Raw genomic sequence first — 72,089 nt, 5'->3', positions numbered from 1 at the left:
GTAGGTCCACATACAAACCGTGTTGGTCATCCGTAGCTCTTGTTAGAGAGTAGGTTAATAGGGGTCTTGATCGACGATTATGGACTACGTATCGTTGTCTGACCTATGGACTGTCGGTCTGTCCATCGATCAAGACTTAGCCAATTTTTCCCAGGTGAATTTTTTTTTGGGAGTTGCTGATTCTATCGACGGTTGTGCAGGACAGACCATTGTCTTTCCTACGGACCTTTGATGACACCGTTGGTTGTATCTGCAGATCTTTTTGGAAAAAACTGATTTTTGGTCTATTTTGGCTACGGAGTGTTACACTGCCCATCTTGAAGAAGAGAAGAAAGAACTAGCAAGAGATATGCAAAGACTTGCACGCTTAGGGGTCCAACTCATTGATTCCACAAAACAAGGAATAGTGGTGACGAATGAGTCTGAGTCATCATTAGTGTTAGAAGTGAAAGAAAAGCAAGACCAAGATCCCATTTTGCTTGAATTGAAGGCAAATGTTCATAAGCAAAAGGTGTTAGCTTTTGAACAAGGCAGAGATGGTATATTGAGATATAAAGGTAGGTTGTGTGTGCCAATGGTGGATGGACACCAAAAGAGAATCATGGAAGAAGCTCATAGCTCCAAATATTTCATTCATCCATTTTCCACAAAGATGTATAACGACTTGAGAGAGGTTTGTTGGTGGAATAGTATGAATAAGGGCATTATTGAACTTGTTGCCAAGTGTCTGAATTATCAACAAGTTAAAGTAGAGCACTAAAGGCCCGGTGGTTTGGCTTAAAGTATAAAACTTCTGGAAGGGAAGTGGGATATGATTAATATGTATTTTATCACAAGGTTAACAAGATCTCACAAGCAGCATGATTCTATTACGTGATTCTTGATTCGATGACAAAATCATCTCACTTTTTGCCGGTAAAGATTACTCATTCGGTAGAATATTATGATAAATTGTATATTAAAGAGATTTTAAGACTTAATGGAGTTCTGGTCTCCATCATTTCAGTTTACATAAAAGTTTTGGAAATCCTTTCACAAAGGTTTGGGTTCAAAGGTGAACTTAAGTACTGTCTTTCACCCTCTGACTGATGAACAAGTTAAGCGCATTATTCAGATGCTACATGATATATTGAGGGTATGTATGATTAATTTCAAAGGGATTTAAGATGATGATCTACCCCCTAATTGAGTTTGCCTACAACAACAATTACCACTCTAGCTTCCAGATGGCTCCATATGAAGCTCTTTATGGGAGAAGATGCAGATCTCCTACTAGATTGTTGGAAGTTAGTGAAGCGGGGTTGATAAGACAAGATTTTAAGCTATATAGAAGGTGAATATGATTCAAGAGAGATTCAAAACGTCCAAGAGTCATCAAAAATCTTAAATTGATGTTAGGAGAAGAGAATTGGAGTTTGAGGTGGATGATTGGGTTTACTTGAAAGTTTCATCCATGAAGGGTGTTATGAGGTTTGGTAAGAAGGGGAATCTTAGTCCCCGGTATTTTGGTCCATATAGAATTTTCAAGAGGATTAGCAAAGTGGCTTATGAGTTAAAGCTACCACAAGAGTTAGCACCGTTTCATCCGGTGTTTCATGTCTCCATGTTGAAGAAGTTCATAGGTGATCCTTCCTTGATCATTCCAACTAATAATATTGAGATCAAATATAACTTTTCTTATGAGGACATTCTGGTGCAAATCCTATATCTCCAAGTTTACATTTTCAAAACAAAAGAAGTAGCATCAGTTGAGGTCCTTTGGAAGAACCAATTTGTTGAAGAAGCCACTTTGGAAAATGAAGAGGACATGAAAAAGAGATATCCACACCTCTTTGAAACCGGAGAAAATGCAGACCGAGGTACCAATTTTCATCTTAGTACTATCTAATTTTGAGTAACCATGTTGTTTGGTTTCATTTGTTTGTGGGTGTTTGAACTTTATGCTGCCACCCTAAGTCTAGTAAGAGTAACCTCATTCGAGATTGAATTTTCCCAAGAGCATGATATTGTAACATCTCGCAACAAAAAAAACATAAAAGAGTTTTAAATCTCAAAATACTTATTTTTGCAAAGAATAAGAAAATCTAGAAAATTTGTCTAAGTTAAAAAGTGAGTTTTTGGACAACTTCAAATGACAATAAATCCTAGCACATGATGATTTGGGGGTAGTTCCAGATATGGTTGGAAGTTCTTATAATAATCTTTCCAATGCCGCTTTGCATGATTTCGATACGTATGAGTGAGTTATGCCTTCCGAGAATTGGGTTGTTGGATGAAGGAAACTCCAAATCCAGATTACGGAAGGGGAAACTAGTCTTTCCCTTAACTATATTTCCTATTTCGTTTTTGGGAATTTATTGGTATAAAATAAGAATTTCCTTAGATTATAAAAAGGAGAACTTACGTTAGGTATTGGAGAAGAGAGAAAAGAAGAAAACGAGGAGAGATATCAAGAAATTGCAAAGGACATTCAAGTTTTGCGAGTGGAATTCATCAGGAGAACCCTAAAAGGTATGTGAGATCACATAGTGTTGGATTTAGTTCAACCATACTCCAATATTGTTTCAACTCAATGAATTTAAGTTATTTGAATATTAAGAAAGTGAGTTCTTGAAGAACATTGTTGAAAATTCACTAAGTTCTTGATGGTTGAGTTGTTGAAATTTCTTGATAGTTGGGTTCATGTTTCCAGGCGTAATTTCATGTTTTATCCATTATATATTGATATTACTAATGATTCTATTGGTTTTGGGAAAGAATTGTGGAAGTTTAGAGGGTTTAGAGATGAAAAACGAACGAGGAAAGTCTAGAAAATCTGGGTATAAAGATTGGGGTATAGTGCCTCTCAACCCAACATAATAATCTTAGTCTGTAGGGCCTTGGGGCTCCGATCCAGCCAGAGCGCCCCACCCACCTCTCTGTAATTTGATGGCTGGAGCTCCACGCCTCTCAGAGCGCCAGGGACGCCAGTTCTCCCCAATCTTCCCCCAACTTTTCGTACTAGTTCCTACATGATATGCCTATATTTACTGGTTGATTCTAACACTCTAAGGTACATTTAAAAATCATGAAATCATCGATAAACATGAGATCATGAACCTTAGATCTATAATCCAATTCAAGGAAAGCTAAAGGAAAAGTCACAGAAGTTAAGAGTCAAGTCTAAAAGTTAAGAATTAAGTCAAAGAAAAGTTCGTAAAAGTTTTCAAGAGTCTTTAGCAATATTTTAACTTTTTTTAAGACTCAAGTTTCAAGCTAAGTAAAGAGTAAACAGTTAAGTTCATTTCATAAAAGTTATAAGGGAACTAAGTATTCCCTAAGAGTCTATATATGTCTTCATATTTTAAGATAAGAGGAAACTAAGATTTACAAAAAGAGTTTTGAGCAAGAAAAGGGAATATAAATTCCAAGAGAGATTTTAAGAGAAAATTAAGTCGTTAATAATATCCTAAACGACCTTATTTGGAACTTTTTGACTTTTAGAGCTAAGGAATGACCCCCATGTGACTCTAACTCACTTTTCACCATTTTTAAGGCTAAAGGTATATTTTTAGCTTCTCAAATCTGTTTTCAAATCCATACAACGTTATAGAATGGGTCAATACTGATGGGGAAGGGTTTCTTGATAAATTTTATAGTGGAAACAAGCCTAATCTAGATACTAGAGATCCTGGGTATGATCAAGGGTTGTGAGCATTGTTAGTAATCCGGGTAATAAGTGATTTTTTATTGATTTTCCTATGTTATTGATTGACCAACAATAAGCAAAATGAATTTGGAAAGGAAAGGATCAAATTTCTTAGGGTTTCAAACTTTTTTTGAGGCAGGTGATGGTTGTGATTCAATGATTGTGTGATTTTTTTTAATTATTGCTTCATTATGATACTTGAATATGTAAGAATAATGCAATATTGATCACACTTGTTGTGAATGAAATAGTTGAATGATGGTAACCATGAAATCGTGATGTAAATGTAAGATCCTCATGATATACTTGTGATTGTGGTATGTATATGGGGATCGAATTTCCATGTTCCATCAAGTTAACTTGGATTGAGTTTTCACGTTCCGAAACAACAATTAGATCGGGTGCCATGCTCTGACACAACTATGGGACTAGATTGCCACGTTCCAGCAAGTTAACTGTTTGAGTTTGGGTTTCGTGATAGGATCAATGACGTGTGATATTGTATTTGACGAATATGTTGATAATATTGTAGATTTTAATATATTATACATGTGGTTATAATTATGTTTGACTTGCTTATGTTACACTAGTGGGATAGTCGTTGTCATACCCCAAACCCAGAACCAGGGCGTGCCTAGCACTCTAAAACCATTGTTGATCCCAAGCGAACGCTCGGTCTGACTTACATACCCAGCAGAAGTCTTTAACACAAGAGATAACTCTTCAAAATAACTTTTAAGTATTAACTTAGCCAAAGTGGAAACTCATGCCTTAAACGTTTACTACAACTTAAAATAATAATACTAAATAACTATGCTATTAGTCTTTGAAGTCTCTAAAATAAAAAGGGTGTTGGGACAGGACCCCAATCATCCTAACAAATGCAAAACAAAAAACAAGATAACTGAATGTAAAGATGTCCTCTGAAATGAAGGGAGGCTCACAAACTGACTCTGAGGTGCTCACTGGACAACTGTACACCAGATGCTAATCCTAGTTACCTGCGTCTGCATCATAATACGATGCAAAAAAGTTGGGATCAGCAGATTGAATATACGACTATGCGAGTTGGATTGCTAAAACAACTTAAACTTGAAAGAGAGTAAAAGAGAAACATTTATCTTGGTTCTGCTCAACTCATGGATAGTCAACTCAATATAAAACAGTAAAACACTTTCGAAATATATATATGGTATATGGAAGGTATGGAATGCATGTATTTCCTTGTGGTATATGTTTGGGAATAATGAAACTTGGTGATGGATTGACTTGTCCACATTGATTAATTTTCATAATGAAAATAAGGGGGTAATAAAAGGCAATGCGATTAATTTTTTGTGTGTGATGTGTTGATAATGGATAATGGTTTGAAAGTCTTGTTAAATCATTGTGATGTTGTTGTGAATCATGCAATTTTATAAAAATGGTCATCTCATTATTTTTGTGAACATGTCATATGCATTATTCTAAGACATAATTGTGACAGGTGTTATATGAATTGAGAAAGAATAAAATATTAAAGAGGATGTACCATTTCGAGGGACGTATCGCGCTCGTGATGGATACTATTTTTGAGGGACGTATCGCGTGCTGCGATAGTTAATATTATCGAGGGTCGTATCACACGTTGCAACACATGCATGGACAGATATGTCCCTCATGGGTCCCGGACTGAGAGACAACGAGTGTGTATTACTAGGTCAGACATGCATCCTGATACTTGACATTGAATTTCATTACATTACCCCTCTTTATCATTTGTGAATTTGATATTGTGTATTGTGGATCTTGTGAGTGTCTTTTTGTGGAACTTGTGATTGATGAATACTGAGCTTGTTGTTGAGGATATATAATTTATTAAAGTGTTGTTGTAGAGGATATGTACTTTGTTAAAGTGTTGTTATGGATATTTAATTTGTTAAAGTGTTGTTGTTGAGGATATGTAACTTGTTTAAGTGTTGTTGTTGAGATATGTGTTATGTAAATTGTGAGTTGTTAGGTTAGGTTGGTGTTATGTAATTGTAGTTGTGGAGGTCCGGACGGGGTATCAAGAGTACCCGTATTTTTTTTTCTTAACTTGTGTTTAGACGTTTACTTGTTGAATACCGTGTGATTTGGTACTCACCCCTTGCTTCTACAATTTTTCTGTAGGCTACGAACCCGGACCTTTGTGATATATTCTCTTCTTTTCTGAGGCTCCTTGGATGATTTGTGAAGTACCTGTTTGTCATCTCAGCAGACCTTCTTACTCTTGTTTATGATCTTTTTCTACACTAGAAACAATGTCACATGAGACTTGTTTTTTTATTATTATTAAATTGTAATACTTTAGAGGCTTGTACACGTGACAACCAGATTTTGGGGGTATTTTTGAGTTTATTATAAAATTTCTATAGTTTATTGTTAAGGTTGAGTTTTAGGCTGACTGGTCTTGGTGGGATAAGATGATTGTCATTACGTCCATTTTTTGTAATATATATATATATATATATATATATATATATATATATATATATATATATATATATATATATATATATAAACCTTAAATCAAATAAAACAATCTTAGTTCATTAAAGATAAAGCGATAACAAACTTAACTTTACTTATTTAAAGTAATATAACTTCTGTGGGGGATTCTCTAACAGAAAACCATCACTATGAGCCTAAGTGATGGTACAACGTTTTACCTCACGCTGCCGAGGACCATTTTATATCTTTCCATCGGTATAGGACCTTACTTAACTTAGTGGATCCACTAGCTTAACTTAAGTGATCATCTAAAAACTATGATCCTATAATGCCCATGATGGCTACATGGTTTATGGAAACTTGAGTTATTATGAACCCGCATCCCCATATCTGTGCTCAATATTACTCCCAAAACTATACTTAGCTCATGTGTTTTTATAACAACTTCTTTCTCTGGGTTGACATAATTGCTCAACACTTAGCTTTAAAAGCTCTCTTTAATCAATGTTTTCTTTTCTTGCTCAAAACTCATTTGGAAAATCTTAGTTCCACTTATCTTAAATGTGAAAAAAAAAATTAAAATCTTAGAGAATAATTAGTTCCCCTATAACTTTTGAGAATGAACTCAACATCTTTACTCTTTACTTAGCTTTAAAATTGAGTCTTAAAACAACTGTAAGAGAAAACTTTGTTCCCTTATATTTTTTGAGAAATGAACACACTCTTAAATCTTTACTTAACTTGAAACTTGAGTACTAAAAACAAAGTTAAAACATTTTTAAATACTCTTGAACGCCAGATCTTCTTAACTTCTAAACTTTACTCTTACTTTCTCTGTCTTGATCTTAACTTTCCTTAAAGTGAATTATAGATTCAAAGTTCATGATATCATGTTTATGGATGATTCACTGTGTTTAGATGAACCTTAGACTGTTTGAATCAACAAGGAAATATATGTATATCACTTAGGAACTAGTAGGAATAGATGGGGAAGAATAAGGAGATCTGGCGTCCCTGACGCTCTTAAAGGCGGAAGCACCAGCCCTCATATGATAGAGAGAAGGATGGGGCGTTGGTTTGCGTGGAACCCCAAGGCTCTAAGGACAGAGACTGTCCTTTGAGGCTATGGGAGCCGTGGAGCCCCAACCCTTATCCTCAAGTGTTCTCAACTTTTCTCCTTCGTTTTTCATCTCTAAACCCTCACAACTTCAATGGTCATTTCCCCAAACACCTAGGATCATTAGTACTCTCAAGTCTCAATAACAAAATATTCAACCAGAAATCTCACCCGGAAACATGAATCAAAACTCAACAACACAACTAGAAAGAATTTAACAAAACTTTAACATTGTTCTTCAAGAACTCGATTTCTTCACATTCAAATAGCTTAGATTTGCTGAATTAAAATACATTGGAATATGGGTGAATTAACCCAACACTATGTTACCTCACATACCTCTTTAGGGATCATCCCCGACAAATTCCACACGCAAAACTTGAATGTTCTTGGCAAATTCTTGGTTTTTTTCCTCTTTATCTTCTTTTCTCTATTCTCCAAGACCTAGCATGAATTCTAAATCTTTCTAAACTGAATGAAGTCTTATTTTACCCCAATTAATCCTTAAAAAGGAATTAATTTGATTAGGTGGAAAAGACAATTTTGCCGTTCCCTTGATCAAGAGTAGGCTTTCCTTAATCCAAAAGCCCAACTTCCGAAAGGAATAACTCACTCATACTAGATCGAAATTGCACAAACTCGGTGGCGTTGGAAAGACTATTATAAGGGATTTCAAACCATATATGAAACTACTTCTAATCAATTATGATCTAGGAGTTATGGTCATTTTAAGTTGATCAATACTCACTTTTTAACTTACATAAAATTTCCAGATTTTCTTATTCTTTGGAAAAATAAGTATTACAGATTTTAAAATCTTATCTAGTCGTTTCTAGTTGTGAGATGTTACAATATGTCCCCCTTTGTAACATTCATCCTCGAATAGGATTACTCTTACTAGACATAGGGTAGCAACATCAAGTTCAAACACCCACAAGCAATTGAAACTAAACAACATGCTTACTCAAAATTTAAAGAGTACTAAGAAGAAAATTAGTACCATGGTTTGCACACTTTCTCCGGATTCGAAGAGATGTGGATCTCTTGTTCATATTCTCTTCAGCTTCCCAAGTAGCTTCTTCAACAAGTTGGTTCCTCCAAAGGACCTTGACTGAGGCTATCTCTTTTGTTCTCAACTTGCGAAATTGGTAATCTAGGATTTGCACCGAAATATCGTCATGACACAAGTTATCTTTGATCTCAATACACTAAGTTGGAATATTCAATGAAGGATCACTCATGCACTTCTTTAACATGGAGACATAAAATACCAGATGAACCGCTGCCAACTCTTGTGGTAGCTCCAACTCATTAGCTACATTGTCAATTCTCTTAGATATTTTATAAAGTCTAGTATCTGGTTACAAGTTTCGCCTTCTTACCAAACCTCATTACACCACTCACGGGTGAAACTTCCAAGTAAACCCAATCATCTACTTCAAACTCAATTATTTTTCTCCTAACATAGATTTATGATGACTCTAAGTCCTCAACCTCTCTTGAATCACTTTCACCTTCTAAATAGCTTGATGAACTAGATCTTGTACTATCAACCCTACTTTACCAACCTCAAACCATCCAATAGGAGATCTGCATCTTTTCCCACAAAGAGCTTCATAAGGGGTCATTTAAATGCTTGAGTTGTAACTATTGTTGTAAGCAAATTCAATTAGAGGTAGGTGATCATCACAATTTCCCTTGAAATTAATCACGCAAGACCTCAACATATCTTCAAAGGTCTATATAGTATTCTCTGTCTGCCCGTCAGTCTAGGGATGAAAGGCAGTACTTAAGTTCATATTTGAACCCAAACCTTTTTAAAAGATTTCCAAAATTGTATTGTAAATTGTGCACATCTATCTTAAATAATGGATATATGAACTCTATGAAGTCTTAACACCTCTTGAATGTATAACTAAGCATAATCTTCTGCCAAATAGGTAATCTTTACAGGCAAAAAGTGGGTTGATTTTGTCATTCTATCGATAATCACCCAAATAGAATCATGTTAACTGTGAGACCTTGGTAACCCTGTGATGAAGTCCTTATTAATCATCTCCCACTTCCATTCTGGAATTTCTATATTCTGAGCCAAACCTTCAGGTCTTTGGTGCTCTACCTTGTTGACAATTCAAACACTTGGCAGCAAACTCAGCAATGCCCTTCTTCATACCTTCCCACCAATATACTTCTCTCAAATCGTGATACATCTTTGTGGAACTCAGATGAATGGAATATTTGGATCTATAAGCTTCCTCCATTATCTTCTCTTGGAGTCCATCCACCATAGGTACATACAATCTACCTTGATATCTTAAATACACTATCTCCCCTTTGTTCAAAAGCTAACACTCTTTTCTTATGAATGTTTGCCTTCAATTCAAGCAAAATGGGATCATGGTCTTGCTTTTCTTTCACTTCTAATACTAACGATGACTCAACCCCATTTGCCACTACTATTCCTCCTTATATGGAATCCATAATTCGAACTCCTAAACATGCCAGTCTATGCATATCTTTTGCTAGTTCTTTCTTCTCTTCTTTAAGATGGGTGGTACTACCCATAGAAAACCTTCTTAAGGCATCAAAAACCACATTAGCCTTACCTGGGTGGTAATGAATGCTTATGTCATAATCCTTGAGAAATACTAACCATATTTTTTTTAGATTAATCTCTTTCTAAGTGAACACATACTGTAGGCTTTTGTGATCAGTGAATATATCAACATGAACGCCATACAAATAGTAATGCCATATTTTCAAGGTAAAAACTACCGCAGTCAACTCTAAGTCATGGTTGGGTGGTTCTTCTCATGAACTTTCAAATGTCTGGAGGAATATGTTATAAACTTGTCATTCTGTATCAGGACACAACCCAAACCAACTCTAGATGCATCACAATACACTACAAAGCCTTGAGTACTTTCCGGTAAAGTCAGAATGGGGGAAGTAGTCAACCTCTTTTTCAATTCCTAAAACTTTTCTCACAAACTTCAAACCATTAAAACTTAATTATCTTTTAAGTCAAATTAGTAAAAGGAGAGGAAATAGACGAAACCCCCTCAACAATCCTTCTATAGTAGCCAGCCAAACCCAAGAAACTCTTAATGTCAGCTGGAGATGGTCTAGGCCAACTCTGAACTACTTCTATCTTTTGGTTATCAACTGTAATTCCATCACTAGAAACTATGTGGCCCAAGAATGTCACACACTTAAGCCAGAACTCACATTTTGAGAACTTAGCATATAACTCATTAACTTTAAAAGTCTAAGAACTATTCTAAGTAACTAGCATAGTCTTGTTCATTCCTTGAGTAGATAAGTATATCTTCAATGAAGACGATAGCAAACATGTCTAAATAAGGTTTGAAAACTCTATTCATAAGATCCATGAATGTTGCAGGCACAATGGTTAAACCAAAAGACATGACCAAAAACTAATAATGTCCATATATGGTTCTAAATGTTGTTTTTGAAATATCACATTCCCTATTTTTCAACTATGGTAGCCTGATACAAGATCAATTTTCAAGAAGCATGAAGCACCCTAAAGCTGGTCAAAAATATCATCAATCCTTGGAAGAGGATATTTATTCTTGATGGTAACCTTGTTCAATTGAAGGTAATCTGTACACAACGTAAGGAAACCATCCTTCTTTCTCACAAACAACACCGAAGCGCCATAAGATGAGACACTTGTTTGAATGAAACCCTTATCTAACATATTTTTCAATTGATTTTTCAGCACTTTCAACTCTACTGATATTATTCTACATGGAGGAATAGATATAGGATGATTATATGGAATGACGTCTATGCCAAAGACTATTTCTCTATCAGGAGGAACCCGGGTAGATCATGAAGAAAAACTTCTGGAAACTCTTTTACTATAGGAATTGACTGAATGGGAAGTACCTCAGAACTTGAGTCATTAACTCGGACTAAGTGATATATACAACCCTTTGAAAATAACTTTCTCTCATTATGGTACAAAATGAAATGGCCCTTAGGCACTACTGAACTACTACTCCACTCTATGACTGGCTCATTAGGAATCTGAAACTTGACAACTTGATTTCTACAATCTATTGACGCATAATAGGCATGAAGTCAATCCATACTTAGAATGACATCAAAATCTACCATGTCTAACTCAACTAAATCAGCCATTATGTTCTTGTGATTGATGAAAACAAGACAATAATAATATACACTTTCTGCTAGAATAGAACTCTCAACATGTGTAAAAATACTGAAGGAATGAAGATATTGCTTTGGGAAAACATAAAACTAAAGAATTAGATAATACCAATGACAACATCTGATGAATTTTCTCTCAGCGATTAGTGATAGTATAAAGAGAGTTTCCATCTCCATCTGACCTTGAAGTAGCTTGTCTAGATGTAACTTTATTTGCTCTTTACCATTTTTCTGCCCGTTCTTAGGTCATTCTCTTGTAAAATTACCATTCTGGCCACACTTGAAGCAATTAGTGAAGCCATCATGACACACCCCTAAGTGGCTCCTACCACACTAGAAACATGTATGAGTCTATTTACCCCTTTGTTCCTTATCACCTTGCGATTATGCAGGTCTAGCTCTAAAGTTCTGAGAATCCTGAGTATTGTACACATATTGGTACCCGTTGATAAAGTGGGTCTTTACTGCTTTTATTAGAAAAAAGACCAATTCACATTACTCTTTTGTTGTCCGAATTCATTCCTTATATGTAAGCTTTCTTATTCTTAAACCCTTTTTGCTCCTTCAGCTGGTCCTCCTCAACTTGTTACACATCGATAATTAGCCTTGTTATGCCCATGTCACCTAGTAGCACGGTTGCCTTCTTTTTTTACTTGACAGATGAGTCAACCCAAAAATGGATAAATTCATCCTACTCCTCATGTAAACAACCATCTCTTTTATTCTCTTAACTCGCGGGGGAAAGAAATACCCCAAAAAAGGACTCCTCAAACAAAACCAAACTCACGATCGGTTAAGCATAAGCACGAGTTAGAAAGAAACTTTTTATAGATAAACTCTAACGCATGAAGTGAGTATTAAAGAAGCAAGAATTTCCTAAATGTTGCAGCTTCCTAATTATAGATGTGGCTTGCTTCACACTGATAACTAGGAATCTGTAGACACGGCTTCATATACTCCCTAGGAGTCTTGAACTTTGTGCTCTGATGCCAAGTTTGTTAGACCCAAGCCTACACCCTGGGAGTGGCCGGAACTCGAAGACCATTGATGGTCCCAAGAGAACCCTTGGCTTGACTTACTTACTCATTGGAATACTTTAACACAAGAGATAACTCATGAAAATAACTTAAAAGTATTAACTTAGCCAAAGTGCCAACTTATGTCTTAAACGTTTACAACTGAAGTAAATAAGAATAAAGAACTATGTTATCTGTCTATGAAGCCACTAAAATAAAGAGGGATGTTGGGACAGGATCCCCACTCATCCAAACAAATGAAAACAAAAAAAATATAACTGAATCATAAACATGTCCTCCAGAATGAAGGGAAGCTCACCAACTAACTCTGAGCTGCTCACTGGATCAATAGTACGCCGGATGTTGATCGTAGTTACCTGCGTCTGCACCATAAGATGATGCAGGCTAACTGGAATCAGTACATTGTATGTATGAGTATGCGAGTTGGAATGCTAAAACAACTTAAGCTTGAAAGAGAGTAAGAAAGAAACACACACCTTGGCTCTGCTCAACGCATGAATACTCAACTCAATATAAACCAGTAAAACACATGCGATATATATATATATAACTTTAAAGCAACCGAAAACAAACTTATTTCATTAAAAATAAAGTAATAACAAACTTAAATTTACTCATTTAAAGTAATATAATTTTTGTGTGAGATCCTCTGACCGATAACCATCACTATGAGCCTAAGTAATGGTACAACATTTTACCTCATGCTGCTGAGGACCATCCTATACCTTGACATCGTTATAGCACCTTACTTAACTTAGTGGATCCGCTAGCTTAACTTAAGTGGTCATCTAAAAAGTATGACCAATTAATGCCCATGATGACTATATGGTTTATGGAGACTTGAGTTATTATGAATATGCATCCCCATATCGGTACTCAATACTACTCCCAAAAATATATTAGCTCATGTGTTTTAAAACAACTTTTTCTCTGGGTTGAGATAATTTCTCAATATTTAGCTTTAAAAACCCTTTTGGAATCAATGTTTCCTTTCTTGCTCAAAACTCTTTTGGAAAATTTTAATTTCCTCTTATCATAAATGTAAAAACATCTTTAAGCTCTTAGGGAATACTTAGTTCCGTTATGATTTTTTGAGAATGAACTAAACATATTTACTATTTACTTAGCTTGAAACATGAGTCTTAGAACAACTCTTAGGATATATTTAGTTTCCTTATATGTTTTGAGAAATGAATTCAACTCTTAAATCTTTATTTGACTTGAAAAATTGAGACTCAAAAACAATGTTAAAGTTGTTAAAGACTCTTGAAAACATTTATGAACTCTGCTTTGTTTTTTAACTTCTAAACTTGACTCTTAGTTTCTCTGAATTTGATCTTAACTTTCCTTGAATTGAATTATGGATTCAAAGTTCATGATCTCATGTTTATGGGTGATTTCATGATTTTTAGATGTACCTTAGAGTATTAGAATCAACTAGGAAATTTAGGTACATCACTTAGGAACTAGTACAAAAAGATGGGGGATGAATGGGGAGAATTGGCGTCCCTGGAGCTCTAAGAGGCGCGGGGCGCCAACCCTCATCTTACAGAGAGAAGGCTGGGGCGCTCTGGCTGGCGCGGCGCCCCAAACCCTATCCTAAGGCGTTCTCGACTTTTCTCCTTAGTTTTTCATCTTTAAACCCTCTAAACTTCCATGGTTATTTTCCCAATCACCTAGGATCATTAGTATCTTCAATAACCAATAGATTCAACCCTAAATCTCACCCGGAAACATGAATCAAAACTGCAACAACACAACTATCAATAATTCAAAGAAACTTTAACAATGCTCTTCAAGAACTCAATTTCTTAACATTCAAATATCTTAGATTCGCTTAATTAAACAATATTAGAGTATGGGTAATCTAACCCAACATTATGTCATCTTACATGCCTTTTTAGGAATCACCCCCAACAAATTCCACACGTAAAGCTTGAGTGTTCTTGGGAAATTCTTGGTTTTTTCCTCTTTTCTCTTCTTTTCTCACTTCTACAAGATCTAGCGTGTATTCTAAATCTTTCTAAACTGAATAAAGTCTTATTTTACCCCTAATTAATCCCTAAAAATGAATTAATTTGATTAGGTAAGCAAATGACAACTTTGCCCTGCCGAATCCGGATTGGGCTTTCCATAATCCTACAGCCCAACTTCCGAAAGGCATAACTTACTCATATGATATCAAAATCGAGCAAACTCGGCTGCGTTGAAAAGATTATTCTAAGGGATTTCCAACCATATTTGTAACTAATTCTAATTCCTCCTAAGCTAGGAGTTATGGTTGTTTAAAGTTGACCAAAAACTCACTTTTAAACTTGCTTAAAATTTCCATATTTTCCTATTCTTTCCAAAAATTAGTATTTTCATATTTTAAACTCTTTTATAGTCATTTCTAGTTGAGAGATATTACAGTCACATGACCACACCAGTACATTGTGGTTGTATATTGATTATGCACTTGCTCTAATTTTTGTTGAGTACAAGGCATCTTCAAGCGGCTATTGACAGACCTCACTTAAGGGATTAGAGATTATCGCATCAACTTCAAGGGTGAGACAAATCTTTCGGGCTCCCATGGAGTTCTCTTAGTCCACCAATTCCGAACTTAGACATTTGTTTTAGTTAGTGACTACTTCATTAGTTGAGTTGTGACCCTTTATGTTTAGACTTGCTATTTCATAGTAGTTTTGGTATATTAACTTTCATATTCTAAGTTTTTCTTCCGCAATTTTTTAGTTTGTTCTTTAAAATCCTTTTTAAGGTTAATGGAAACTTCTTACTTAGTTTATTTAACCTGCTTCTATAACTCAAAAGTCTTAGTTTTTAGGTTATTTGCTTAAGTTGGATGATAGTCATGGTTCTCCCATCGGAGAGTTAGTGTGGGTGTCAATCACGACAATCTAGGTCATGACAAATATAACTTCAAATCCAAGAATATTAGCTATATATATAAAGGAGAAACATAGATGAGCTTATGTGGCACCTCTCCATGACTTTCATTTGCATTTATTTTTTTCTCATTTTTTTGGCCTTTTTCATATTTAAATTAATTATTTTATTTTAAAGGGATAATGCACAAATACCCCCTCAATATATGCCCGAAATCTCAGCGACATACTTATACTATACTAAGGTCCTATTACCCTCCCTGAACTTATTTTATTAATAATTGTGTACCCCTTTTTGGCCGACATGGCACTATCTTGTGGGCCCAACGTTGGTTGATTTTTTTCTTCAAGCTAGTGCTACCTAGGCCAAAAGGGGGTAGAAAATTACTTATAAAATAAATTCAGAGAGATAATAGGACTTTAGTATAGTATATGTGTGTCTCTGGGATTTCGAGCATAAGTTGAGGGGTTACTGGTGCATTTTCCCTATTTTAAAAGTAAATTACTTAATTTATTATAAATAAATATTTTATTAATGGAGGAACATTTACAACAAAAACTCTTCACATTCCCCTTTTTTTATTTGCCTTACTTCTAACCATAAAATGATAATATTATTTAATATTAAAAATATTTTTCTCTTTAATACTTAATTTATTCGGGAGTTATTACCCATGACTTATACCTCTTTAATTTTTATTTTAATAATAGTCATAACTCTCGTAATTTTTATGTTCATAACCTCCAAACTAAAATTTCTAAGTTATCAATGGCTTATGATATTCCTTTATTTTTCCTATAAATTAATGTTTTGTTTCATAGCGTTCAAGACTATCCTTTGTCTTCTTCATCATATTGGTTTGTGAAAGTACTAACAAGTAACAAAAAAAAGAAGTACATGAAGGTAAGAAATATTTCATTTCATTCTAAGTCCTTATTTTTTCATTTCCTCTATTTTCGTTTATATAAATTCATATTAAATTTCATGAGTATTCACATTTAAGATTATCATTGCTCTTCTTCGTCATATTTTTTTTGGTGACATGTAGGCAAAAAGTACATGAAGGTAACATATATTTCATTCTCAAGTCTTTCTTTTTATTTTCATTTACTTTGACATGCATTAATATTCTTTTTCTGTTTGTATTATCATTCACTAAACAAGAATGATTAAAAAAATGACTTTTCAACTGTCACGATCCAAAATCACAAGTAGTGATGGCATTTATGTTCTCAACCAATAGTTAAGTCTACCCAACATATTTTATCAATTTTAACTAACTAATGAGAAAAAGGTAAAGACTAAGTGAAAATCTCCAACACTGAGTTTTTTATAATTACGAAATGCGGATAGCTTAAAATACCACCCAAGAGTTAGTGTCATAAGTACAAGAGCTTCTAATGTATGATGCGAGTCTGAAACTAAAATGACAAATCCAACATAAGGAATATCTTATTAGAATACTAAAATAACAGAGTAACTAAAAGATAGAGGGAGGTGTGGGTCACGAAACAACCAAGCAGCTCACCAAAACTCCAATACACTCTAAGCTCGGACTCAAAAAGCTTCACGAGATGTGCTCGTACCTAGAATCGAATCTACACCATAAAAGAGTACAACAAGTGTAGTATGAGTATAAAACCACGTGTAACCAGTATATCTCATTGACCGACAACAGAGAAGTAGTGACGGGAGTATATACAAGGAAATCGGTTCTTTACTTATACAAGTCTATAGTATATTTGCCAACAAGGTTTCATCAAATAAAGTTAATCAAATATCAAGCACTTCCCAACCACCAATAAAAACACATAATGAAAAAAAATGAAGGATGTCATGAAATAAAATGCATATGATACCATAAATGATATGTCTCAAAATACCCAGTACTATCTCAATCATATATACATGATACTCCTAGAAAATATATCGAGAGTTCATGACCCATGGAGGACTTGCAAGGTCCATATACGTACATGGACGATCTCGACGTGTTTGTGCGGATGATCTCAACGCACTATCATAAAATTAAATAATTTTCACACGGCCGGTCTCCACGTGCCCAAATTATAATCTTAATATCTCACCATTCCCAGCACGGATGATCTCCACGTGCCCAACTTATACTCAATTTTGTGTCAATGCATGTAGACAATATTGTTTCAAAATATGAGGATGATGATGCATCTCAATCAATCAAATATCAGCGTAAAATAAAAAACACAATCACACAAGGAATTCAATTCAATAATACAATAGCTAATGCCCATATGTTTTGTCATTCTCAGATTACAATCCACCTACTATAGTAATAAACTTATCCTTTATAATACTGATACTCGTACCAATGCCTGTTACACCAATGGTACGAGACCTCCATCTTTTACCCTTACTTATTGTCTATTCCAATTTTAATTTTTAATTAGAAAAATGTCCTTCAACAAGTATGAAAGTCGTAACATACCTTAAACGCCGAACTCGTACCACAAATCCTCAAGATTTTTCCTTTGCTTTTTGCAAAGCTTCAGAATGTTCTCAATCTGTATATTATGAAACATTTATAAGTAAATAAATCGTAGACACCCATATGCTATATGTCTATCCTAAACTCAAAATTCACCAATAAATTATAATCAAGTTCATAAATGTTAGATCAATCATATATGTCATGTCTCATATTCCTAAATTTTAAGCCTAGATTGGGTCTCAATTTTCCCAATTAACATAATTCTAATAGTGTTCATCTAATATAATACATCCTATAATTAATTACAATTCTCAATATACGAAACTAAACTTTATTTACATTGTAATAACATAACTGAAGTGGTCCAAATTTCAAACCATGCGCTAACACAAAATAATCCTAAAACCTCGAATAACAATATCCCTTAAAGTATCTAAATTCTGCACATAACTATATGACCATCATTAGAAAATCATTGGCATCTCTAAAAATAAATAATAACTTGTAACATTTCAAAAATTCAAGATGTGTTCTAGAGCCTAACATAAGTGTCATAAGATTTAGACACTATTTTAAGGTCCATTTTAACGAATATAAGTATTTAGGAAGTCACGAAACCAAAACATCCAAGAATGTTCATGACGTCTGCAAACTAGTTCAATGAGGTGCTAGCATGTCTTAACATATTTGACTAGCTTTTAGGAGTCAAAAATGATGAAAATAGATGGAAGGGTGCAACATGTGTTTGAGTTGATTCATAGTAGAAACGTCTGGGCACGACTCCCCGGGGACCAACCAAGGGACCTTGAGAAAGGTCCTTGCAAATTGGCAAAAAGTTGCCAAGAAGCAGTATCCATCAACGGATTGCAGGCGACGATCTGTTGGTTAATCGACGGGGCGTTGATGCCTCCGTCGATGAAGACTTGGCCAATTTCTTAGGAAGTCGTTTTGGAAAATCTCTTATCAAAACCACGGACGTGCAGCAAGGAGGCCGCACTGCCCGTCGACTGGCCTACGATCCGTCAGTCAGGGTCTCGAAAGTCAGATCTGTGTTTGGTTGTGTCATTTTAATTAATTCATTTAATTATTTGAGAGTTTAGTTAGTTAATTAAGGGTTAGTGGGGTTTAATTAATTTAATTAAGGACCTCTATATAAAGACTTAACCCAATTAAACTAATCAAAACTCTCATAACTCGCAAACCCAAACTCTCTTCCTTCTCTCTTCTTTCTCTCTCTAGTGAAGAACACCATTGAATACCAAGATAAGGGAGGGTTTAAGGGCTGAAAAGATTCAAGTTTCACCATCAATATTCATCAATTACCAAGTTATGGGATCTATTTCACCTTTGAGACCTCTTTCGTCAAAGGGTTCCATCAAATTATTCTCCAAAGTTGATTTTTCAAGTGGGTTTCATCTTATCTCGAAACTTATGTTATGAATTGATTTGTTTATAATTTATTTTGTATATTATGAATAGATTCACATTTATTCTAACTAATTATGATATATCATTATGGTTTAGTCTAGTTTGTAGAAGATGACCTTTACCCCTTAACCCTAGGTTGTGATCTTGATATGAATTACATTGTATTGGTTCAATTGAATTGGCTATTGGTTGAATTGTTATTAGATGATGTTTTTGTATCAATTATGACTAAATTATGATGAATATAGTCATATCATGCTAGTTCTTGAGAAATTGATCGAGGTTATGAAATATGTTGTGAATTGACCTAAGTATCTTGTCTTAAGTTATGAACTAGTACTGAATTGTGATGTAGTGATTCTTTCAGCCTTGTTATCATGTTGGTCATGGAATTATGATGATGTTATACCCTAATTGGGTTGAGTTAAGGGTTGACGATAAGACCTTGATGATGGATTATGTAGGAGACTTGGTAAGTCGTGTGATCCCTATCATTTACTTCAAATTATGGTTAATTGTGATTAAGTCATGATGTTATATTGGAGTATGCCTTGCATTAGGATTGATAGGATGGTATGATTTTGAATTGAAATGTCTTGACTATGGTTTGTGAGGTTTTATCTAAGATGTAAATGTTATAAGGATGGTGAATGATTTACTAATGTGTCTTATCATGATATGAAAATGTTAATGTGCTAACCTCACCTATATGAATTGCAATGAAAGGATAATACTCATTCGATTATTATTGAGCTATTATGATGATGATGAAGTTTATACAAGGGTTAGACCCTATGACCTACAATAAGCTATGATGATTAATAAAGACATTTCAAAAGGGACTCTAGCTTAGCACCGAGTGAACTAGAGTGAAGAGTGTCCCTTCCCACATAGGGAAGGTAGGATCACTAATTTACTCTTGAGATTGGAGACTACAATGCATGTAGCAAAAAGAGGGTCCCAACTATATCTCCTAGTTCTTGAACTATGTTGCCCCCATAAGAATACTAGCTAGTGGATCCACGTAGTTGCTTTGTTCATGTTTTGGTACTACCTTGGTAAGTAGTCCGCCTTCTTTTGGTGTAGGGTTCCATGACACTGGATTCCAGCTCATGTGGTCTATGTCGGTTAGGGCAAGATATTCCCAAAATGTAAAATGAACTAAAGGATTGAACTCTAACTAATATGACCTAATATGTTTAGCTTATTCTAGGTAGGGGTATGAGACTCTACCTAAACATTGTAGTAGTTAGCCTTGAAGGGAGTCTTAAGAGGATGTTCTTGTGTATGAATATGCTTATAATGCTAGACTATATGTATATCGTGAACTTCCACATTGTTGATACTATATGTTGATTGGTGTCACTTATGAATATGTGTTGGTCTATATTGATAAAGTATGGTGCTATATACTCTTAAGTGTTATGATATGTGAAGTGGGATGTTGGTCATGATTCTTGTTGAGTTACTTAATTGAGTAAGGTTATGGGGCTTTGCTTAGTCATTGCACTTGTTGACTTGATAGGGGTTCATGGGTAATTGTCTTACTTTGGTTATGATAAAATGTACTCTTATCCATGCTTGTGGTTATTTATGACTTGATGATAGAGCCACTTGACTATGTATTCCATTATATGATATGCATGTTGACTTGATTAGTTTGATGTTGTTCGTCTTATGACCTACATGCCTATGACTTAATGACTATGTCTTATTGATTTGGTATGGTATTGTTGAGTGTACATAAAGGTTCTCAAAGCAAATTGCATACTTATAAAATGTCTCTTTTCTTAGCATGATTTCAAAGTATGTGTGCATATAGTCTCATACTTAGTACAAGTGGTGTACTAACCCCATTTTTTTCCTTTCCCCAACATTTTATGGCTCTGGTCATTGAAGGGCTTTTGGAGACGACATTGAAGAAGACTTGGATTTCTTAATCATCCAAGTAGGGTAGGTCCTCACTTTTCAAGGGCAATGCCACTATCAAGCCATGATGTTGTTTTTAGTATAAAGACTTTTATGTTTCTTCCCTTTTCATTTGGATATTAAACGTTGTATGACCTATATGGGGTCTTGTTTCATTGATGTATGGGATAGGCCAATTTGATATACTCTTATTAGATGGTTATGATATGAGACGACTATTTTGAGACTATGTTATATTCTATATATCTATGCGCAATAAAAGTGGAAGACTAAGTAATCTTCTTATACGAAGGGTCTATGTATACTCGATATATATATACTATCTGTATGTAGAGGTCTATGTAAACATCCGAGTAGAAGTAATGAAAATTTTTAAATTTTCCGCTAAATTTGACCTATGAATGTAATGATATAGGCTAAGAGGCTAGTGTTAGTCCTCGACGACGACGTCAGTTACGTCGAGGGGGTATTCCCGGATGTGACATAACTAAACCTTGGAATTATTAAGAAATCATTATCAATCACTTTATCCTACTAAAGAAATCATCCTACGTACTCCAATAACTTGTCAATTAATATACACAATCACTTTTCAAAAAAATTCCTTTAATAGGCATAAATAAAATTACTTTACCATGTCACTGAATATTCATACCAAGGAAAATCATCACATTAATAAATCATTCAAATTTTTGTCACCTACATGGCATCACTACTTAACTCATTTAGTTTCAGCCCACTTTTCTGACCGACACGACCCTTTTTAAACGGTACTAGCATAACGCCTAATTACTCCCTATTTAGAAAGGATTACTACTATATTGCTATAGGTACATCACACCACTACAGCATACAAGTATTAAAGAAATTTGGATTGCCTTACCTAAATATCAATGAAATCCTATAGTTAGCTGCTTTCTCCTGCCCTATGTTAATATTTTGAGTTCTGACTAATAAATTATTAACCCCTCTTTACTTAGTATAAATTTCATGGGCCAAATATAAAAAGGGTATTAAATGAGTTGTAGACTTGGCCCACTGACTATTAACTATATTAATTTTTTAATAAAAAAAATTCACCAACTAAATACTCGTAGTCATCGAATATTTTGAAGTTTTCATTCCAAATTCTACAGAAAGATTCAAAATTGTGTTAATTCTCAAAATGACCTAGCGTGTCATTACATTAACAATGATTAATATCTTGGCAATACTCAAAACCGTCCTATGTAGTAGGTCTTTTTAATTGTCAGTTTTCGAGATATAATGTATTTTGATCTAATATTTGTTAGATTTCAAGAAATTATTATTTAGTACTGTTAATACTAATGAAAAATTATTAATATACAAATATATTAGATATAGTATAATTTTATTCTTTCTTTTGATATAATTATTTTTTAAAATGTATATGATATTTTATTTATTCATAATGATTTTAATTCTATTGATAACACATGATGAAGAGTTTGGCATATGAAGTAAAATATGGTGGCGAATTTACTTGCAAACAAAAATAGTAGAAGGTTAAAAAGAAGCATAATTAGATACTATAGCTTCTTTTTGCCAAAAAAAAATAAATTTTGGTTTGTATAACAGCATAGTTATATGTTTGTCAATGCTTATCATTTGGTCCATTAGTATTCTATCTTTTTTCAATTATAAAGCACATTAATATAATTATCCCCTTTAAATAACAAAAATTATGATGATTAGAAGTTTGATTTTCATTATACTTGCAAAAAGTAATTGAAAAATAATATATTAATTTCATGATTTTTTTTTTGCGTATGTAACAATCTATTTTTGTCGCTTCTCGTTTTTGTTTGAAATGTATTTATAATATTTATGGAGTCACCGATTATTATATTTCTTTGGTTCATTTTTTGTATTTTCGGTTCTTATTTTCATTTATTTATTTTACTAATAAAATCAATGCATAATTATCAATGCATTCAGTGTCTAGTAAAATTTTACATTTGAATTATTTATAATTTGTCTCTTCATGTTACTTGTAACTTATAATCTTAAATATTGTTCATAACTTTTATATGTTTCATTTTTCATAATTTTTATAAATATTTAATCAATGTTTAAAATCATAATAAACAAATGTAATAATAATAAAATAACAAAAGAATTAAAATATTTTTTACGAAATAAGAATTTGTACTGAAAATAACACTCTTATAAAAGATAGATAAAATTAAAACATATGCAATATTTTCAATATAATACAATATATTTTTATTTCAAAAATATTGTCTCTTATTCCATTTACTTCACCATGGTGAATATTTTATTTTAATATATATATATATATATAAATATAATCTCTGCGTGCGTGCGTGCGTGCGTGTGTGTGTGTGTGTGTGCGCGCACGCGCGTGTGTGTGCGTGCATTTGTATACAATTGAATTAAAGTAAAATATTTGTAAATTGTATAATTAAGTGTATAGCACGAAGTTATATATATTTTCATGTCTATATACAATTTTCTCTCGCTTTAACAAAACAGAAAAACAATTTATACACTTCTGTTGTATAAAGCGAGAGAGGCGAGTAGAGGGAGAGTGGTGAGCGAGAATGGGAGAGAGGCGACTGGCAAACTTTGGCAAACGTTTGCTATGGGACACAATTAAATCAAACAATAGCTACTACATTTATTTTAGGTTATTAGTTTGCTATTATATACAATTAAAAAACATTTTACATCGAATGAAGAGGAATATCAATATTCATTATTTTATATATCGGATACTAAGATAAACATAAATATAGATATTACATATTATTATCTTATAAATATTTCATATAATCGACGATTTCACTAGTTTAGTTAGATATGTAATCTTTGTTTTATTCCTTTCTGGAATTACGTTACATGTAGATTTAGGAATGATTTTGTAGTAGTAGCTCATATATTGGCTTTGTACATTTTAACTTCATTATCATTTTTATTAGTATTGTTTTTGTTTTTATATATAGGGTTGTTCATGGTTATGGTTAAAAAATTAAATTAAATTATAATTCGATTTTAATCGATTAAAAACAGATATTTGGTTGGATTTGTTTAGGACTGATTTTAGTTTAGAAAATTGATACTATTTGATTTGATTTTTATTTTACCAAAAAAAACTGCATACATAGCCAAATCAAATCAATAAATTAAATATATAAATAATATTATATTTATAAATAAAATATACATATATTGTTATTCTAACACTAATTATTCTTTTGATAATTCATAAATAAAAGTTACTTATTATATGACTTTGATTGAGGAAAAAAAAATTCAACATGTTCACGTAACTCTCTAAACTTCAACTTGCAAGAAAACAAACTAATTGTAATTCTTCGACAATTTGAAATGCTAAAATAAAACAAACTACATAGAATCTTAAAATACCAATAAACGATTTATAAATCTACTAAAACTTAAACAATCTTCTAGATCTTCATACTCTTCAAAATTAATCTTCTCCTCTGCAGCAGAATCGATGGATAAAAACGACCATGAATCTGATACAGAGTGCAACTGCAGAAATTTTGATGAATATATCAAGCATATGCGGTAAACAAGATAGTGGCTTGATGAATGCAACATAAAACATGAAACTGATTACAAATATTTCGATCAACGCATAAAATATAATGCAAACACATTGTGGAAAACTGATGCAAACTGCTTCAGAACATCCATCTTCTATGTCTGCCATGTTAACTATGAGATCGAGCTGATATTTTGACGAGCATTTATAGAGCATACAAATATACTGATTTTTATGTATTAAAAACATAAATAAGAAAAAAAGTGTGAATAAGGAATTAATTGGAAGTGTGAATAAGGAAGTTTAGCATTGTAAAGTTAACAAGCTAACAATTAGTATGTGTTACACCTTTTGTCTTATTTTATCTGTTTTTTAAGTTGCTTCTATTAAAAAAAGGTAATTGCTTTTGTAATTTTATGGTTATAATCATCACTTTTAATTCCTAAAGGGTTAATTATTTTAGTAAAACTTTTTGGAGTCAAAACAATAATTAAAATGAGATGGAAAAATAATAAATTATTTCCTTTTTTACTTCGTGAGTTGGTGAATGCTCCATTGATCTTTGCTCTTTGGTTAATAGTTCCATGAATATTCTTCCAAATATACATTGTCCAAAAAAAATTTTACACTCTTTATAATTTAACAAATTATAGTAAATTATTTGCAAATAACAACTTCTTGACATCATCGATTTATTTTTATTGCAATAGTAATTAAGATTCATCTTATTGTGTAAAAGTTCGATATATAACACTGGAGTTAATTCTTGAATTTTATTTTATCGCACTAAATTTACTGAAATTATTTTTATAGTGAAAAAATCAATCGATTTTATTGAAGTGTCATACAAATGAATAAAAAAAGTCTGTAAGCAAAAGGTCATACATTTTTGCCTGCAATTTCCTTGCAGAAACATATATGAAAAAAAATAAAAGACATTTTATACGATATTATTATAAAATCAAGTTCATCAGACTATAATCATAAAGAGAAGAAGACAAGAGTAGTAGATAGAAGAAGATGACTTTTCTTCTTATTCAAGTGTATTTTACAAAAGGTAAATGATATTTTATTTATAGAGTAGAAATATCACTCAAAGGCCACCATGATAAATGCTCAATTAATAGGTACATAATTATCTACAAAGGTTCATGTCACCTTGGAAATGTAGATACATGATAGGATAAGTTCATGAAGAAAGCAAATGGACAATCCACTATTCAATGGATTTATAACACTCCCCCTTGGGTGTCCATAGATTATGTGTCTCGTTACAACCTTACTAAAATATCAGTAGAAAAAAACTCTAGTGAAGGAAAAAGAGTACACATATCTTTTGATCCGCATTGCTTTTTTCCTCATTAAAAAACCTTGCCAGGAAAATTCAGTGGGACAAAACCTCGATCAAGGAAAAAAGATTGCAATGCGTATTATACTCCCCTGATTGAAACATCACTTAATTTCTTGCGATGATATCTCCAATCTTCGTAAATTGTGGTTGATATATTCTTTTTCAAAGAAAAACCACATATTTCCTGAATATGGTGTGTCATTGATCTCAATCAGACGCACTCTTGACTTGCTTCATGGAAGACTTTTATTTCTGCATGGTTTGAAGAAGTGATCACCTACATTGGCTTCATTGATAGCAAAAATATTATTGTGCCTCCACATGCAAACAAATAGCGTGCTTGAGATAGAGTTTTATGTGAATCAGATAAATATTCTGCATCTGCATAACCAATCAATTTTTCTTGGATTCCTTGAAATAGAATAAACCCATAACTATGGTCCTTCGAGGATATTCGATGTGTTCAACACCATTTCAATGTTCTTTTATCGGAGAAAAACTAAACCTTACCAGTAAATTTACTGCAAAACAAATATCTGGTCAAATATTGTTAACAAGCGATCTCATAATCATTGGGGTACTCAATGAATGTGATTTATCTATATAAAAACGCATCAAAACATATCTGTGTATGTGTACTAATAGACAAATATTTCATTTGTCAAATTATCAATCAGTAGGTCAAGACAAAATTCTGTCTTACCAAGACCTTTTCATAAAAATACAAAGACAATTAGGATTATTCTTTTGTATCATTTTTCGTCCTTGAATATTTCAATCCATATAAGGATTCTTGAAGCTTTATTGAAAAAGTTTCTTTCTAACTTTTATATGCTTGAGACACCTAGACTGTTTCAAGAATTTTCATATGACCTTCATTGTCTAGCTAGACATGACAATTATGCATTATGCATTCAAGTTTTTCATATGTTGTCAGATCAAAACAAACCTTATTGCATCCACCATATGAGAATACATCTCCAATAATGTCAGGAATTTTGCGACAAACCTTTATGCCCAAGGCACAAGTTGTACTTGATATATTACTATTATACCATCGGATAATAATTTATTGTACCCCAGCGACATTATACCTTAATTTATGGACTATCTGTCCAAAAAGTCACTTTTCTAAGTGAAACAATATATTTGAATCATGCATTTTACTTGGTAACCCCTTTATCTGTCCACACTATATGACAGATTTGAATTAAAGATCCTCGTCATAAGTCATATCATTGAGCGCTACCTCATATTAGCGATACCGTTGACAGTTATTTGATATCGATTCCAATATGACATAACTTATCGAGATCTCTTCATTTTTCATCATTTTTCAGGTACCTTAACCTTTTTCGAGGTTTATGAATTGTAATGTCAATGTGCTCTTTTATAGGACTTGCATCATTATCATGACCATATTGATCATTTGCCCCTTTCCTTCTTCAAGGAATTTTATATTTTGAATCGATTGGTCTATTACGCTTCCTGTGTATCATAGACTCTGTCATTTAAGGACTTCACATTGGAGTATTTGAAGCTAAATTATATCATAGGGTCAGTACATTCATCTAGCAACTGATTTGCAACATTATGCAAATGAGTTATCCATTGAACTTTCCGTTCACATATTTATTTAACGAGGATCTAGATAATTCATAATTAATCTCAAACATAATTTTCAGCTATCAAAATCATCTCTCCCCCTAATGTTATAAAATCTAACATCATCCCAACATCATTTGAGAATTCATCCTTGTGCGTGGTGGAACAATTAAAATCATAACCGCACATTCAACATTTTAGATGAAAATTATCTGGTTCCTGACCCTGAACCAATTTTAATGGGAAAACCTTGTTGGCTTGATTCATACATGTGTTGCTACATGTTAAACAAAATTATCTCATGTCAAATTTTATTTGGGAGTTCTATTCTTATGATTTAGCTATAATTGGAGGCATAAAATTTCTACTAAATCAACCAGCATTATCAATATAATTTCATAGTTTAGAACTCTGCTCTTAATTTAACAATTCGAGCAAACAATCTTACAAATACCAATTTGTAAGTTGACAGTAAATCACATGTGATCATCACATAGATACGTCTATCATATAGTTGCAAATGATCCACATGGCAGATGAATGCGCTCATATTCACCTTTTTATATGTTCCAAAATTTTAGGGAATTACAATTCCAACCTTAACTAGTACAATGATTATTTTATGAAGAAAACAAGCAACACAAGAGAATTCTTGAAGAATCTTTTATTTCTTCATCATATAATCTACATGAATTCTCAATTACATTTGCATCATATTTAAACCAGAATGATCAACCGGTCATGCCAACTAATCTTTATTTTAGTACACTTATAGTTTACTTTTTTTTGCATGTGAATTCATCAGCATGCCCACATTTGTGTGCAACAAACAAGAGGAAAAAATGGGTAAAAAGTCAACCAGCGTTGGACCCACAAGATAGTGTCACGTAGGCCAAAAAGGGGTAGACAATTATTAATAAAATAAGTTCAGTGAGGTAATAAGACCTTAGTATAGTATAAGTATGTCTCTGAGATTTCGGGCATAGGTTGAGGGGATATTTGTGCATCATCCCTAATATTTTTCCTAAATATATTTAAAAGAATTTTTTTTCTTAATTACTTGAATAATTATTTACTTTTTTTCCTAACGTTTGTCATTTCTCAAATAATATTTGTCAAATAAAAAATAAAAATTGTATCCTAACATTCTTTTAAAATTTAAGGAGTAAATTAATTTTGTCACTCAATTTTATTATTTTAACTCCCTAAATGGAGTCCATATTGCTCTATAGACATTGTAGCTCTTAGTACTCTATTATAATAATAAAAATCTTTTATAATTTTTTTCAGAAAAGTAAAATATTTGATAAAAGTTTGAGAAAATTACACGGTTAAGCAAACTTATACTATTTAATTACTCATCATAGTTATAATTTGCTATAATTACCACACACGACTAACATTATACATTAATTACGTGGGTTGACTTCGAGTTTCTATAATTAGTCATGTTTGTATATGTATAGTTCGTCCGGAGATATAAATACATATGTATAATATACAATTTTTTAACCTATATACATATACAACTCACCTCTCTCCCACTCTCTGCCCTCTCTCACTCGCCTCTCTCCTCCTTTTCTCAATCTCGCTCGCCTCTCTCCTCCCTCTCACAATGTCGCTTGCCATTTGTACAAATGTATATGTCTTATATACAATTATATATATATATATATATATATATATATATATATATATATATATATATATATATATATATATATATATATATATATATATATATATATATATATATATATATAAATTAACCTCTCTCCTAAACTTTGACCTCTCTCGATCTCGCTCGCCTCTCTCCTCTCTCTCCCAGTCTCACTCGCCTCTCTCCCCCCATTCCCAATCTCTCTTGTCACATACAAATACATATGTATAATATACAATTATCTAACCAATATACATATACAATTCACCTTTCTCCTACTCTTTTTCCCCTCTCTCTCGCCTCTCTCCTCCATATAACATGTAACTACAAATTCTAATTATCAAACTATAGCTATAGAGAGTAATTAATTATTTTTTAGTGGTTATATGTGAAATTTTCCTAAAAGTTTTAAATATGTGTTCATGACAATAAGAAAAACTTTTTAATATATTTTGAGAAAATATAATGGATTACAAATATATTTAACAAATATATGGAATTAAATAACTATAATTAGGACTTTGCTTTAATCAATTAAATCTTAACCATTAATTCTAAACTATGACATATGTCAAATCAAGCAAGACCTTGAGAAAAATGGAAAAAAGAGAAAAGGAATGGAGTTGGATCCAATGAAAATGGTACTATAATCGGGTGATACATAATTCATTTAAAAGTTATTAAGGGAGACATTTAATGCTTATGTAATTAAAGTGTTAAAATAAATTTTATTGTCAAGTTCATAAGAAATTTGGTTTATTTTATCTTCTCCTTTTTTTAAAACGAAAAGAGATTGTTCTCTAGTAAATTGAATTGAATAAAACAAAATATTTTTTTAGATTTTTTAAGTACAAATAATTTATAATTTATTCTTTTTATAAAATGTTAGAAAATATTTCTCCATGTTGATGTCAACATTGTTCTGTTTTATGTGGTGTAACATACTCTATCCATTCCATATTAATAAAATTTTTGAGGTATTTCACATCTTTTAACAAAAAAAATAATTTAGACATAAGTTGTATATAGTTTTTCAATTTTATCCTTATTAGTTATTGTCAAATTTATTGAAGTCATCACATCGAAAAATTCAAATGAGGGCTACAATTGAAACAACGCTCTAAAAGTAGTCTTGAAAACTGAAGAATAAAATTAATTTGAAAAATAAAAAGTGCCTCAAAAATTTATTAATATAGAATGAAGGGAGTATTTAATTAGGAGAAATTACAAAGTTATTATATCAAGAAATAAGACTTCAAATATTAATTATAATAGCCTATAAAAAATGTTATATATATAATTTTATAATTTCTTCAACTACTTTCAGAAGAATGAATGCACTCACTCTGCCAAGTGTTGTTGTGCCACATCATCTTAATTATTTAATTCATTTAAAAATTGTTAATTGGGACTTTAAAGCATAATAATATTTTACCAAAAAAAACTTGTAATAAAACAAAAAAAAAACTATTCTATATAGTCTTCCAAATGAGAAGGCAAAACAAAATTGGGTAGGCAGAGATGACGTTGTTGGCCGCATAAAAAATTCGGCGCTACTAGAGAAATTGCAAAGAATCCAGAGGAACACCATATCCAGTAAGAAGAAAACAACAAAAAACAGTAGCAGAGGATAACATCATCAATCAGGCAATCCAGAAAGCTTTAGCTAAAATACTCATCTCTTATTGTCTCTTGCTCTTCTATGCTCGATCTAAGTCTTTTTCTCTCTCTCTCTCTTTAGATTCAACCTTTTTTGATTTGTGTTATTAGTTAGATTTTATTTATTGTCACTGAAATTGAAAATTTATCGTTGAATTGGCTATTTGATTTTGTTGTTGAAATAAATGTAGAAAATAAGATTAAACTTAGAACAAGTTTACTTCTGTGTTTTTACATATTTAGGGTTTAGGGTTTAGGGTTTATGTAAGGAATTTCATCAATTACATATTGTATATATAAGGAATTTGTAATGAAATTCTATCAATTATTCAGGAAGGTGAAACTACATAATTTTCACAATCTTACATATAAGAAATTCAGTCAAGAAAAAAACATACTAGAATTGACTGTAGTGTTTTTGACTTGAATCGAAACAGTATTCTTTTCTCCTTTCTTTGCTAGTATTTCAGAATGGCAGAGATGGAATGGTTAATTCCCACTTTTCATTGAAGTGGGTTTATGGGGTTATCTAAAATGACTTTCTTAATTAAATTAGAATTTAGCTACTTTATTAAACCAAGATAATATCGAACGTGGTTAATAAAACTAACACATGTGTTGCTATCAACTTTTTCTCCTTTCTAAATTGGAACATGACATGATTAACATATTTTCATTCTAAATCTCTAACACTTCATTCATATAGGTTTTCAATCACTCTAACACTTCATTCATATAGGCTTTCTAAGACAACCCCATCAATCTTTGTGATTTATCCAAAATAAAAATATATTTTTATCCCAATTTCACATAATGTCTCTACTATATCTTTTGAAGTCAAAGTTGTTTGACCGAAATTCTTAGTATCATGCAATAAATCAAGATCACTAGTAGCAAGCAAGATGTCATTATTATTAACTTACAAGGCTAACATTATAAACTTACTCCCACTCACCTTAAAATATATACACCGACCAATAATATTTTTTATAAATTCAAAGATGACAATAGTTGCATTAAACTTAGATACCATCGCCAAGAAGTTGTTCAAGTATTGTTTGAGCAAGAGGATTCATTGGTAAGGAATGTGGGGAATAAATGATTTTTTACCGTTAACTCAACATCTCAGCATGTGAAGATCCCAACACAGTTGACATTGAGTAAATAAAATGGCTTTGTAAGATTATGACATGAAAAACTAAGATACCATGTAAAGTAAACTGTTTTACTTGGTTGTTAGCTAAGAAGACAATTTTGACACATGAGAACTTGAACAAAAGAGGCTTTCACCTGTGTTCCAGGTGTTTTTTGTGTGAAGAGTAAGAAGAGACAACCAAACATCTCTTCTTACACTACAAAAGGACAGACCAATTGGGGCAAATGTTCACCAATTTGAGAGAGATCAAATGGGTGAAATCAGGAAGGATCAAAGACGTTTTGAAGTGTTAGAATAGGGATGAAAATGCAGTAAGAAAGGAGGAGATATGGAAGATTGATCCATCCTGTACATGGTGGATAATATGGCTAGAGAGGAACATGCGGTGTTATGAACACTACACCATTTTAGGTCTACGACAACACTAAATCTGGACAACGCTTATAAAGTGTTGCCTAAAATACTTTTGGGAACGTTTTTAAAGTGTAGCCAAAGATTTTGACTTTTAGTTACACTAATATTAGCAACACTTCTAAAGTGTACTCTTTAATGGGATAACCTACACTTTATAAGTGTTGTTATAGTTGGCAACAACTATTTACATAAATGGCCACACTTTTAAAGTGTGCTATTTTTATAATTGTTAATACAACACATGAAAAATGTTGCCTTAGTGTTTTCCCAAAATTTTATATTCCCTCTAACATTTTAACATTAAAATTTGATCTCCCTCCATTTTTATTTGGCCAAAAAAATAAAACATTAAAGAAATATTAAAAATAATAAAACATTAAAACAACAAAATGGGAAACATTACTGAAACTTCAGCTGAAACTTTCACTTTCAGCTGAAGAACACATTTTCATCCAGAATTGAAGAACCCATTTGCAAGAACTGAAAAACAGGATCGAAGAACGGAAGAAATCGATTTTCGTCACAAACTCTGTCAAAGTTCAGTTGAAGAACACCATTTTCAGCCGAAGAATCAAAGAGCAACGCGATTCCTCTAAAGCAAACTGAAGAAGAAGATCCTCCTCTCCGAGCTTCGTTGTTCAAGATTGGGGAGCTGAAGAAGACGATTTTCTTCAAAGATTCTTGGGTAAACTGTTGTTCCATCAGATTTTCTTTTGAAAGTTGAAAGAAAATGCTTCACAAATCAACTTGCTTCATATCTTAAAGCTTTAGGGTTGTTGGAATAGAGTTTATCAGGTAAGATATTTTATCTTCAAAAGTCTAAATTATAGCTCTAAGATTTTGATATTCTTTTGTGTCAGTCCAAAATTAAAGTTAGGGTTTTTATGACTTGTGTTATTGATACGAATTTTGTTGATTTAGGGAGTTTAGTTTGTAGTTGTATGACGTATAAATGGGCAGATTATCTTTGACAGACTAATTTTTTCTCTTGAATGTTGAATGTAGAAGCTGAAGCTAAGTCAAAAGTATCTGAAGAACTGAGTTGCAGCTAAGTTATCTTTCTTCGAAGAACTGAAGTGTTGAAGTTGGCGATACCTATAATATTTTGTCCCTAATAAAGATTTCGTCAAGTGCAAGTAGCTACTCTATATGAATTTGAAAAAGTTTTAATGTATGTTTTAATGTCACTATTTTTTTAGTCTTTTTTAGTCTTCCTGAGTTCATGATTGTGCTCGTCTTAAGCTTGGTTTGTTCCTTTGTTAACAACATTGATTCTGTCTTGTAGCTATTTGCTGGTAAAATTTTTCTTTTTTCGACTACATGTCTTGAAGTGTCTAGAAGTCATTTTGTTGTTTGTCTAGTGCATTTTTCAAGTATAGATCAGAAACATTGGTTCAATATTGCTTAGTTGTTTTGGGATCATCTCGTACTATGAATTTGTTAAACTTGTTTTGTAGTTTGAGTTGCACTATATAGAAAATAAATCATATGCCTTAGAAATTGGAGATATAACATATATTTTTCAAGTCTAGAACGGGTGGAGAGGGAGCAGTAACTTGTGACAGTCTTTTCTGCTAACTGTTACTAGCAATAACAGAATAAAAGTAGAAGATTTGTTTTTGTGGTATGGACAACTTGTTGAGTTTTGGATATTGTTGAAAGTGAGGCTTGCTTCATCTAAGTTTTAGAATAATTAGGAGAAGTTAGTGCAAACAAAATGGAGAGAAAGTCTTGTATGATGCTAAAGTCTGACCTATTTGATGAGTTAGATGCAACAGATGAGAAAATAGCTTGTAACTTTCCAATTTCATTACATGTCAAGTTCTTCCATATAAAATAGTAGTAAATAGAATTGTAAAGACAGTCTATGGTCAAGTGTTTTTTTCCTCACTGACTTTATGTTTCTCCTTCCTATCGACTTCAATGGTTCTGTCATGCTCCACAAAGTGGTGTTTCTTTTGAGCTTCAGGGGGAAGAGACCTATGGTGCTATCCACCAACATGTTTTCTCTGTGACTTCAGTTGTTTGATGCCTTTCCTTTTAGTCTATGTCAAACTGTGGATATTCCAGTTAGTAGTGAACAGGAATAAGCCTACTGAAGAGCTTAATATACATTTATTCTTTTGTAATTTTTGAAGAATAAACATGTTGTAATTTGTACGCTTTCAAGTTTGAAACTTGTGACCATATCTATAAGACTATAGTCTATTCATCTTCGTGATGAAACTAAATAAAAAAATAGTTTTAACATATAAGAATCAACATCAGAAAATAATGTTGTTCTCTTCTTTACATTCCTAATCATAGAGAACCTTCTCACTTTTTAACTATGTTTATCGGACTCTCCAAATATGTTATTACACCATTGCATATTCTGATAAGTGAACTAGAAATCGGACTCTCCAAATTTGAGTTTCACTAGCTAAGTCTACTTTGTCCAAAAAAGTGAACTAAAAATCATCTTTTAAGACTGCATATTCTGCTATCTCCTGTTGTTCTGTCCTCTTTAATATGAATTTTGTCATACATACATAAAGCTTATACTTCTGTTCCTTCGCATGTTTTAAACTCTTCCAGCCAAGGACCTATTTAAAAATGAGAAATTTGGGGTTGTTCTTTACACTTCTACTCCTCACGATTTTCTTGCTGAATAGTGAATTCAAAAGCTCTAATTAGATGATTCATGCTATGTTACTTACCTAGTACTGATTGGATATCTTTTTTATAGTTTGAAGGTTGATCCACGCTGATCTTACTTGCGACTTGTACCATTTATAGTTCAAAGCGTGCCCTTATACCTATTTGGCTACGCTTTATAAGTGTTGCCAAAGGTGACAACATTTAAAAAGTGTTGCCTAATGTCAAAGGTTACGCTTCTTTTGGGCAGCCCCTAAAAAGTGTTGCTGAATGTCCAAAAGTGTAGTCTTTTATCAAAGGCCACACTTTATGCTAGTTTAGGCTACTACAGCCGAAAATGATGTAGTGGAAGGAAAAAAGAGCAACATACAAACATTTCAGCTTAATTGTTTAGCTCTGTATTACTTTTGATGTAAACAAGAAGTCTTATATAGCTTAGAAGTAATCAAAACACAACTATAGAAGTAATTTGCACAACTATGAACTGGTTATAACTTGATAGTTGTAGGATCTTATGTAATTACAACACTTTTGGAGGGGAACTACTCTTTTGAGGTAGTATGTATACCTATGGATAAATATAGATTAATTGTTACTTTTCTCAACAATTTTTTTTTGTATATTGACTTGTGAAGTTTACATAACACGTGTTTCTTACCATTGATGGAAAACCCTTTTGGTTGATCCGCATAAACTCCATCCTCTAAATATGAGATTTCCACATCCATTTGATGTAGCTCTAAGTCATAATGAACTTCTACAATCATTATAATTTTAAGTGGATCTTTATTAAAGATAGGTGAACATGTCTCTTTTATATTCAATGTCATATTCGTGAGTGAAACCTTTTATAACGAGTTTGGCTTTGTGACGTTGAATGTTGCCAATTAAGTCGTGTTTGGTCTTAAAGACCCATGTATATCCAATTCTTTTGAAGTCGTAAGGTAACTCAACAAGGTTTCAAACTTACTTTGTTCCATAGATTTCAACTCATCTTTCATAAGAATTTATCATTTATCAAAATTATTAATTCAATAGGTTGTGAAAATGAAACTAGATTATTATCAATTCCTAAGTCAATTTCTAACTCGTGTAGATATACCAAATAGTCATCAGAAATAGCAGGTCTCATTTTCTTTATGCTACTTTTGTGGTACATAAACCACTAGTTCGTCAATTATGATTTCATTGTGATTGGAAAGATCATTAATTTGTTATTCTGGTGGACTGTTAGGTTGTAAAACAACCGAGGAGCAACAAATATAGAATAAAAGCAAGGTAGATGGATTTGCCCCCAAACTTCTTAATTTCCACTTTATGTGGTTCTCCACTTCTATTAATTTTACTGTTGATATTTAATTTTGATCGAATTTTAACTATTTTTGGAAATGCTATTCGATTAATACATATTTTATTTTAAGTCAATTTTGCATAAAAATTATATATTTTAGTATGTTTACTTTATAAAATTATTGTAAATATCATTAAAATATTTTAAACATTCTTAATAAATTTTGAGATAATTATTTTATCCAAATGTTATGATATTTAAGTGATTTAAATTTTATAAAATATATGATTATATTGGTAGTATTTTAATTGGATAGCAATTTCTTATTTTTCCTCAAAATTATTTAAATTCTAGCCTATTCTATTCTAAGTTGTTTCAATTCTAGCCTATCCAATTTCAATTGTATTTCAATAGTAACCATTTCTTTCCTTTTAATTCTAGCCAATTTTATTACAATTTTGGCCATCCAAATCCAATTCAATCTAATTTAAATCTCATCTTTTAATCGCAACCGTCGATCTTTTAAATTAAATCCTACATCTAATCCTAACCGTCCATAAAATTCTAGTCAATTTAGTTCTAAAAAGAAGACTAAAACCTAATTCCAAGCTTCTCCCTTCTTCCTCTGTCTCTTCTTCCCTCGCCCCATTTTCCTCTTCTCCCCCTTTCTCCGAACGGATCACCGGCGAGCAGCAGCTACGGTGACAACAACACCAGGCGCCTCCGCCTCCCTTCTTCCTCTTTCTCTCCTCTTTTCCCCCTTCTTTTCTCCTCTCTTTTTGCAGGACCGCCAGGCAGCAGCGACCAGTAGCAGCAGCGGCGACGACAAGCAGCAGAGACGACTCCGGCGTGCAACGAGGCGCAGCTGCGGCTCCAGCGAAGGAAAAGTTGCGTGAGGTCAGTGACGCCGGCAGAAAACAGCAGCTCCGGCCATTCCGGTGGAGCTTTTGAAAATTTCGAGTTTTGTTAAACAGATGGATATCACCAGGTAAGTTTTCAATTAATTTTTAGGCTCAGATTCTAATTCTGAGCATAGTATGATTCTTTGATATTGAAATGCCACAACTCGTTTGTTAAGGCTTTTATAATTTTCTGCTTTCATTGTTATATACTCCTCCTTTGTGATGAATTGTATTTGCTAATCCTTTCTACATGTTAATCATACAAGATGAATTGTCATTGTTGATAAATTAATTTTCATATGGTAGTTGGTGAATTGTCATAGTTGATAAATTAATTTTCATATGGTAGTTGGCATCCAGACTACAGTTTAATTTGCATCCAATTATCCTATATTTGTGATTATTCAATAATTTGGTAAACCCTTCATTATTTTTTAATTCCCCTTAATTGGCGTTGTACTGGATAACTTTTGTAGGAATTGGTAAATCGGATTGATGCTCGTTTCTTTCAAACCCCAATAATCTGTAAATCAATTTGCTGATTTTAGTCGATTTTCTCTCTTAGTGGTAAACATTGTTTCCATCTTGCCACTAGATTTTTATATATTTTTAAATTTCTTTTAGATGATAAACTATTGCAGGTGAGAAGAATATTGCTTTGGGTAGATTTTCTTAAAAAATAACTTTGTTTGTTCGTTCTGGATTGTATCAATTCGTGTTTATATTAATTTATTCTTTTCTTGCTTATTTTACCAGGTGTATTATGAGTAATTGATTTCTTTACCTTAATTATAATTGACATATTTCTTACTTGGTTATTTTTGGTAAAAAATAATAATTTAATATTTAACTTTGGCTCTTCTTTATTTTGAATTTTAAATATTTATATGACTCTAAACTTTCTCTCTATATGATATAATTTGGGGAATCGTCTAAAGGGGGAGGAGGAATTACATGCTACATCCTTCTCTTATTTTCATTCAAACATATTAGAAAGCATGCCTATAAGAATTAGTTTATATGCTTTATTATGTTTGTCAATTTTGCATCATCAACTTAATTAAGATAAAAATAAATAAATTATAAGATTACTACTTGTGCTTAACTATTCATCGTGATTATTGTTCACCACAAAAATAAGGATTTTTATGTTGACCATATGGAATGTTTGAACCTCTTGACATGTGCTCAAAATTAAGCTCATGTAAAATAAATGAACTTAATTCTTTGGTATGGAAATAATTCGGTCACTTAGAAATCATGTCAATAGCATTTAAATAATTCTACATATATAATCTGGGAATAGAATTCATGTCTATTGGTTTATTAATCAATTTTTCCAGCATGTTGTCAATAAATTTAAGGTTCCTAATAAACTAGTTAATTAATCTATATTTGTTTTTACCCCCATTTTTTTTTTGCAGTTTCAGAAAAAAGTTAATTAATCTATATTTGAGACAAATCTGTCATGTTTGTATTGTTGCACTTGTAAATAAATTCTTGCAATGCCTTTTTTTACCACTTTAAACAAATGAAATCTGTTTCTGCATTAGTGAATATGCCACCTTGCAATATGTAAAGTAACTAACAAAATATTTTCTGCACATTTCTTAAAACCTACATTATCTACAACTTAAAATAAGTCACAAATATTCAGCATGCTTATTTAAAATCTGCCCATGTTAAATATTGTTGCACTATTAATAAACTGTTTTCTGCCACTTCCAAAATCGGTGTTAACTAAAATTTGCATTGCTGTAATAATTTTTTGTTACCTCTAAAATCATTTAAATAATCATATGCATGCTTTTAGATCTGTCCATAAATAATTTTGCAATGTTTAACTTATTGTTGTCTTAATTTTTGTATGTTTGTATGTTTGTAGCTCACACACTTCACATGAGACTTTTCACAATTACGTGTGTTTGTTAGCATGCTAATAATAAAATGTAGAGGCGAACTTGAGACTTTAAGTGTCCAATATTGTCCAATCTTTTCTTGTTTGGTGTCTAGGAGGGCCATATATTTTATTTTGTCTAAACCAACCTATTAAGTCCAATGCCTCTCAGACGTTAAGTTGGGACAATTAGGCACCTTTTAGATACGAAACGCATGCGGTGGTGGGGTAGGGGTAGTTGGCCCTATGGAGATGATGACATGGACTCATGCTTTAAAAGACAAACTTTGGTTTTGTCTGTCCCTATACGAAAGCCTATGAGAAAAATAAAAGAAGTCGAGTGCTGATCCAAAAAGTCTCTCTTAGAGTCTCCCTTCCGTTTTATCCCTTTATTTGCTTGTTTTAATTATATTTATTTGGGGTAACTTAAAATAAAATAACAAAATAGTTTGCTTAGATAATTGTGTAATTTCTGTTTCCTCACTTTTCTCTTTATTAATTTGCTTTGTATTTGTTATGTTTAATATTGTTATGACCTAGTTTGGCATGATTAATTAACTAAACAATAAAGTGATCTTAATTGTTTAAAATTATCATCACTTAGTCTTGCATGTTTAACTAGTTAATTTAAAATAATAAAATTACTTTAATTGTTTATTGTTAACACTTAGTCTTTGCATGCTTAGTTAACTTAATAAATAAAATAGTCTTAATTGTTTATTACGCTATCACTTAGCCTAGTAGGCTAAATTAATATTAATTTATAATATTAATGTGAACATATATATATATATATATATATATATATACGGGTCTTCTGAAAATATATTATCTTATTATCATATCGAAATATGTTATTTTTCATTGGCCCAAGTCGGAACCAGTGGAAATCATTATCTTGGAGAGATTATTAATCATCGAATATTAATTTAGTGAGGTTTTACAATATATACACATCTCTAAATTCCTATATAATTATATATTGTACTATTAGTACGATATCGATATGTTAACATTTAGCCTAAAGCCCATTAACAATTTATCGCAGGAGACTCGAAATCATGGCGCGGAAGAAGGCGCAAAGGGATACCAAACCGTCGGCGAAGAAGCCGAACCAGAACCGTATGAGCAGCGCTGAGCGCTCGGCACTCTTTGCACGTAGAGAAGCTGCAAAGGTTTTGCGAACTATTCTACAAGGAGACGCTCGACGTCGAGCCGTTGGCACCATCAAGTCGTTGGTTTATAGTCCCTCTGTCAGGAACAAAAGAGCTACTTATGCTTTGGTTTGTCAAACTCTCAAATGTAAGTTCACCAACAGAATAATAGTAAATACTTAGGATGCATTTAGAAAATCATGTTGTCTTATAGTATTGAATAGAGATTGAGTTCAAGAGAAAATAAAGTTCTTGGACTGGCAAATAAAGGAGATGAGGTAAAACTTAAAAGTCAGGTAAGTGGTAGTTATTAGCGTTGGCTTTAGACCTTGAAAAAATATGTAGTAATTTACTATCTCAAAATGATAGGAAACAATCTAGCTAAAAGAAGAGCGAATACTTAGGCAATTCGCTTACCAAATTTTCAGCTGCTAAGTGCAAGTGAATACATTTTCCACTGACAAAAATTGCTTGTCGGCTTGCTTGGTCAACTGCATTTTGGAAAATCATTCCAGCTTTAATATAAGAGGAAGCTCAGGCAAGAAGTGATCATGGGATAATTAACCTCTACAGGCATTAACCTGAAATGTTTCCGTGTAACTTCTCATGTATTATGGAGAAAATTGTTTGCGCTGGAGTTTGGACACCATTGGAAAATGTGATGCAGTTATCTTTGCTGCTTAAGATTGATTTTACTTTTATGGAAATAAAGGTATAGTAGGGTAGTTTTCATGATCGAAAGTATCTAATTGTCCTCGTCACTTTTAGTTGTTTGGAAATTTTAAGAAGCATGATTCATAGCTTGTTTTTAGGAGCTTTACTATAGTAATTGTTTTCATTTTTTTTGTTTGTGATCTTATCAAAAAATCACCTTTAGTACATGTACCTCAGTGGCGCAGAGTAGTCTTATTAATTTTGAAATATCAAGGAGACAAGGACTTAACAATAACATATCAGAGGCTATTTTATTTACCTTTGAAATAGCTGAAGCTGAATTGTCAAAATGAGCTATTAAAGCCTAAGTCGATGGGTCAATGCGAAGCAAAGGGTTTTCAATTGATGAGTGAAGACACGTGCTTCATAGAATTGTGCATGTGACACAGTGACACACAAAGTGATCCAACAATAAACAGTCAGTTCTTTTGAATCTCAACTTTGAGAAGTTGGATTGTTATCATTATTATTCCATCAATTCCGATTTATGTTACACTATTTCTGAATTAGCTTGTTCCAAAAAGATCACATATTTGAAAACAATAGATGTTACACTTTTCATTTTACCCTTACTGGTAACATTATTCTAAAAAAAAGCGCCCTTAATGTGAAGCATATAGTCCCACACAAAAGTTATGACATGTTTTAAGTCCAGACGTTTTAAAGCTTCATAGCCACACAAATATTATGACTTGTTTAAGACTGCGAGTCTTCAAAAGTCTTCATTTCTTTTTTAAAATCTCTGCTGATTCAAACAATTTCACATAGTCAAGAATAGAGGGAATGCTGTTTATCCAATACTGGAATTAGTTATGTTTATTGCACTTGAATGTTTTAGTACTGAATTCTTACATGTTTGGTATTTTTTAATTTTGTAATTTTCTCTCTTCACTTCAAGGAAGAGTGCACTTTGCTTATTGATTTTCACTTCAAGCCCCATAGATTTTGTCCCTTTTTTGTGCCTATTTTTTTTAAAAAAGCACTGATGTTAACTCAGTGACTCGAATAATTCTTTCTCCATATCTATGGAAAAGGTCCATCCCTTGGCTTCCTAATTGCAAATGTTTTGGATTCTTCCTTTTTACAGATCTTCCCGTTATCAAGGATGTCTTTCACACTACCAATGTGCTGAGTAGCAAGTGGAAGGTTAGAAATACTTTCCATATCTGAATTTTCATCGACGGTTAGATTTTGACACTTTCACTTCTCTCATTGCATGATATGGGGCTTAACTGTGAGACATGAGAAATTCTTGTTATCTGCCCAAAAGGTAGGGGTAATGTCTCATACATCCTACCCTCCCTGGACCCCACTTGTGGGATTACACTTTGCGTGTTGTTGTGTACTAGTTGAAGATCTTCCTCTTTTTTGCTCTCTCTTTCTGAGTAATATTTTGAATAACTCGTGTTTGACACTCTTACCTGTTCCTCTTTTGTATATCTTCTGTTACTTTTTTTTAAAATAATAATTATGTTTCAGCATTTTATGTTGATTAAATAAGATAAAGTTATTGACGGATGGCAGGCCATCTCCGAAATATCAAGTAAATATACGTTATCCAAGGTATATATTTTTCTGATGCCTTTCTAGGAAGAGCTTAAGTTGCATAAGTTTTTCAAATAACTAATGATTTTATCTGTGTGGCATAAGTATGCAATTATATCATTTTCTTTGTAATCAATGTCATTTTCAACTTTATCTTGGGAAAACCCCTGAACTTTTTGTCCAAGTCAGAATAAATCTTGTTTCTTGAGTGTTGCTTATTGATATTTCACAAGCCCAAGAACAATGGTTTTAATCCAGTGTACCAGGCTAGCAGCTCAACTCAATATTTCAAAAACACAGGAGAGTTCTTATTATTCGTCACTTCCTTTTTAACTGTAGGCTCAGTTAAATGTTTCTACTGCCAACCACATAGGTAAGATAATTTCTCCTTACTCATCTTTCACTTGCTTTCCTGAAGTACTATGTTCTTAACATAACCTGTTAACCCTGTTTACATCAACTATTTTACATGTTGGATAGACATCTTTGGTGTCTAATAGTTTGGATTTTTCTGCTCAACAGTAATTAATGAATTATTGCATTATGAAACATCCATATAAACTGTAAGTAGCAATTGGGAAATCTGATATTTTGTTATGGAACCTTGCCAGTGTTTTGGAAGTAAAAATGTTAGTAACATATAGCAATACATTATGGTGATCTATAGAATCGACTGGACTTAATCAAGATACAAACTTCTGGAATTTCATTTCTCATTGATTCAATTGTGGACTAATTTGCTGCTTATGTTGTTGCAGAGGCAAGAAGAATTGATGTATATAATCTTGTATGACATCCTTTTTAGCCAGGTATTTGTCAATATACATCCCCAGTGGGTTTCATTGTTTTGGGCTCTTGCTTATGGTGATGGTTTAATCTTATATAGGAGGTTTTGTTAGCTGGTGATGCAGAAAAGTTTCTACTGCAGAAAAAGGATGTGTTGCAGGCAGCACTTGCCAAGCTTTTAGTTCGAAAGAAAGTAAAACATTTCTCAGATTTGATGACTTCTTATAAAATTTCTGGTACGTGGTTCAACTCCTAGTCTGTTGATGGTGGCTAGGTTAAAAAAGGGGATATACATAGTTCAAACTTGTCAACGGACTTCTTAAATATAATTGAACTGACAAGACCCTTTCTTTATAAAAAAATAGATGGAAAAATATCTGTATTTTAAGTTGTGTCGGATTACACTTGCTGTATTTATTATATGGAGCAGAATAAGCAGTCTCGGATGTGTCACTACAATCTTGTTTTTTGTTTTCATTGCAGACCTTCCGAAACCCCGTTATGCTCGTGTAAATACTCTGAAAATGGACGTAGAGTCTGCCCTAGTCGAATTTAAGAAACAGTACGAGGTATGATATAATCCTTACATGCAACAGTTGTTTTACATCGCCTCAATAATTGAAGTAACTTTAGTGTCATTTGACTCGGTAGAATATAGGTGGAAGATGTGTCAGAGATAATTCCTTGTGTCAAAACATTCTAAGCCAAAATCTGATCCCGACGATCATCTTTGGTGTACTTAATCTTTGCAGTACTTCCTCTAATGAATTGTTTGCCTGACTAGTTTATAGATTTTTATCCAGTTTTCATGATAGTTATATAGAGGTATGATAGACCTAGCGTTTACATAGACGTTTGTTTAGAATATTGAGATAAAAACAAATTGAGGTCCTAAAATTAAGAAATTTCCTTTCAGAAGAAAAGTAAGAGGGGGTGGGGTGGTTCCAGCTGTTCTAGTATTTGAAGAGTGGCTTCTTAATTGATAATTGATGTATTGACTTCACTTGGGGGGATGGAGGTAGAAGGCATACCTAAAGATACTAATAAGCTACAGAAATTGGTATACTTTAGAAGTATGTAGTACCACAGATTTTTCATGTTTGTCAATTCAATGATATCATTATTGTTCTATTCGTGTCCTTATTTGATAAGAAAATTATTGTGAATCAATTCTGCATTGAAGAAACAATCAAATATTCATTGATCAAATCATTCTCTATGACCTGATAGATCTTTTGAAGAACTGATTAATCGGGCAAGAATAAAGATAGAATCCGATTTACTTTTTTATTGGTGATGCATTCTCGTTATTATAAAGTTTATTTATGTTTATTTTTCGGACATTAAATAGGTTTGTCAGGATGCAATGGTTCCTGACCTGTTGATTTTACCCCCAAGGACTGACTTGCATGATCATCCTTTGGTGAAAAGTGGAAGTGTCTTTCTGCAGGTGCAAATTTCTCTTTCTTAGAATGGAATTTTGATGTGAATACAATAAGGAGTTTCTGGTTATGCAATCCTTTCTCCTCTTTTGGGTTCCATCTAGTTTTCATTGACATGCTACTAATGTCCCTTGACCCACTAGGGTAAGGCAAGTTCCATGGTTGCAGTTGCTCTTGGGCCTAAACCCAGATGGGAGGTAATTGCATAGAAAAAGAGTAGTTAGGTTCTCTAGAGTTTCATTTTCTACTTGGCTGTTGTTCATGGTTGTTTATTGTTCTGTGAAGGTCATTGATGCATGTGCGGCACCAGGGAACAAAACTGTTCATCTAGCTGCTCTTATGAAGGGAAATGGAAAGATAATAGCTTGTGAACTTAATAAAGAAAGGGTTAAACGTCTGAAGGACACAATTGAACTGGCTGGAGCGACTAGTATCCTTTCAATAGCTTTCTGGTATCATGTCCACCTTCTCACATAAGATTGCTACAGAGGAAATCTAACCATCACTTGATTTCTGGGTCGACATATACCTAAAGTGTATTGGAAGCCCTTAAAATATGTGCTTAGGTCCTTGTTTTTTTAAAAAAATTATCCCATCTCTAAGTAATTCCAGTAATCTCACAATTTTCACTCAAACTGGATGGAGTTATTAGTTTCATATGGCGTTACACTTTTAATACCATAAACACCTCTTTGCATTAGGTGCCTGAAGTTTATATTTGAGGAAATATGGCTTTTGAAACTGCACATATCTTTAGTTGTTTCAGTTCCCTATTTCAAGTAATCCTAAAACAAGTTAGGTATATGATAATTTGTCTAATTGGTTTTAGTTTCATTGTTGCCATAATATGCCTCGATAACTTAACTTATCCAAAGATGTGGAAATCAAGCATGAAGACTTCTTAAACATCAGTCCTGAGGATCCAGCGTACTCGAAGGTAAACATACAAGACATTTTTTGGGGAATGAGGCGTCATTGGTTGTCAGATATTATCAACTTATTGAGTGAAATCTATTACTTTTGTGTATCATTTTAGTGTATCCAGAACAAGCATTAAAAAGAGACAAAATCCTTCTTGTTTCTGGACTGTGTGAAAAACAAAAAAAGGATATCAGTCAGTATTGGTACAACCATGAAGACATATATTTGATTTGGGGTAATACGGGGTTACACTCTGATTAGTTTTCCTGAATGATGATGATTTTACAAAATCACATTTTCAACAAGCATGGTTTCAACTTTGTTTTCCTCTATTGTGTTTGGATTTTTAAATGATGTCTTTTATTTAACACATAATCCGGCCACCAGGTTCAAGCAATACTGTTAGATCCATCATGTTCAGGCTCTGGGACTGTTGTTGATAGATTAGATCACCTGCTCCCCTCATATACAACAGGTGATTTTGCTCTTTATGTACTCATTTTGTATCTTTTGTGTAACCATCTCTATGCTTTTCTCGTTTTAAACTAACATCTGTAAAAGCTTTGCAGACTCTGATGTCAATAGACTAGAAAAGCTCGCGGCTTTCCAGAGAAAGGCTTTGGAACATGCATTATCTTGTGAGATTTATTATATTGTTTCTTGTTTTTCTTTTCTTTTTTAATCACAAATGGCAAATTCATGTATGTTTGTGAATGCAACTGATCAATTTACCCTCTCATCTTGATGTAGTTCCAGCTGTTGAGAGAATTGTTTACAGTACATGTTCTGTTAACCAAGTTGAGAATGAAGATGTTATCAAATCTGTTCTGCCTCTCGCTTCGTCTTATGGTTTTGAACTGACAACAATCTTTCCCCAGTGGGCTCGCCGAGGTCATCCAATTTTTGATGGATGTAAGTGATCATACATATCTCACAACCTTTCTTTATGGTGCTTACCTGATCCTAGTATTTTAGAATCAAACTGTGTTCCAAAAGTTGGTCAAACTAGACAAATAAAGAAAGAGCACAGTGAAATGAAAGAATATTGTTCTTACAGTTTTCAAGTGCTCTAATAAGCAATTGCAGGCATCATATATTTTCGTGTTCAGTTGCTTGTAGTCTAAGCTAGATCTAGTTGGCCAAATGAAACTGTTGCAATTATATTCTTTTAGTAAAGTGTCATTTATCTTCAAAAGGCCAACATGTCATTAGACAGAAGACTAAACTGCAAGTTATACCACCTTCAATAACATATAATATTTGCATTACACTGAAGGCTATAGGAAAACATGCATGTATGAGCTCTGTAAATATATATACAGTACCATCCTGAAGAACAGTAACACAGTGTTGTTCTGATACATTCTGATCCTTCCTGCCTGATGCTCATCTGGTTTTCCATCAGTTGAAATTCTTCAGTTGCATGTGTATGATTATTCTTTTAATTTTTGAACAGCTCAACGTGTGCTTAGAACCGATCTCATAGAGGATCAGGAGGGCTTCTTTATTGCTTTATTTGTCAGGAAGGGTGTTAGCCCTCCAGCCAAGCACATCAGAGATGTTGGAAACACATTACGAGCTCTTCAACGAAGAAAAAGGAGAAAGATAAATTCTTTCTTCCTCCTCAAAACTTTGGGTTTGTTATTGTAATAATAGGTTTACTTGTATCAATCATGCAATCGAAAAATGATAAAATCCTAGAGAAAAATTGCCAGAATTTGTCACCAGGTTAGAATGTAGTTTGGCCGAAGTTTTGTTTTATTCATTTCAGGTTTCTGGTTGTCTCTACTAAACAGTTAAATGTATACAACAAAAACTTTCTGGCATTTGATGCTTACATCAAATTGTATTTCTTTCTGCTTTTTTCCTTCTCAAAAAAATAATTAAACTTTCATTATTTCTCCATGACAAAAGAGTATTTGTATTTATTTATAGAAGAATAATATTTAAAATTTTAGCATAGTGAAATCTATTGATTGCCTGCTTTTAGATCTGTAGTCTTTGTTTTACTCCTTTCTGCGAATTACGTCACATGTAGATTTAGGAATGATTTTGTTGTAGTAGCTCATATATTGGCTTTGTACATTTTAACGTTATTAGCATGTTCATTAGTATTGTTTTTGTTCTTATATATAGAGTTTGTTCATGGTAATGGTTAGAAAATCAAATTAAAATTTAATCGATTTAAAAATTGATATTTGGTTTGATTTGTTTATTGATTTTAAATTTAAAAATTGATACTATTTGATTTGATTTTTATTTTACTAAAAAAAACTGATAAATTATATATATAAATTCTATAATTATTTATAAATAAAATTAACATATATTGTTTTTCCAACTCTGATTATTCGTTTGATAATTCATAAATAAAAATTACTTATAATATGACTTTGATTGAGAGAAAAAAATTCAACATGTTTAAGTAACTTTCTAAACTTCAGCTTGCAAGAAAACAAACCAATTGTAATTCTTCGATAATTTGAAATGCTAAAATAAAACAAACTACAGAGAACTTTATTTTAAAATACCAATATAATGAACGAATTATAAATCTACTAAAACTTAAACAATCTTCTAGATCTTCAAAATTAATCTCCTCCTCTGCAGCAGAATCGATGAATGAAAACGACAATGAGTCTGATACAGAGTGCAATTGAAGAAATTTTGATGAATATATCAAACATATGCGGTAAACAAGGTAGTGGCTTGATAAATGCAATGTAAAACATTAAAACGATTACAAATATTTTGATCAACGCATAAAATAGGGAAAATATCCAAGTACCCCCTCAACCTATGCCCGAAATCCCAGAGACATACTTATACTATACTAAGATCCTATTACCCTGAACTTATTTTATATGTAATTTTCTACCCCTTTTTAGCCTACGTGGCACTAGTTCGAAAAAAAAAGTCAACCATCGTTGGGCCCACAAGATAGTGCCACGTAAGCTAAAAAGGGGTAAAAAATTATCAATAAAATAAGTTCAGTGGGGTAATAGGACCTTAGTATAGTATAAGTGTGTCTCTGAGATTTCGGGCATAGGTTGAGGGGATACTTGGGCATTATCCCCATAAAATATAATGCAAAGACAATTGTGGAAAACAAATACAAGCTGCTTCACAACATCCATCTTCTATGTCTGCCATGTTTACTATGAGATCCAGCTGATATTTTGAGGAGTATTTATACAGAATAAAATGTAGTATTGTATTGGTAACAAACGAACAATTAGTGTATGTTACACCTTTTGATCTTATTTCAACTGTTTTTTTTCTAAGTTGCTTCTATTGAAAAAAGGTAAATACTTTTGTAATTTTATGGTTATAATTATCAATTTTAATTCCTAAAGGGTTAATTATTTTCGTACAATTTTTTGGAGCCAAAACAATATTAAAGTCAGATGGAAAAACAATGAATTATTTCCTTTTTCACTTCGTGAGTTACTCTTTGGTTAATAGTTTCAAGAATATTCTTCCAAATATACATTGTCCAAATGTTTTTTTTTTACACTTTTTATTATTTAACAAATAAGTAAATTATTCCTAGCAAATAACAATTTCTTGAAATTACCAATTTATTTTCATTGCAATAATAATTAAGATTCATCTTGTTGTGTAAAAGTTTCATATATAACACTGGAGTTAGTTCTTGGATTTTATTTTATTTTACTGAAATTATGTTTGTACTAAAAAAATTAATCGATTTTTATTGAAGTATCATATAAATTAATAAAAAAGGTCTGTAAGCAAAAGGTCATACATTTTTGCTTGCAATTCCGTTGCAGAAACTTATTTGAAAAAATAAATATATGATATTAAATTTTTTAAAATAATAATTATATGATACTTCAGTAAACCGAAGGACTTTTCATTACAAAGTATTGTTCAATAACTTTATGTAAAACTTAAATAAATTGAATGGTTGTGGTTGGCCCCAAATTCCCAATACTCTGACAAATTATTTTTTGGTCAACTTTTATGGTGTGTTATAAATTTTGGAAGAAATATTTGATTATTCTAAAAAATATGACTTATGCTTATAAGTTGTAAAAATTATTAAAGTACCCTTTAAGTTAATATTAGCATTTTATAATGAACATATTTTATTAAAAATAACCCTAGAACATAATCGATAACAATCAGCAATAAAGTTATAGCGCTATCCTCGAGTTTCATATAATCAGCAATAACAAAATAACAATATGGACAAGAACAATATACATCAATAGCATATTCAAACTTCTTAGTTATTCCACATTGTTATGTATAGATAGCAAAGAGGATTAGTTATTAGTTATTAATGGAGTAATTTGATGGATAAATATTAGTTGAAATAATTAAATTATGGTTATTTTTTTTATAAAATATAAAAAATTGAGGTAATTTTAAAATTTAAAATTTCTAAATATTAAAATTGTATTCACACCAATTTTTTTTTTTATAGTATTTGAAAACTCAAGAATATTTGACAAATATATTTATTAAATAGTAACAAATTATATGACCAAATATCATTTTTTAAAGTTTTCAAATATATTTGGGGCCAAACTGATCCTTAGTGGTGTGAAGGTAAGTGATCTTTCAGAGAGGCAATAAAGAGGTAGATATACTAGTGAAAATGGCCTTTACATCAAATATTTGGAAAAAAAATTGTTGGGGTGGTTATGGTTTTTTATGACAGCTATTATTGAAGTTGGGGTGACCATCAAACTGATGCGGTGAAACATATGAAATTATATGTTTTTTTATTTTAAGGAATAAAGACTTGATTTATTTTTGTTAGATTTTTTTTCCGTTTTTTCAAGTGATTATTTAAATGAGTTAACAATTGTCATATTTAAAAATTTAAAGGCATAGATTAAATTTTTTTAACAAGTCTTGTAAACATAGTTAAAAAATAACTTAGAAAAAGAAAATTCACTAATTTTTGTAAGAAATTTATAAGAAAATCTCATCTTTCACTAATTTTGGCTCCTCATTAATATAATTATTTTCATGATACATGTTTTACATATCTACTAACATCATTTTTCTAATCTAAAATAAAAATTCTCAGTTGACACAATAAAATCATAAATTGAGATGTAATAAGATCATCGGGTAAAGAAGCAGCAAAATAATTAAGGAAAAAAAAGGAGGCCAACTTTATTTTTAAACATAAATTATGCTAAAACATCTTACAAATACTATTAGACAATATATTTTTTTCAGCAAGTCAAAGGTAGTTCGCAAGATTTTAACCAGAAAATAAATGAAAAAAATAAAGCTGTATGTTAAAATAATTTAGAAAGCATAATCTGACATTTGCCTTTTTTTAATACTAAATTCTAGAGATTATCTCGAGTTATTAATATGTATTTTATATCTTTTATGTTAAAAGGATATTCATAGTTTCATATGATTAAATTTTTTAATAGATTTAAATCAAATTAATTTTATAAAATGAAATTTAATCAAATTAATTCTTAAATAAATTTATTTTCTATTTAAATTCTGAAGACAAAAATAGTTTCTAACAAAAATCATTTTCCCTCAAGGCAAATTTGAGGGGAATTAGGGGTGGGGGTGGGTGGATTTATATTGAATGGCGAAAAGGTAAAAACAGAGAGCAATGAAGCGCTAGAGCCTAGAAATGGCGAAGAAGAATGAAGGAGAGAGAATAAAAATATAAATTTTGATTTTAAATTATTTTTTAATTAATTAATTTTCTAGGAAATAAACTGGTAGTTTCCAAAACTCCATAGGTTTCTCCACTGTATTTGGGGAGATTGTAAATGTATTTTGTAAATTTTAAATATTCTTCTTCTTTTGAATGTACCTGCAAAGAAGAAATTTTTTTTTGCTCCAGATGACTCTGGGTTAGTTTTATTTTCTGGGTTTCCAGATTACTATCCAACTCTCAACTACATATCAGTTGAGAAAATAAAAGATTTCAATGTTAAGGCTAGGGGAGTTGATAAAAAACTTCCTTTTCTTTACAGAAGTTGCGATTTCCGCTATGATTTGTTTCTAAATTATTTTCATCTTCTATACATTTTTCTTTTCCTTTTTGTTTTTCAAGGAATTTTTTAATTAATATTTCATCCATACTTCCCTTTTGCATTTGTTGATTTTTTATTCAATAATTCTTTTATATAATTTTGACTAATTCTTTTGTCAATTTTTTCTATAAAACTTGTTACTTTTCCTGGAATATTTTCCTTGATATATTTTATTTCTATTTCTATCATTCTTATTCTTAATGATATTTGTTTATTACTCTCTATGAGGTCCTTTAAGGGATCTGATATTTCTTTAAGACTCATTAGTCTGAATAATGCCAATCAGATGTATCATACAAATTATTATCAAAATCATTATACCATATATTATATCTTTCTACTTGTCTTTTATTATACCAAACAATTATTTTTATTATTTTTCTTTTTAAATCTCCATCTAAATTTCTTATTACTTGTAAAATTGTGACAAGTGTTTCAATTTCTATATACCAAAATGGTTTAATATTTTTGTCCATTTTATTCGTTACTTGGCTCTGATACCATTTTCTTGTAGCTGTTATCTTAACAGGGTAAAACTAGTAAAACAACTGTCATATTAACAGGGTAATACTAGAAAAACTGTAAATATAAACAGTTATAAAATTCATTATTATGCAGTAAAAAACATATTATTTTTTTAATATGAGTATAGCAGTCTTATAATATGAGTATAGCAGTCTTATACTCAAATTGTTCTTGTATTTTATACATTCTCATCTCATAAATGGATGTGATTAAATTTTTTATTATTATGCAGTAAAAATCATATTATTTTTTAATATGAGTATAGCAGTCTTATACTCAAATTGTTCTTGTATTTTATACATTCTCATCTCATAAATGGATGTGATTAAATTTTCATATCTATAATTGGTATGTTCTAATACCTTTTCCATTTCATAAATTGCCTTTTTTATATGATGTATGGCTTTCTTATGTGTCCATGCTCTTTTTTTTACGCTATGTAAATGTCGTCGTATAGATTTCATTTTTATTTATTTTTATGCAATTAGCATGATATATTTATGCAAAACATTCTGTAAAACATGATATGTTTAAATCCCTACAGGTACTAAGTAATTTTTATTAGCGTTTAATTAAGATAACAACTTATATTATGTATATAATATTATAAAATACGTAATAAAAGTTAGGTTTTTGTACCTTCTTCCTCTTGTTGATAATCAGTCCTATCAATGCCTCAGCATTTCTCCTCTTCGGCCATGAATAGCATTTTTCGCCTTCTTCTCTCAATTACGGCTACTTTCCTAGCTATTCCTCCTAAAGGCTGGAAATCGCAACTTCCACTTCGACTTTTTATCAATTTTGAGAAAAATGACATGTAAACAAACTTTTATTTCATATATTTCAATATTACATACATAAGATAAGTATTTATCTTAGCAAAACATTAAATAAAAATACTTTTCCCTAGCGGGAGAAGCTAACTTACTCACACATATTTAAGACTTTCTTACTTTAAAACTTATTTTCTCACTTCTAAGACCTCTACCTATTACAATAATGTCTCTCTCCTTTTATAGATGATAAGGAGGGACTTATGTTACAATTATTTATCTTTAAAGGGTATTCCTTTAAAGATTCCTTTCTAGACTCATCTGAGTCAAAAGTCTTTCTCTTTCTTCACATGGGCTGCTTTTTGTTCTGGCCGACAAAGCATCTGCTTTTTCTTTTTAAAAGAAAAGTATTTTGTCCTTTTCTTCTTTTGTAAACGTAAGTGCTTACGTTTTTGTTCATTTACGTAAGTGCTTACGTCTTTCTTCTTCATCGATCTTCATTTATCGATTGTGCTCATGTTCTAACATTTTGCATGCTAGCTTCCAAGTTTTTTCTGATGCCCCTAATCTATGGAGCTCGATATCAAGAATTCTTTCTTTAAGTAATTCTGACTTTGAATTTCCTTTAGTAATTAACACCCAGTCAGAATCTTGATCAATTACCGTGAAATTATCTCGGAAAAGCCTATTTAAAATGGCATATAAGACTTTTATCCCTAATGCCCTTCTGGTTTGTATCTATTTTGTGTTAAGAAAAGGAAGTTTTTTATCAACTCCCGTAGCCTTAACATTGAAATCTTTTATTTTCTCAACTGATATGTAGTTGAGAGTTGGATAGTAGGCCTGAGAATCTTGACCTTCCATTGCAATACTATAGCATCTACAGTATACTCCTCCATCGCCTTGGCTGAAATTTCTGATTGCGTTGAACAATCTGGAGGGTAGTTGAGATAATTCTCTGAGATCTGGACTTGTGTAAACACGATCTAAAAATACAAACTCAAATAATTGAGCTGTAAAGCTCGGAATCCCATTTGGAAATATGAAAATTCTAGGAAATAAACTGGTAGTTCCCAAAACTCCATAGGTTTCTCCACTGTGTTCGGGGAGATTGTAAATGTATTTTGTAAATTTTAAATATTCTTCTTCTTTTGAATGTACCTACAAAGAAGAAAAAACTTTTGCTCCAGATGACTCTGGGTTAGTTTTATTTTCTGGGTTTCCAGATGTTTTTTCAGTTTTCACTGATGATGAGCTAGAAGCTTCATTTGCTCGGCTTTTTCTTACATCCTTTTTGGATGAAGATGACATATCCATGCGTACCATCGAGATGTTTTTTGAACTAGGTGCTGGTGGGACATCTCCTGCCACCTTGTTGAGATTGATAATCTCTTTCAGATTTGAATTCTGAATTGGACGTGTATCCAAATGTTCACAGAGAAGTAAAAATTCTCTCATATTTTCAGTTTGGTCTGTGCTGAGTTGATTTATTTCGAATTGTAACATTCGAGCTTGTTCAGACAATTTTGAGAGTTCATCTCTTATTTTGAACAATTTCTGTGCTTTTTCATCGATGGAATTATCCACCTTTTGCATCCTTTCATTTATCCTGTTAACCAGGATTTTTGTCTGATTGTCCATATTGGACGTTTCTTGATAGGAAATCTGCAAGAAAATTGTCATTTCCTTTTATATATTCAATTGAAAAAGTATAAAAAGATAATAATACTTGCCATCTATGAAGTCTCCTGTATTGAGGTTCAGAAGGCAATTTATTGTTTATTAGCTCTGCAACTTGTGTGTTATCAGTTCTAATAATGAATGGTTTCGGTAAAACAAAAGTAGAAAACTTTCTAATTCCTTTTACGATTGCTAATAGTTCTTTTTCATTTGTTGAATATCTTGTTTCTGCATTATTGAATGTACCAGTTGTGTACCTGCAGATTTCATTTAGATCTGTTTGCAAAATAGCACCCCAATGATAATCTGAAGCATCTGTTTGTAGAATTAGATTATCACTTTCCTGTGGTAGTCTTAACTTGGGTAATTTTGCACATTCTTCTTTTAAGTTTTTTACACACTTAGTGTGTTCTTCTGTCCAACCTAGTCTGTTGGTTTTTCTTATCAATTTTTGAAGTATATTTCTTTTCTTTGCTAAATCTTGTATAAATTCCCCTGCATAATTCAAACAACCCAAAAATCTCTGGATTTCTTGTTTTGTTGTAAGCTTGTCAGGAAATTCTATAATCTTTTTAGCTATATGCAATTGTAGTTCAATTCCATTTTTCGAAATAATCATTCCTAAGAATTCTATTTCGTTTTTATTTTTCTCTGCTTTTTTCTGACTTAGAATTATTCCATTCTTTAAGCATTTTTCTGAATTTTTTTTTTTAAAATGTTTTAAATGATCTTCATATGTTTTAGAACATATTAGTATATCATCAATGTATACTATTAAATAATTATCTTCTGAGAAGATTTTATCCATTCTTCTTTGAAATATTTGTGGTGCGTTTTTTAATCCAAAAGGCATTACTAACCATTCGTAATGTCCATTAGTAGTACTAAATGCAGTTAATTTAACTGAATTTTCTTCTAATTTTATTTGCCAAAATCCGCTTTTACAGTCAAATTTTGAAAAATAAGTCTTTCCTTTTGCAAGGTTAATTAAATTGTTTTTATTTGGAATAAAATATTCATCAAATAAACAATTTTTATTTAACTCTTTATAGTTTATCACCATTCTTGCTTTTCCTCTTTTTAATTCAACATGATTTCTTACTAAGAATGCTGGACTACTATGAGGACTTTTACTCATTCTTATGAGTTTTAATTTTAGTAACTCATTAATTTGGATTTTAAATTTCAATTTATCTTCTTCGTTGTATAACATAGGTCTTACCCTAATTATTATGTTTGGGTCTTTTAGTGTTAAAATTGCTCTTTCATGACTTTGTTCCGATTTTTCTAATGGATTTTCTCCATATGACTTTTGTAAATTTTCCTTAATTTTTTCTAAATTAAGACATTTGCAAGTAATTTTTCTTAAGTTATCTAAATACTTTCTTTTATATTTATCTTTATCTTTTTCAAGATTATAAACATTTTGTATTCTTGGGACTTTTATGTAATGTCCGCAAGGTGTTTTCAAATTTATCATATATAATGTTTGTTGATAATTTTGAAATTGTTGTATGAAATCATTTCCTAATAATAAATCTGTTTCCAGTTTATCATAGGCAAACAATTTACTTATAGAAACAATTTTTTATCCTAAAATTATTTCTACCTTTTCTTTAGATTTTGTTAATTTTTCTTTATCTCCTGTGATTCCTATCATAGAGATATTATTTTTATTTAAGTCCAATCTTTTATTAAAAAAGACTTATCTAGACTTGCTTCTGATCCATTATCTATTTGACAACAAGTTGTCAATTTTGTATCATAAATTGTTATTTCTATAAAAACCGAAACTTTAAAGATTGTTTCTTTTGGCATTTATATTTTTGCTATGAAACAAGTTTCATTTTTATAAATCATTTCTATTCCATCTTTTCCGATGTTATAATCTTCTAAATTATTTAGAAATAAATTTCCCAAAATTATTTCTTGGTTACTTTCATGATTTATAATATAACAAGGAACTGTTATTCTTATTGTATCTAGCTGTATTGGTAAATCTACCATATTTTTACAGCTGAAATTATTACCTTCAAAGGTTTTGTATACGTATTGTTCTCCTTCATAAACTGTTAATCCATTTATAAGATATTCTTTTATATGATTAGCAGTTGCTCCTATTTGTATCAGTATATCCTGATTTTTCCATTCTAATCCATTGAAAATTCTTTCTTTTATTTTCAATATACTTGAATGTTGATTTTTTATAGAATACCTATTAGATATACTTTTTCTAATGGTATTTTTTCCATATTCTAATGAAAGTCTAGGATTACTAGTACTTCCTATTTCATGTGTTTTTCCAAATCGGATTTCATATTCGTCAGGAATTTGTGCTTGCTGAATTTCTGCTTCTATAATTCTAGCAATTCCTTCGCATTCTTGATCTATTTCAATTGGTTTTTTATTTTTATACACATTTCCATAATTTGAATTTGTAACTGTGTATAATGCCTGGTAATATATACTCATTATATGATTTCCTGGTTTAAATAGATCATTTCTTTTGATCTGGAAATGTAGACTTAATGCATCATTAAAATCAGCGTCTTTTAGTGATATACAATATCTTGGGTAATAAGTGAATAAAAGCTTAGTGTAAGCTAAATTTCCTTCCACTATACCAAGATTTCCTTCTCTTGCGTTCATAAATCTTTCATCGGATAAATTTATCACTATTGAACAATTTATTCCTTCTTTAAAGGTTGATTTAACTAATATTTGAATTCCTCCTAGATGAACGTAATTCATTTTCTTTCTTTTCTTTTCAGGAATTTTTCTTAATATTTGATTTATCATTGGTTTTGTTAATAAGTTTAACTTATGTTTTCCTGCAGTTTGGGTAATTTCTATTACCTTTTCAACTTCTTGATATTCATGATAAGAGATTTTGTCTCTTGTGAAAATCCTTTGCATTCTGCTTAATAAGCTATCTTCTGTTTTAAGATTTAGTTTTAATCCTTGGATTTTCTTAAATATTTCTCCATCGAAAGTTGCTTTTAAAGCATATCCATGATGATCTTCTTCTGTATCCAATATTTGTACAGAATCTTCCTTTTCTTGTAATTCTTTATTCATTTAGTCAGACTCTTCTGAACTAGTTGAATATTCTTCATAAATTTCTTCAAAGAAATCATCACTATTTATAGATTTTATAGATTCTAAATCTGAATCTATTTCTAATCTATCTATTTTTGAGATTTTTACTCTCTTCTTATTACATTCATAACTTTTGTGTCCTTCTTCTCCACAATTGTAACATTTACATTTATTTTTAGTTTTAGTAAATTCTCTTTTCTTTTTATAATACCTCTTCTTTGGTATATAATTTTGTTTAGTGAAATTTTTCTTTTTAATTAACCCTTTCTTGAGTTGTTTTTTCTTTTTATATGGTCTATCTTCACATCCCCATTGAGTAGATGCCTGTGTGTCTTTACAATAAATTTGGTATTAATTCTTTTAGCTTTTCTTTGTATATTATGTGACATACATAATTGCCCTAATTATTTAGGAAACTTATTCTTTGTCCAAGAGTATCTCCTTTCATATTTTTTTTTTCATATTCTTCTCTAAAATATTTGGCCCAAAAGCCTGGAAATTTTTGATAGTATTTTTCCAAATAAGGTAACATTTCTTTACCACTATCAAATATTTTATAATAATATTCTTCGAATTCACAAGTGTATTCTCGAATATAACTCATTTTACATATCTGTAATTTTTCTAATTTTTCTTTTGCTAAATTTTTTATTATTTCTTTGTTTTCCTTTTCACTTCCTTGTCCCCCAAAGAATTCATTTGTAATATATTGCTTAAGGTTATTTATACCTTCTTGCAAAGAATTTTTTAATCCTTCTAAGGTATCATTTTTAATTATATTTTCAGCATCTTCAGTTAATCCTGAAAACCAATCATTTACCTTTCCAGTAAAGGTATTTATCATTATGAAATATTTTTCTTCATCTGTATAATTTCCTTTTCCTAATAGGAAATACATTAACATATTTTGAGACCAAAGATCTAGGCTATTTTCTGAATTTCTTTTACATTCTAAATCTAAGAATTGTATGCTAATATCTCCTGTAGGTAGTCTATTAGGCATAAATCTTGATTTATCATTGTTATGATATTTTTTTGTAAAATCATTATTTGTTTTTGATTTATTTGTAAAATTTTCATTTTTATTTTCTGGCTCTTGCCATTCATTTTTCATCGAAGTTGAAGCTTCGAACTTTCCTTGGGGTCTTAAATACTTTTGCAATCCAACTATTCTAGATTTACATAATATTTTTCCTAAATATATTTAAAAGAATTTTTTTATTTATTATTTGAGTATTTTTTTTACTTTTTTCCTGATGTTTATCATTTCTTAAATAATATTTGCCAAATAAAAAATAAAAATTATAACTGACATCTTTTAAATTTTAGGAGTAAATAAATTTTGTCACTCAATTTTCAATTCTTTTAATTTCCTAAAATTGCTCTATAGACTTTGTAGCTCTTAATACTCTATTAGAATAATAAAAATCTTTTATAATTTTTTTTAAAGAAAAAGTAAAATATTTAATAAAAGTTTTAAATATGTATGCATGACAATTAGGAAAAGTTGTTAATATATTTTAAGAAAATATAATGGATTACAAATATATTTAACAAATATATGGAAGTAAATAATTATAATTAGGACTTTGTTTTAATTAATTAAATCTTAATCATTAATTTTAAATTATAATATGTGTCAAATCCAAGTTAGAATTTAAAAAGAAAAAAAAAAGAGAAATGAAGAGAAGTCAAATCCAATGAAAGTGATATTATAATCCGGAAATACATAATTCATTTAAAAATTATTAAGGAAGACATTTAATACTTATGTAATTAAATTCATTTAAAAGTTATTAAGGGAGACATTTAATACTTATGTAATTAAAGAGTTAAAAAAAATATGTTGCATGCAGGTTCATCAGAAAATTGGTGTATTTTCTAAACGAAAAGAAGACTGTTCTTTAGAAAATTGAATTGAATAAATTAATTTTTTTTAGATCTTTTAAGGATAAAATAATTTCTTCTTTTCATAAAATGTTAAAAAATATTTCTCCATGTTGATGCCAACTTTGTGCTATTTTATATGGTGTAACATACAGTCTGTTTGGATAGACTTAAAAAAGTAGCTTTTGAAAAGTACTTCTGAAAGTGCTGAACCTTATTTTTAGAATAAGTAGTAATGTGTTTAAATAAAAGTGGTGAAGTTAAAAAAAATTGTTGATGTGTTTGGCAAATAAGTGCGGATAAACACTTTTTTAATCAAAATATATGAAATACCTTTAAAAGTTGTTAACACTATAAAAGTTGATTAATTTAATAATAATAATAATATAATAATAATAAATAATAATAATAATAATAATATATAATATATAATAAATAATAATAATAATAAATAAAAAAATAAAATATTAATAATATATAATAATAATATATAATAATAAATAGTAAAATATTAATAATAATATATATAATAATAATAATAATAATAAATAATAATAATAATAATAATAATTAAATAATAATAATAATATCACAATATGAAAACAATAATTATAATAATAATAATGATAATAATAATAGTAGTAATAAATAATAAATATTATATATAAAATATTATTAATAATAATAATAAATAAAATAATAATAATAATAATAATAATAAAAAAATAATATGAAAACAACAACAACAACAACAACAACAATAATAACAACAATAATAATAATAATAATAACAATAATAATACTAATAAATGATAATATATAATGTATAATAATAATAATAAAGAATAATAAAATAAAAAATAATAATAATAAAAATAATAATAAAATATTATTATTATTATTAATAAAATATTATTATTATTATTATTAATAATAAAATATTATTATTATTATTATTATTAATATTAATAATATAATAGTAATAATAATCAAGAATAATAAAATAAATAATAATAATTATAATAAAATAATAAAATATTAATAATACTAATAATTATAATAATAATAATAATAATAATAATAATAATAATAAAATAAAAGAATAATAATAATAATAATAATAATAATAAAAATAAAAATAAAAGAATTAAGGGTAAAAAAATAATATACACGATCAACATAAAACGACTTTTAAGTTGAAAAAAAGCACCCCTAACCTAACTTTTAACTTTTGGATTAAAATAAGTCATTTTTTACTTAAAATAAGATACTTTGATATTTGTCAAACATACTAATAAGTCAAAAACTGAGTTTTAAATCAGCTTGACAAGTTTTTAAGCCCATCCAAACAGACTCATACTCTATCCGTTCCATATTAATTATATTTTTGAGGTGTTTTCACACCTTTTAAGAAAAATAAATTTAGACATAAGTTGTACATAGTTTTTCATTTTTACCCTTATTAATTATTGTCAAATTTATTGAATTCATCATATCGAAAATTCAAATGAAGGCTACAATTGAAAGAACGCTCTAAAAGTAGTCTTAAAAACTGAACAATAAAGTTAATTTGAAAAATAAAAAGTGCCTCAAAAATTTAATTAACATAGAATGAAGGGAGTATTTAATTAGGAGAAATCACAAAGTTAATATATCAATAAATAATATTTAAAATACGAAAAAGGGCCTAAAATACCCTCGAAGTATTGAAAATGGTATAAAATTACTCTCCATCCACCTATTGGTTCCAAAATACTCTTCCTACCCATCTATTGGCTCCAAAATGCCGTTGTCATCCGCATTTGGGTTCAAAATTGACCACTTGTTTAACGGTTTTAAATTTAAACTATTTAAATATTTTTTTAAATACGTGGCACTCAACTATTTGTTATAATTTAACTTATTAGTATAATTTATAAATCAAGTCACTACCCACCCATTACTAATTAAACTCCACCAAATTAATAAACCCGTCATATTATTAATGCAACAACAGAAACGATATTGCGAATGAGTGTTTTTAAAATTTTGAGGCAAAAATAGAAGTAAATTATCATACATTCAAGTGTGTAAATAAAAATTACCGATAAACTTAAGAGTCTGACTATGTTCATTTTAATTATTCTTTCGTCTCAATTACGTGATGTTACTTCATAGATAACTTTTTTTTAAAAATAATATATTACAGATTTTAAAACAAATCATAAATATTTATAAAATTATATTAAAAAAAGTGCATGAATTAATTTGGGATGTACTACTTCTTTAACTTTAATCATAAATTTCGAATTCAAGTTTGAAAGAGAATCATATTGAAATTGTCCTCCTAAAAATAAGCGGCTCAACCTAAATTTATTTGGGGCTTTGATTCGATCTCGATTAATTTTGGATCATCTTAAGGAATCTAGAATTTTATCGTGTTGTAGTAGTGTTTATGACGATTTTGATATTATAATTGGTTTATTAATTGGGTGGTGTTTAGTTAGTAATTGAGTGGATAGTGGGTTTGTTTATAAACTATATTAATAAATTAAATTATAACCAATAGTTGAATGCTAAGTATTTTAAAAAAATATTTAAACAGTTTAGTTTTAAAATAGTTAACTAAGTGGTCAATTTTGAACTCAATGGTGGATGACAAGGGCATTTTGGAGCCAATAGGTGGATGAAAAAGACATTTTGAAACCAATAGGTGGATAGAGGATAATTTTGTACCATTTTCAATATTTCGAGGGTATTTTAGATCCTTTCCATTTAAAATATTAATTATAATAGCCTATAAAAAAAGTTATATATATGATTTTATAATTTCTTCACGTATTTTTAGAAGAATGAATGCACTCACTCTGCCAAGTGCCGCTGTGCCACATCATCTTAATTATTTAATTCATTTGAAAATTGTTAATTGGAACATTTAAAGCATAATTAAAGTGTTTTACCAAAAAAAATCTTGTCAAAAAACAAAAAAAACTATTTTTATGGTCTTCCAAATGAGACACTAAAAAAAAATCCTCAATTGCCAACATATTTTATTAACAACTTAAGTTGGTAAGGATTCTACTAATAAATTACTAACATAATTCTAACTGACTTATATTTCAAAATTTAACAACGAAATTCTAACAGATTACCAACCAAAATTACTAACTAAGTATTTTAGTTGGTAATTACGGCGGGAAAATATGACACCAAATTTAACAACATTTTATCAATGGATTACCAACTAAAATATTATTAACGCACATCTTTTGTTGGTAATATTACCAACGAAGTATATATGGCCGGTAAATATGACAAAAAAGTTATTTATATAATTTATTAACATATTACCCATGAATTACTAACCAAACATATACTAACGACAAGATTGTGTTGCTAAATTTATCAACCAAATATAAATATGCTGGTAAATTAGTAACGAAATGTAATTTGTTGGTAAACTTGTCAACCAGTATCCAATTAGTTGAAAATTTTGCCGAAGAATAAAGATTGTAGTTAGTAAATTACTAACATCTCATTAAAATAGTTGGTCCTATACTAACCGATCATAATTCATTGGTAAAATTTACCAACATATTAATTATTAGTTGGTAATATTACATATGAATGTTTAGTTGAATAGTAACTATTACCAAATGTGATAAAATTTATTGGTAAGTTATTAATTACTAACTTATATTTGAATAGTTGATAAATTTATCAATTGAAGTTAAATTTTTTGTAAATAGATGCTAGTGTTGAGGTTTTCATATTCAGTTTGTGTCGTTAGGCGTTTTAACTTTTACCTTTTAATCAAAACTTGACTTTGATCAATATTTAGAGACTTTTATTTTCAGTTTTGGTCTCATAGGATGGTCAGTTCGAATTTTGAGACTTTTATTTTTAGTTTATATCGTTAGCATTTTCACTTTTGGCTAAAATGTCAATTTTTTTTTGAGAAACATGCTCAAATTTGAATTACGTCAACGCTTTTAGCTTTGAGAGGTCATTTTTCGTCTTATAGGATGGTTGGTTTAGATTTTGAGTTTTTCATATTCAGTTTGTACCTTATTTGTTTTAACTTTTAACTTTTGGCCAATATTAAACTTTCTTAACATTTTTATGAACGTGCTGTGATGAGAATTTTGTCAGCGTGATAAGCTTCAGAAGGTAATTTTTATATTAGGATGGTTGGTTCAGGTTTTGAGGCTTCCATTTTCATTTTGTTTTATTAGGCGTTTTAACTTTTGAGTTTTGGACAAAAATTAGATTTGGTCAATATTTATTATAAACGTGCTCAAATTAAATTTTTGATATAATGATATATGTCATATTGAGATTATTTAAATTGTTGTTATATATTTTGCATTGTTTCATTCAAATATGATTTTTAAAATTAAAATTAATATATTTGGGTTTATATTCGTGCTTTTAGATTTTTAAATACAATAAATTAATAAATATTTTACTTTTGAATAATCATTTAGTTAATAATATTTTGCACATATTGTCATCCAATTACTAACTTATCATTGAACTTGAATGACATATTACCAACAAACAAATAATCAATTAGTAAATTTACTAGAAAAACAAATAATCATACCAAACGTATTTAAAATTTATTACCAACAAGGGTTGTGGTAGAGTGGTAAGCTTTTTCATCCTTAATGAAGAGGTCTCGGATTTGATTCCTCGTGGGTACTAAAATTGACATCCAACAGAATGGAATAATGTAGAAAAACAACTACTAACTTCTTTTCAATTCGTTAATTAAAAGTACTTAACGATATACTAACTAAAAATTAGTTGGTGAATTTATCAACGAAAATTTTAGATTTTTAGTTGCTAAGTTTACTAACAAATTAAAATCGGTTGGTAATATTTACCGAAGAGCTTTTTAGTAACGAAGTTGTCACGACCCAAAACGAGTCGTGAGTGACATCCACACTTAACTACCTAGGTGGACGAAACAAGAAATTCAAATCCCAACATGTACCAATAATTCAACTATGAATAATAAAATATTGCGGAAGCTCCAAAATTTATTAACTATCGTTTCCCAAAACCTGAAAGTCATCACAACAAGGACATCTAATCTCTCATATTAAGTCTAAGAATATCGAATACACTAAAATAAAGAATAAAATGGTATGTGTCCGAAAGTATAGGACATCATGTCGTGACCGAGAGAATCCAACACGAGCTTAAATGGATAGCTCACCCTGTAACTTGATATGAGGGAGGCTGGCTAGAGCTGAGGGAAATCAGAAGTCATAGGTACACTCGCTGCATTTCATAAAAGGAAAACAAAGAAGAAAACAAGCAGGACTCAGTACGAGGCAACATGTACTGAGTAAGTATCATCGGTCAACCCAAAATAGTAACTAATATACAATAAATAATAGTATGAACTCAACTACAACACTTAACAGGTGAATAACAACAAACAACATGAACAAGTATCAACAACATTAAAGTAAACTCGTAATAAGTCAATGATATCAAGATCACACATGAGGACTCATGCCTCCAAACCAAACCATTTTGGGAGTTGAGTTCTTTGAGATTGAATATCTTCCATTAATTAAACATATTTTTCCTTTAATATTATTGTGTCGGAACGTGACACTCTGATCCAAAAATACCGTGTCGGAACGTGACACTCCGATCCAAGAATACCGTGTCGGAACGTGACACTCCGACCCAAAAATACCGTGTCGGAACGTGACACTCTGATCCCCTAATACTACGTGTCGGCACGTGACACCCGATCCCCTAATACTACGTGTCGGTACGTGACACCCGATCCCCTAATACTACGTGTCGGAACGTGACACTTCGATCCCCTAATACTACGTGTCGGTACGTGACACCCGATCCCCTAATACTACGTGTCGGTACGTGACACCCGATCCCCTAATACTACGTGTCGGAACGTGACAACCGATCTCCTAATACTACGTGTCGGAACGTGACACTTCAATCCCCTAATACTACGTGTCGATACGTGACACCCGATCCCCTAATACTACGTGTCGGAACGTGACACCCGATCCCCTAATACTACATGTCGGAATGTGACACTCCGATCCCCTAATACTACGTGTCGGTATGTGACACCCGATCCCCTAATACTACGTGTCGGAACGTGACACTCCGATCCAATTATACTATTAATTTATCCTTTATTATCACCGCTTTCAATTCATTGTTATATTATTTTCATCAATCCTTCTTTATTCAAGACATCACTCCGATAGATAGGATTAGAGAATATAAATTCTATGGTCTCACGATTTCAGACCAATCACAAACCACACAACCAAATCACACAATCACACAGTCAAGTACATAGAAAACTTCACAATATTATTCAAGGCATATCAATCACTATTAAGAGTTTACTATCAAATAGCATAAACCATAACCTACCTCCACCGAAGAATCGAAGCCAATCAACTACTTCTCCAAGGCCTTTCCTTTTCTTATTGCCTCCGAACCCTTCCAATCTATCAAATATACATATACCTATTTGTAAGTTAACGAGTCTACAGACATCATATTACTCTATGTCTAGCCTAGACCCAAAATTCACCTAACTTTATATATATATATATATATATCCTAAAATTCAAACCTAAGAGTAAGTCTTAATTTCTCCACTTAACTCAATTTTAATAATAATCATATAATATAATACACCAAATATTTAATTAACCTATCTCAATATATCAACCTTTAATTTCTTATATCATAAATTTTTTTTATAATATTAACATTAGGCCACTGGTTACGAAACCAGTGGCAGAATAGTAACCGTCGAAGACAATTCCTAATTTCCCACTAATATTCACAATTAAAGCCACTAGTCACGAGACCAGTGGCACACATGCATAAATCTTCCTCCAAATTGTTAGTAGAAACCATTTGCATATCATCCCTTAATTAATAATATAAGCTTGGCAATTGAAGCCACTGGTCACGAGACCAGTGGCAGACATGCATTAACCCCCTTTTTCCTCACATGGCAATCCATTGCAGGTTTGTCCCTCCCCCAACTTTCATACAATAACAATATATATATATATATATATATATATATATATATATATATATATATATATATATATAAATCTTCCAATTCCTTATCTATTCAAAGTCATATTAACAATAATAATAATAAAACCTAATACATATTCTAGCATGACCTTCACTATACATAGAATAATATATGAAATTGTTGAAATTCTTACCCGAAGGAACAACGCTTTCAAATATTGCAGGTAGGGTTTCTCGCCTAACTCTTGTTTCCCTTTTTCATAAAATCTACTCTTAATTATTATATAAGATAATTATAAAAGTGTGAAAGTGATCCACTATTAATTATAATATTATTTTCTTAACCACTAACTAAATAAATTAGTAAAACTATCCCATTAATTTCATAGTTATAATTATGAATAGTCCAAAACACCCATTTAAATCTATAGGAAAGTATTTTCTGACATAAAAAATTCTAGTGCTCAAAACGACCGAAAATGGTAGTTACAGAAGTAATATAAGTTAACATTTGGTTGGTGATTCAATTTGCCAACCAATTTGATCAATTTACCAATGAATCTTTTTGTTGGTAATTGGGGTTCCTTTTGTAGTGAGAAGGCAAAACAAAATTGGGTAGGCAAAGGTGACGTTGTTGGCCGCATGAAAAGTTGGGCGCTGCCAGAGAAATTGCAGACGAATTCAGAGGAACACCAGTAAGAAGAAAAACAACAAAAACAGTAGTAAAGGGTAGCATCATCAATCGGGCAACCCAGAAAGCTTTAGCTAAAATCAGCGGTCAACTCATCTCCTATCGTCTCTTGCTCTTCTATGCTCGATTTCACTACTGTAAGTCTTTTATCTCTCTCTTTAAATTCAATCTTTTTTTATTCGTGTTATTAGTTGGATTTTATTTATTGTCACTGAAATTGAAACTTTGTTGTTGAATTGGCTATTTAATTTTGTTGTGGAAATAAATTGTAGAAAATAAGATTAAAGTTAGAACAAGTTTACTTCTATGTTTTTACATAATTATCGATGTTATGTAAGAAATTTCATCAATTACATATTGTGTATATAAGAAATCTGTAATGAAATTCTATCAATTATTTAGAGGGTAGACCTACATAATTTTCACAATCTTACATATAAGAAATTCAGTCAAGAAAAAACATACCAGAATCGACTGTAGTGTTCTTGACTTTAATCAAAACAATATTACTTTCTTCTTCTTTGCTAATATTTCAGAATGACAGAGATGGAACAGTTAATTCTCACTTTCCATTGAAGTGGATTAATGGGATTATCTAAAATGACTTCCTTAATTAAATTAGAATTTAGCTACTTTATTAAACCAAAATAATATTAAACATGGTTAATCAAATTAACACACATGTTGCTATCAAATTTATCTCCTTTCTAAATCGGAACAGAGCTGGATTAACATTTTTTCATTCAAAATCACTATAACAGTTTATTCATATAACCTTTCAATCACTCTAACACTTCATTCATATAGGATTTATAAGATAACCTCATTAATCCTTGTGATCTATCCAAATAAAAATATATTTATCTCAATTTTCTAGAATGTCTCTATCATATCTTTTGAGTCAAAGTTGTTTGAGCGAGATTTCTTAGTATCGTGGAATAAACCAAGATCATTAGTTGTAAACAAGATGTCATCATTACCAAGTAATTGAGCAATGACTCAGGTCAAGCTTAACAAGTAAAGCAAGACAAGAAAATCCAACGCGAAATCTTGCTTATATGCTGCACTATCACCTACAACTTTTCCCGAAATCATGCTGTTGGAATCAACAAAAGCAATCTGGGATTTTTTTAAAAGAAGAATACCAAAGAGATGAGCGAATCAAAAGTATGAAAGATATGAATATCATTAGAGAATTTGAGGTACAAAGAAAGAAAGATTCTGAAAATGTCAAAGAATACTTAGACAGGCTTCTTAGCATTGTGATAAAGGTAAGAATGTTGGGAAATAAGTTTCCTGATAGCAGAGTTATTGACACGCTTCTTGTTACATTACCTTAGAAGTTTGAACCAACCATTGCTTCCATAGAAAATACCAAGGATCTGTCAAGGATAACTTTGGCAGGATTACCAAATGCATTGCAGGTACACAAGCAAAGAAGGTTAATAAGATAGGAAGGATCGGTAGAAGGTGCACTTCAGGACAATCGGCAAAACTATCCTTGAAAAAAAACAAGCAAATCAAAGGGGAGAATAATTATGCAGAAAATAGTCTGGTTTCCGTTTGTACTGGAAGTAGCTACAATTCAGGCAGCAACAGAGGAGAAAAATTCCCCCATGTCAATATTCTGAAAGGAAGAATCATCCTCACTTCAAATGCTAGAGAAAGCCATATATGAGATGCCAAAATATCAAAAACTTGGACATGATGAAATCATCTACAAAGAGAAAGGACGACAACAACAAGAACAAGGAGAAGCTCAAATTTGTTGCATCAAGTTTTGCATCTAGTATTTCAAGTGACAGTTGTCTTATTGATAGTGGTTGTACAAACCACATGACTAGTGATGAAAAGCTTTTCGAAAGGCTTGATAAAACAACAACATCAAGAGTCAGGATTGGAAATGGAGAATACCTCCCTACAAAAGGAAAGTGGACTGTAGCTATTGAGATTATATAGGCACAAAATTTGTTTCTGAAGTTCTATTTAATTCTGAACTTGATAAAAATTTATTAAATGTTGGACGGTTACTTGAAAATGGGTTCAAATTACTTTTTGAAGATAAGGTGTGTCTGATGATTTATCCAAGTGGTGAGGAACCATTTATATTAAAATGCAGGGAAAAAGTTTTTCTTTAAATCTAATGGATGAAGAACAAATGGAATCCAACTAAGTCCGGTGTTGGAGAAACATGGCACAAACGGTTGGGTCACTTTCACCACAAGGCGCTTTTGTATATGCAAAAAAAAGGGTTGGTAAAAGGCTTACCTTCACTTGAACAAAAACTCCCAAGTTGCGAGGCATGTCAACTTGGTATGCAGACGAGATCTCCATTCCCAAAATAAACTTGGAGAGCGACTGAAAATTGCAGCTGATTCATATATATCTTGGAGGCCCCCAAAGAACTCTATCATTAAAAGGAAACAGGTACTACATGATTTCTATTGATGATATAACAAGGATTTAGATATACTTCTTAAGATTAAAATCGGAGGTTGCTGATGTTTTTTTGAAAATTAAAAGCCTTGGTAAAAATCAAAGCGACTGCAAACTACAAGTGCTCAGATCAGATAATGGGACTTAGTTCACTTCAGATCAGTTCAAAAACTTTTGTAAAGTTGCTGGAATAGAGCATCAACTCGCTACTCCATATACTCCTCAGAAAAATGGAGTAAGCATAAGGAAGACTACGACCGTCAAGGAGATATCAAGGTGTATGTTGCATGAGAAAGAGCTTTCCAAGGAGTTATGGGCAGAGGCAGCTAATACTACTGTATTTTTGTTGAATTTGCTGCATACAAAGGCAATGACTGGTCAAACACCATTTGAAGCATGGAATGCTTACAAACCTTTACAAAAAAATCTCAATATTTTTGGTTGCTTATGCTTCTCTCACATACCTTAGCTCAAAATGGATAAACTTGACAAGAAGGTAGAACCTAGAATTTCATTGGCTATAGCTTTGCAGTAAAAAGCTTACAGAATTTTCCAATCTGAAAATGGAAAATTTTTGGTATACAGAGATGTGAATTTTTTATAACAAAAGCAACCGGATTAGGATGGAGAATAACAAGAAAGAAAAGCTAATGAATTGCACAATTTTGAGGAACGAGTTGATCATCCTCCCGTTCGAGGAACTAGATCACTTTCAAGTATCTATCAAAGATGAAATGTAGTCGTATTTGAACCAGCTGGATATGCAAAAAGCTGATAGGATGTTTGATGTATCTTACAGCAACAAGACCACATATATTGTATGATCTAAGTGTTCTATCCCGATTCTTGAATTCTCCTAGTGAATTGCATATACAAGATGCAAAAAGAGTACTCAGATATATCACAGGCACAATGGACTATGATATGAAAAGTACTTCAGGGTACGGTTTTATTTTTGGTGTTGGATACCTTTCTTGTTGTTCCAAAAAATAAGAGATTGTTGCGCAATCAATTGCAGCAGCAGAATTCATTGCTGCTACAGCACCAGGCAATCAAGCTTTATGGATACAGAAAATCTTATGCGATCTTGGGTTGTAAATGAAGGAAAGCACTAAAATATGTATGGGCACCAAAGTTGCCTCTGCTATTTCTCACAATCCAATTTTTTCATAGAAAGACCATACATTTCAATGTGACGCTATACTTTCGAAGAGAAGTGCAAGGGATGGTTTAGCGAATCTGGTATATTGCAGAACGAAAGAGCAGGTGACTGATATTTTTACAAAAACTCTTCCGGCAAGCAAATTTGAGTTCTTCGGAAAGGGACATGGAATTTGCAACTCTTGATGCAAGGAGAAGTGTTGAAATCTACCTCTTGAGTTATTAATTGATGTTGAATTGGCATGATGACATGGCTGATGATGTGTTTTCTATTTTCTAAATATAAATATTTCAGTTTTAGTTTTTTAGTTTTGAGTTTCCTAGTCTTTAGGCATGTTGAGTTGTTGGTAGACTTAGTGCCTAGTTCTTTTTCTAGTTACTGAATTATGTACTACAAAAGGTTAGGAGTTCGTTCTATTTAATCATTTCTTCTTTCAACTTAATATTATGTCTCTCTTATCTTCTTTTATTGTATGTTTTTTCTTTAGCTGATAACACCAACAATTTCCTTGTACAACAACACAGATTTCTTGAGGTCTGAATAGTCTACTCTGTTTTACAAAGTTATGAGTTGAATCCATGTCAATTATTTCTCTTCCCATATCCCACACCCAGGGGCGGATACATGTGCAATCTAGGGGGTTCACTAGAACCCCCTACGTCGAAAAATTAAACTGTATATGTTAGGTCAATTTCTGGTTTTATGAGTATATTAATAAAAATGAACCCCTAACTATTAAAGAGAAGGATCACGTAATGAATAAGGGGATCAAGTTCTGCCTGGAATGGCCGAGTTTGATTCTCACTCTGTGCATATTTTTTTCACCTTTTTTTT

The 72,089-nt window shown here is 31.2% G+C and overlaps 1 protein-coding gene and 2 long non-coding RNA genes across 5 annotated transcripts; 2 read left to right on the top strand and 1 right to left on the bottom strand.

Moving 5' to 3' along the window:
• Window positions 1-30,877: 30,877 nt before the first annotated feature.
• LOC138337751 (uncharacterized) lies at window positions 30,878-34,054 on the top strand. Its single transcript, XR_011211152.1, has 3 exons — window positions 30,878-31,043; window positions 33,059-33,420; window positions 33,631-34,054. It is a non-coding gene; the product is annotated as an uncharacterized lncRNA (long non-coding RNA).
• A 3,052-nt stretch (window positions 34,055-37,106) lies between these two features.
• On the top strand, window positions 37,107-47,776 carry LOC101249566 (25S rRNA (cytosine-C(5))-methyltransferase NSUN5). 3 transcript variants are annotated; one of them, XM_069288049.1, is made up of 15 exons: window positions 37,177-37,541; window positions 37,932-38,022; window positions 40,401-40,654; window positions 42,308-42,366; window positions 43,524-43,574; window positions 43,652-43,787; window positions 44,035-44,120; window positions 44,903-45,001; window positions 45,137-45,190; window positions 45,279-45,423; window positions 45,869-45,930; window positions 46,302-46,389; window positions 46,484-46,552; window positions 46,665-46,826; window positions 47,371-47,776. In XM_069288049.1, the coding sequence occupies exons 3-15, from the start codon at window positions 40,414-40,416 to the stop codon at window positions 47,562-47,564; spliced, it is 1,446 nt and encodes a 481-aa protein (XP_069144150.1). In that variant the 5' UTR covers window positions 37,177-37,541; window positions 37,932-38,022; window positions 40,401-40,413; the 3' UTR covers window positions 47,565-47,776. The 3 variants fall into 3 exon arrangements, 2 of the variants coding, with proteins under 2 accessions (XP_004245067.1, XP_069144150.1); XM_004245019.5 differs by lacking the exon at window positions 37,932-38,022 and having other exon boundaries at window positions 37,107-37,541; XR_011211151.1 differs by lacking the exon at window positions 37,932-38,022 and having other exon boundaries at window positions 37,140-37,541; window positions 46,476-46,552.
• Window positions 47,777-48,334: 558 nt separating this feature from the next.
• On the bottom strand, window positions 48,335-53,472 carry LOC109120856 (uncharacterized). The gene is made up of 2 exons (XR_002028327.3): window positions 53,126-53,472; window positions 48,335-48,554 (listed from the first exon to the last, which is right to left on the bottom strand). It is a non-coding gene; the product is annotated as an uncharacterized lncRNA (long non-coding RNA).
• Window positions 53,473-72,089: the final 18,617 nt, after the last annotated feature.

This window comes from Solanum lycopersicum, chromosome 8 (genome assembly GCF_036512215.1).
Source record: "Solanum lycopersicum chromosome 8, SLM_r2.1".
Taxonomy (NCBI): Eukaryota; Viridiplantae; Streptophyta; class Magnoliopsida; order Solanales; family Solanaceae; genus Solanum; species Solanum lycopersicum.
Note: the sequence above shows the minus strand (reverse complement) of the source record. Positions and strands in the feature narration are given on the sequence as shown.

Coding starts and splice junctions, on each gene's coding strand:
- LOC101249566 (XM_004245019.5), top strand. Junction 43,788..44,034: donor GACTTCTTATAAAATTTCTG/GTACGTGGTTCA, acceptor TTTTCATTGCAG/ACCTTCCGAAACCCCGTTAT. Junction 46,390..46,483: donor GCTCCCCTCATATACAACAG/GTGATTTTGCTC, acceptor AAAGCTTTGCAG/ACTCTGATGTCAATAGACTA.